At 39.6% G+C, this 62,994-nt stretch overlaps 2 protein-coding genes across 2 annotated transcripts; one reads left to right on the top strand and one right to left on the bottom strand.

The window, feature by feature from the left end:
* LOC109845595 (optic atrophy 3 protein homolog) lies at positions 6,640–14,049 on the top strand. The gene is made up of 4 exons (XM_020414867.1): positions 6,640–6,889; positions 11,863–11,997; positions 12,244–12,330; positions 13,616–14,049. Exons 1-4 carry the CDS (start codon positions 6,761–6,763, stop codon positions 13,766–13,768), a joined length of 504 nt encoding a protein of 167 aa, XP_020270456.1. The 5' UTR covers positions 6,640–6,760; the 3' UTR covers positions 13,769–14,049.
* Positions 15,215–32,232, bottom strand: LOC109845594 (gamma-tubulin complex component 4). Its single transcript, XM_020414866.1, has 16 exons — positions 31,892–32,232; positions 31,464–31,752; positions 30,228–30,364; positions 29,063–29,161; positions 27,513–27,633; positions 25,320–25,592; positions 25,066–25,146; positions 24,893–24,976; positions 24,202–24,288; positions 22,740–22,795; positions 22,413–22,613; positions 22,019–22,244; positions 20,984–21,072; positions 19,338–19,491; positions 15,741–15,863; positions 15,215–15,653 (listed from the first exon to the last, which is right to left on the bottom strand). Exons 1-16 carry the CDS (start codon positions 32,053–32,055, stop codon positions 15,600–15,602), a joined length of 2,238 nt encoding a protein of 745 aa, XP_020270455.1. The 5' UTR covers positions 32,056–32,232; the 3' UTR covers positions 15,215–15,599.

The raw sequence follows: 62,994 nt of genomic DNA, 5'->3' as shown, positions 1-62,994 counted from the left end.
TTCTAACCCGTTAGCTACTACATCTGAGTATAGTTGATCCCATAGCTCTTCAATGGCGCGTGGTACCCCTTTGTTACGAAATTTTTTAGCTTCAAGTTTCTCCTACACAATATCATATACTATTAAATCAAACAAAATATTATCTTTTCTTTAATTTACCAATTATGACTACGTGAGAAAACAACTAACCTTGATTTTTGTCTTTCACCACTCATTAAAACAATCAAGCTTTCCAGTTATGTAATCCTAACCTAAGCTAGTTTCAGATTGCTTCAAACCTTTCCAAATTCTCCAATCTCTCTTCATTTGATCATACTTGTTTTTTTAACTTCTATAATTATTAACTTTCTGATTAGTTATTGCCTCAAAGTCTTTGGCAATGTCTCGCCATTTGAATAGTTGATTGCGACCAATCTTAGCAATGAATGCCAAACACAGCTCCAACAATACAATCGTAAAATTGTTTGTCCAGTTAAATGACTTTCCCTCCACATCATCAATACCTTTGATTATTTGATTGTCCACATCATCATTACTTGATTCCATCTATAATATATAAAACACACACATTATAATACTACTTTAAGGTTTTAAGAATTAAAATAAAATATCGACAATTTGTTCTATTTCATTTGAAACAAACACAAAAAAAATAGAACTGAAGCAACGTTTCTAATCATAATTCTATAAATAATAGGGTAGACAGAACCGAGAACAGAGAAATGGGATGGACAGAACCGAGATCAGAGAAGCCCTAAACCCAACCTAGAATTCCCATTAAACAAATAACCTAGAATTCTACTAAACAATCTTCACAAAATTAGCAAAACAAATGAGAACCATAATGGCTACCAAATTGAAACAGAAGAGAAAAAAATTGAAATAGTTAAAATAAGAGGCAAAATTTTGCAAAATTAGAACCATAAACAAAATCCAAAAAAAATAAAAAAGAAAAAAGATTTTGGGTACTTACCTTGATATGATGGGTTGGAAAAACAAAGGAAGTCCAATGGGAGGGTCGAAACTACCTTGACAATGGCCTTCAATGGAGATGGAGGAGAAACATGCTCAGGAGAAGCAGAAGGGGTGTCAGGCGTGAAATGAAAAAGAGCTAGGTTTTTTGGGTGGGGTAGTAGCTTTCATTTGCCCCAATTATTAGGGGCAAAAACAGAAGAAAAAAATTGACAGATCCTTCCCAAAGACAAACGCTACTTGCGGTAGCTTTCCAAAAGCTACTTGCAAAAGACACAATCTCCAAAATAATCTCCTCCTAATTTTTTTACCACTAAACAGCTCTAATAGCTTATTGACCAAGTCAATAAGACACAATCTCTTGTTGCCAAACAGTGCTTTAATCTTATTAAGTCCTTAGGTTAGAATTAGTCTACAGTGGGAGGTTATACAATCCTAAACTGATTTAGGGAAGAAAAATAAATCCTAAACTTAGTTTCTTTTTTGGAAAAATTGCTTCAAGGCCCCAAAATTCAAGTTTCAATGTGCCTCAGCCCCCCAATTTCCCCCAATGTGTTGCAGCCCCTCTAATTTAAAAAAATCCATGCCCCTCTCCCCAAGTTCCAATGCAACCTCCTCCAAAATCTCGGTTTTACTCTCTCCTCTACACCTCCCTCCTCCTCCTCCGGTCCCCCTCAGCCCCTTCCCCCGCTCCGCCTCCCTCCTACACCTCCCTCCTCCTCCTCTGGTCCCCTCCCCCACCTCCCTCCCCCGCTTCGTCATCGGCGCCGTCCCGAAGAACTTCGCGTCTCATGTTAACTATTATAGTTAACATGTTAACTATTATAGTTCACACATTGAGCTCAAAATATATTTATGAAATTATAATAGTTAACATGTTATCTATAACAGTTAACATGAGCTGGAATGAGCTGGTATGAGAAAGAGAAAGGGTAAAATTAAGATTTTAGGAGCTAACATGTCTAATTATGAGCTGGCATGTCTAATCATGAGCTGTAATCATGATGGAGGGCCCTGGACACAGTTTTTTTTTTAAAAAGGGGCTGCAGCACATTAAAAAAATATGAGGGGCTGGGGCATATTGGAACTTGAATTTTGTGGCCTAGAAGCAATTTTCCTTCTTTTTTTCCTCAAACACAGAGTTTACCTTTTTAACCACGTTGGTATCCACTGACCAGGTTAATGAGGAGTTGCGAAAAAGCCCTTAGATCTCACAAAAGATTGACATGATCATTGGCCTGATGCAGGTTAGCTAGATAAGTTAGGGGAGGTTATTGGTAAGGACAAATTGGGGCCAAGTGGGAAAATTGTTCAAATAGAACAATTTTATCTCTTTGGGAATTTTTGAGTGAGGTAAAGTGGGATAAGTGAGATAATGAGACAATTTGAGCATTTGATTTGACAATTTATATAGGATAATTGATGATGTTGCACCTTATTAAAATATAATTTTATCAATTAACTTCTAAATTAACTTATCCAATTGGTTTATTATATTATTTAGTATATTACTATAATATAAAGATTATTTTACTTTAAATTAAAATATAATATGTGTACTATAATTATTAATTAATATTATTAATTATTATATTCTATTATATTATATTAGCATGTTGTACTATATAATAATTAATATAATATAAGATCAATATATTTAATATAATATTTTAATAATATAATATTTAATATAATACATTATTTTATTTATACAAAAATATAATATATTATACTATAATTACTAATTAATATTATTAATTATTATATTATATTACATTATATTAGTATGCTACATTATATAATAATTGATATAATATATGAACAATATATTTAATGTAATACTTTAATAATATATTATTTAATTTAATATATTATAATATAGTATCATAGGATATAATGTACTTTATAAAATATTATAATATTTTACTTTATTCAATGTAATATTTTTTAAAATTTTATATTAAAATTAAAATATAATATAACATATATATATTACATGATAATTACAATAATATATATTAAAAGGTATCATGTTATAGTATAATATATTATATTATTTCAAACTATAGTATTATATTATATTATATCATAATATTTTACTAATATTAGTAATTATTATATTATATTATAATAGTATGTCATATATATAATAACTATAATAATATTTTATAAATTAATTATATAATAATATATTATATAATAATATAATATAATATAATCACATAACATGATTTATATTATATTATATTTTATAATTAAATGTAATATACTAACATATTTATTACTTTTAATATGTTATATTATATTATACTATATTATTATATTGGTTTAATATATTACACTATAATATAATTACTACAATAAAATATCAAGTATAATTAATATAATATATTATATAATAATATATGTTATTAAAATATTATATTATAATAAATATGTTGTTTATTATATAATATAGTATGTGATATTTGTTAGACCCTAGAGGGGGGTGATTAGGGTCTTATGCTAATCTAATCCGATTTTATGCCAATTAAAACTAATTAATAAATTATTCTTGTAAGATAAATATACAATATGTTATGAGCAAGAATATGCAATATAAACAAAGAGATATATCCTATATGGTGAAATATATGCAAGGATATATAAACAACACAATGGTAAACAATCTAAACTAAAGATACAATTGTGATAGGGTAATATAAACAATACAAACACACAATATGATCACGGAGTTCGGACCTTCCATCCTACGTCTCTGCTCCCCACTCCCGGGGAGAAATCCACTATCACAACCGGGTTTTTTACATTCATTCGAATAACGTTTACACCTCACACTCGGTTTTCTAGCTAACCGAAAACTTTACAATCAACACTCTTGCAATCTCACTCTACACCCTCTCAAGTGTTGGACCTAGACGTCTCCCTCAAGTGCTTGGATACAACCTCTCCTTAGGTTCGTCAACCGGCGCCACTCCTCTTGGGACGATCCTCGACTTACACCACACACTTTTCTCGGTGTACAAGTGTATTACAAAGTAAATCTCACAATAAACACAATACAACAAATGATTGTTCTCTAATATGGATGAGAAGATAATGTAAGCTCACACTCAATTGTTACAACTCTCACCAACCCAAATATATAATGTATGCAAATACAATAAGCTCAAGTGGGCAGGGGCGTAGCCAGGGCAGTCTTGCCCTGGGCAGCTGCCCAGGGCAAGAAACTGCCCCACTTCACCTCCCCCTCCCGCCTCCCCTCGCTTCCCTTCTTCTCCGGCCACTTCACCTCCCTCTCCCGCAGATCCAACCTCCTCTCCCTCCTCTTCCAGGACCTTCATCTCAACAATCCCCAACCCCTCCTCCCTCTCCCGCGCCTCCCTCCTCTCCCTCACCGAGCTCCTCTCCCTCCTCCGTCGCTTCAAGTCCCTCACCGCCGACCACCTTTATTTTTCGTCCAGGGCAAAAAATATTTCTGGCTACGCTACTGCAAGTGGGTATGTGTAAACAATGAGTGAAATCAAATCAACTAAACTCAATATAAAACTAGCTTTAATAAAATGATAATCAAACAAATAGATGTAAAGTTAGAAATAGAGTTTAGAAAACTTCTCAATAGATCAAGAGGTAGAGGGGGAATAGTTGAATGCCCAAACACCAATAGATGATCTCCTCAAGCTCTTGTGAAATTGATTTCACAAACTCAAACTTCCAAATGCTTAAAAGTTTCTTAAACAAACTTAAACCAAACTTAAACCCTTGTTCAAAACTCTTTAAACATGTTTTAAAAACACTCTCTTAGTTGTTATGAGAACTGAGATCAATGGGGTATTTATAGCCTCCCAAAACCTCAACCAAAAACCCAAAAAAAAGACCAAAAAGCCCAAACAAAAGACCAAAAAGCCCAAACAAAAGACCAAAAAGCCCAAGAGAAAACAACTCAGAAAAAGAGCCGTTGAAGCAGATTTAACTGTTCGGCGGTCGATCGCGGCGGTCGACCGCAAGCAGCAAAAGGCAAAAATGAGGCTCTGGAAAACAGGCGGTCGACCGTGGCGGTCGACCGTGGCGGTCGACCGTGGCGGTCAACGATCGACCGTCACGATCGATCGCGAGCCAACAAAAACCATACTGAGTTTTTGAACTCAGGACGGTCGACCGTGGCGGTCGACCACAAACTGATATATGACTTGAACAGGTTTTGAAAACAGTTTTTGTGACCTGAAAACCCTGTTTAAAAATATCAATTAAATTCCAAAAATTATGAAATTTTGGAAAATAATTGTAGACATGATAATAAACATGCTATAAAAACTGGTTTTTAAAAAGGATCTCCCAAATAAAAAATATTATTATTTTGCAAAAATAGTCCAAAACATGAAAATGTAAACATATGAGTTTTGACATTTTAGCTTAACCATGTTTTGAAACATTACAAAATAATTTTGTAGACTTAAAAAAAGATGTAAACTATTGTTATGAAGTCTATAAACAATGAATATATTATTTTATAAAAATACACATATAATGCATTAAAACATGATTTCATTGAACTAAAAAAATTGATATTGATGAAATCATATATATGCATGTAAGTATGAAACAAAAATATATTTTCTAATTATATTCAATTGTTTCATATTAAAACTTGAAAACTATCAAACCAAAACATATATGTATATATAACTATATATATACAAAACAAAAATGTGTATGTGTGTATATGATTGAGCTTAAAGTATCAACACACATAATATAAAACCTAAACTAATTATACCTAAGCTTGTGATCTTCAACGAAGCTCTATCTTGGTACACTTGCGGATGAAGCTTGAACTTGGATCTTTAACTTGAATTGCGTAGCTTCACTTCACAATTCCGCCAACCTCCATTGGATATGATTGTGAATGCATAATTCCATCCATCCTCCAACCTGTTGTTTGCCTAGAATAAATACGAAAACACAAACACTGGACAAACAATATTAGATGTAAATTGCTTGCTAAACATCATCAAAATAAGAATGCCAACAATATTGCATAACAATATATAATAAATATCATAAAATAAATTATGCATATAAATTAAACTATAATAATATTTTATTTTATTACATGATAATATAATATAATATATTGAATATATTATTACTTTATATTTTATCTATCATGTCATATATTTATAATATAATTATTATGTATTAGTTAAGTAATACAAAAAGGTTTGAAAATTATCCCAATTGCCTTCAAAGTGGAACAAAATCATTCCAATATGGAGGATGAGGTAAATTTTTACTATTGTGACAAATTTTTTGTATATGAGTGAGGTAATTTTATCCCAAGTGGTGAAATTATCTCACTAATGTTCTAAAAAACCAATAACACAAAAATGTAATATCATTGTTCCGTTGTCCCAATGAATACCGCATATGACACAGAACATAGCACACGAACTTATTCAAATGTACGAGGACATTATCTATATCTATGTGGCATTTTTCTTATAAGTCTTTCTAAGTGCCAATATATTTGGACAATTTTTTTTTAATACGCAGTGTAGATAGACAAGTTACATGGACTTTATAGTTTTGGAAAAAAAAATTATAATTTTACCCATAAAATTTGAAAAATGCTCTAAAACCCATGGTCAACTCCTTGGGCCTCAAGCAAGCAGCTCTCCAACGGCCGAGCGAGGCGATCGGCCCACACCAGGAAATGACCATAATACCCTTACCCCAACCTCTTGTCTCTTTATAAAACCCGTTCTTTTCCGAGGGCAAGAAGGGCAAGATGGTCCTGCCATTGGTGAAGCTCGGGACGCTCGCACTGAAGACGGCCTGCAAACCCATCGCGTCGAGGTTGAAGAAGGAAGCGGGTCGGCATCCCAGGTTCCGAAATTTCATCGTCAACATCGCTCAGGTCAAGCCCCTCACTTTTTCCAATTTTGCAAGTTTTACCCTTTTTTTTTGTTGAGAAAGTGGCAATTTCTAGGGTTTTAGACTCTCCTCATTCTCCTCATTCTCCACATCAAAAGAAATTTCCGCCTGTTCGTTATCAGTTTGTGTCTGATTCTTTGATTTGGTGATCACGGGTGAAATCTTGAGGAGTAATTTTTTTTTTAACTTTTTCCCTTTTTTATTTTGTTACGATTATTAGGGTTTATTTTGTTGTTGTAAGCTTTATACCTGTTGTTAATATTGGATTTCCAAATTTTCCCTCAAATTGTGTGACATTCTTTGATCTGGTACGTACATTGAAATCTTGATGAATAATTTTAAACTTTTTTTTTTGAATTTGTAATCATCCAGGAGTTTGACTGAAAAGTGAGCAAAAAACCTTCTCATTGGGCAAAATGGCCATATTGTTATATTTTGTAGAGGTTTGGTGACATGTTGGCAAGGTTTTAAATATCGGTTATCGGGGATTTATCGGACGGTCAAAATCCTTATCGGATAGCGGAAATCGGGGATATATCGGGGATAAGTAGTATTTATCGGAGCGATATACTGGATCATGTATATATAAAATATAATAACTAAAAATGTTATCTAACCATGCTTAATAAAATATAATAACTTTATTTATTTCATCACATCATAAAATTTTATGCCTAACATCAGTCAGTTTTATTTTTGTTGCAGACTTGAGTTCAAAATGACATCAAGATTCCAAGGAATGAATGAACTAAAGAAGACAACTTAAAACAACAATTGTAAACTATCTGCAGATCCAAGTTGTAAAACTAATTGCAGATATAAGTTTGCTATAAATTAATTGCAGTGAAAATTAACTGTAATTAAAATTAAATTTGCTTATACATTACAGTCTCACAAATATTTTCTTAAAATTAACTACAAGACTTGTAACTAATTTCTTATAAAGTCTTACAACAAGTCACAGTATTTTAACACAGATATATGGGGAAATCCTAAAACTACATAGAAATTCTTACAGAAAAGAGTTATAACTATTAAGTTATGTATGATGAAATTGACAAACATAGATCAACGTGTCTTTTCAAAGAAGAAAAAGAAAAAATGGAAGAAAAAGAAAAAAAAATAAACTTAAAAGGAAAAAAGAGAGAACAGTAATCAGAATCAGAGGAGAAAAAAAAAGAACTTAAAAGAAAAAGAAAAAAAAATGAACTTAAACGAAAAAGAGGAGAGAACAGTAATCAGAAATTCAGAATAGATGAGGTGGGAGGCAAGCTTAAAAGAAAAAGAAAGAAGAGAAAAAAATGAACTGAAAAGAAAAGTGAAAAAAGAAAGTCGAGGTCGGGGAGGCGAGTATATACCTGTTCGAAGAGGAGCGAGCGATGACGGCGAATGCTAGGGAGCTGCGAGGTCGAGGAGCTCTGAGCTGCGGAGCTGCGGAGGTGAGCTCTGAGCTGCGGAGGTGAGCGGAGCTGCGATGTCGGGGAGCAACGATGATGAGGTTCACGAAGTCGAGGCGAGGTTCGCTGGAGATTCATGAAAGCGAGACCGCACGGGGTTCACGAAGGCGAGACCGCACGGGGTTCACGAAGTCGAGGCGACGAAAAGGCGAGGACGAAGAGGCGACGACGAAGATTTGCTGGAGAGCTTCGTCGTCGACGACGAGGCGATGAAGAGGCGAGGACGACGAGGCGACGAAGAGCTTCGTCACGACGACGAGGCGATGAAGATTTGCTGGAGAAAAAGGCGACGACGAAGAGGCGACGACGAGCTTTGTCGGGACGAAGAGGCGAAGAGCACAGCTGCCAGAGATTAGGGCTTGAAGGTCTGGAATCGGGTTTGAGACTTCGAGCTTTCGTTTTATTGTGAAAACGGGTCGGGTGGGTTTAATATCTCAGCAACCTAATTCACTCACAAACCCGATAAACCTGACAAAAAATGGAAGTTATCGGGCGCTATTAGCGGTTGTCAGCGATAAATCGCCAATAATTGGTCAAAAACGCTAACCGATTACAATTTCCTGTTATCCTAGCGGCAACCTGAAAATTCCGATAAATCACCGATAAATCCCGATAAATCGCCGATATTTAAAACACTGCATGTTGGTATATTTTTTCTTTTAGTTTTGTCAGATTGGTATATTTTGTCGACTCCGGCGTCATATAGGCCTTAAGTTTGGCCGGAGTTACTGTTCCGACCAGTGCTGACGGGATTTCTTACATAAAACCCCCTTCATTAAAACCACATCATGCTCCTAACCCCCTCCTCCTCCTCCTACTCTCCCTCCTCATCATCCTCTTCAACCTCCCCCTCTCCCTCCTCCTCATCATCCTCTTCCTCCTCCTCATTAAAATTGGGTTGGGATCACGGGCTTGATGATGAAGAACGCTAATAACATTTGAAGTTTTTACCTGCAACTCTGGAAGCACCCTGGAGCAACATAACACTCACAGCCCAAAGCATCAACTCGAGCAGGAAGAATCCCCCAATCCACAATCCCCCAATCTTGGCTCAAAACCCACATCCAAAATCACATTCCCTAGCTTCAACCTATGATGCAAGATCCCTGGGCTACACTCAAAAGTGCAAATAGCTCAACCCTTTCACAATGCCAACTGCAATCCGATGTCTTGCATCCCATCCAAGGCTCAATTGGAGATCCCTTTGCTGAATTGAGTAATTGGGAGGATTAGGGTTGGTTCAAGAGGGTAAGTTGGAGGGTGTTGGTGGCAATTTTGGTGGAAAAGCTGACAGGGCCTTTGAGAATTGGGGTGTGGTTAGCAAAGAGGAGGAAGAGTCCAATGAGGAGGAGGGAGAGGGGGAGGTTGAAGAGGATGAGGAGGAGGAGGGAAATGGGGGGAGGAGGAGGGGGTTAGGAGCATGATGGGGTTTTAATGAGCAGGTTTTATGTAAGAAATCCCGTTAGCATTGGCCGGAACAGTAATTCAGGCCAAACTTAAGGCCTATATAGCGCCAGAGTCGACAAAATATACCAATTTGACAAAACTAAAAGAAAATATACCAACATGTCACTAAGCCTCTACAAAATATACCAATCTGGCCATTTTGCCCTTCTCATTGTTATTAAAGAACGGGCTAATTAGCAATGTGCATTCGTTTTGTCACGTGATTTGAGGAGGATTTGAAGTGAAGCAGTTCAATCGACTCGAAACCGACAGTTGATATTGTGACTAATGATAATGAGTAATAGAGGGGGAGGATCTGAGATTTGAAGTAGCAAATGTTGAGTTCATAATGTTATAGCTGTGAAAAATCAAAAAGAATTTTTTGATTGAAATCTTGTTTAAACCTTGACTTAGACCCCATACCGATGATTTTAATAATTAACTATGAACCGCTGAAACCATTGAAACTCCCATACCTCTACACTTTAAGAAAAATAGGACTTTGATTATTACTAATTTGACAACTTTTAGCTAGTTCTCTTCGTTGCTTGATTCAGACTGTCACATATCCCTTCTACTACAATTGAATTCCTCGCAAAACACTAACATCATTTTGAACAAAATGGTATATTTCTAACAACGTGACACATGTCACACACTCCATTCATAGCCCATCTAGATGGTAAATTATAGTTCAACTCAGCCATTCAATGTCATGTGTTTCATAGGCAATGGCAAGCAAGAAAATTTCTGCGTCTTGTTGAGAAGTGAAACCCATAGCTGAAGAAACCTGTGTGCCTAGATTTACTTGTATGAAAGTGGTCAGGAACACTCATCCATCTATCACGACACAAATACGCTCTTCCGTAAAATTTGATCTATAGAAGAGTTTCAGCTGATGAAGTTTCATCAAACCAGTGAAAGACAACATCAACAACAACAAGAACAACAATATCAACGGCAAAGCCTTTATCCCAAAATTTTGTGGTTGGCTACACGAATCCTACTCTACCACTCATTTCTGTTGAGAGCTATTTCCTCCACTAAATTAATCTATCATATCTGGACAGTTTCTAACCAAGTGCTCTTAGGCCTATCTTTCTCAATTATATAGTCTTATCATGTCCTAATTGGTGCATTTAATATGAGTTGCACATGGACAATCTATTTCAGGTGATCCTCTCTCATTTTATCCTCAATAGGTGCGGCCTCTAGCTCCCAATTGTCTATCATAACATTCTCATTTCTGGTACACTCATTTTTTTGAACATGCTGTTTTTTAATTTCGCTGAAAAAGAAAAAACAATTGTTGTTGAATCGTTATCATCAGTCTGACAAACAAATTCTTGTTTCTATTAGAAAACCAGAAATAATCATTTTGCATGTCTCCAAAGGAATGATGATAGGACTGGAACCTAGTATCAAGTATCAACATGATTTGATCTGAAAAAGAATCATGTGTAAAATGGTATGCACTTCAATCTAGGTTGAGGCTGGAAGTTCTAAACTATCAGACTAGGTTTTTACTTTTTAAAGTTGTAGAGTGGACTGTATTTAGGAGAACCTCAGGAGACAGGTCACCTAGTCCTGGAACTTTTCCTTGTGTACGATGTGATAAATCCTTGTTCACTTGATCAAGGTGCTGAGATAAAAGGAAAGACAGTCTGGCAGCTATACAAGAAAGTCATTGTGTTTTCATATATTAGCTTTTCTTTTAAAGGGAAATCTGATAACATGTTTCTTCTATTTCATATTACTGCATGTGTTATAGTGAGCACATGATCTATCTATTCATTTTCACTTGTTCTATGTATATGTTTAGGCAACAACTTTAGACATAAATGATCTTACATTCTAATTTGAATGTAGATTATTCTGTTTATGGTCTTACATTCTAATAGGAATGTAGATTATTCCGTTTTCTATGGTTAAGTTCCTTTCTTTTGTGGATACTACTATAACATTTACCCGTCATAATCACTAAGAGTTGTGAATAGTTTCTTTTCACTTGGGAGTCTGACTAACTTTTTTCAATGCACTTTTCTGCAATCAGGCTAATCATCGCATCACCACTACCATACAAAGACGCATTTACGGGCATGCAACCAATGTAGAGATACGGCCTTTAAACGAGGAAAAAGCTGTTCAAGCTGCTTCAGAACTCATTGGAGAGCTTTTTGTTTTTTCGGTTATCATCATACTTAAATTCATTTTCTCTTGTTCACTGTTGCCTGGTTTAGATTAATGTATTGGTAGTTTTTACTGCCCGTTACACTGTTTCCCAGTTTTGCATTTGTTTGTATATGCAAAATAGGCAGCAATGTAACTGCTTACAGCATTATATACATCTTTTTGAAGCTGCTTTGTTCTACTTGAATCAGCAGAGGAAATTGATTTTGTTCAGGAGTATTAATTTTGGTCTTTGTCTTATTAGGTTGCAACAATCGCACTGATTTATGAGGTGCAGAGAAGTGCTAAATCAGAAGCTAAAAAGGAAGAAGCCCGCAGGCAAGAACTTGAGGTAATATGTAATATGGCTTTTTGAATCCTTTTTTATTCCTTTTTCCTGAGGAGAATCTGAAACTGCCAGACTTTATTGTTTGTTTTCTCTTACAAAGCTTACTGCTTTTTTCTGGAATCAATAAGCATTCATTTGTCATCTTCTGCTGTAGCCAAAAATTAACTTCTAGCTGATTTGCTATTTCATATAACATAGATTACGGAAGAATGTGCCTTTTTTCAGTGGAGCATGTAACCAAACAGCTTCATTAAAGAGATAGATCTAGCTCATATATATGGATTCTAAACCTTTATCTTCTATACTATTGTTTAAAAGAAGCCCCTCTTTTGGTTTGTTTGAGCTTAATTTTGAATTCTGAATATTTCCTCATATTTGTAAAAAGGGATATCAACTCACACTTGGAAAAAATTAGTGGAAGTGCCCTCATGCCTGTGGAAATATTCTTTTGCAAAATTCCAGAGTGAATGACATTGCAACCTTGAGCAAAGAGAGGAGGTGCCAGTGTTTTACTTTTCTATCACCAAGTCACAGCGATTGTCTAATTACACATTTTCAAAGCGCCATTGTTAATGGAATTTAGTGACCTGGACTACACATGAGTTAAAGGTTCCGTTCTTTTAGGTGTAGAGGCTTTTCCACCGTAGTTGCTATGTAAATGATTTCATGAGTCTTGAACTATTGGGCATCTCCAGCACTCGTCATGATGAATTGGTATGATCTATTGTTACTTTTGCATTTTCTAGAGTATCCTCCAGGCACTCATATAACAGTGATAAACCATTCATGCTGCTTAACAGCCCTGATTGGACCTAATTCATCTGTATTCAGTTTTCTCATGCAAGCTTCTGCATATCTATGATATTCTATTCATTTGAGGCAAATTTGCTCCAAATTTGTTATCCATACATACAGAAGATAATATTAACCTGCACCTCGGTCTGAGGAATAGCTTTCTAGTAGGATTTTAGAAAAGAGAAGGATCCTTATTCATATAGGATTCGGAATAGAAGTTCATAGAGTTCCAAGATTTTCCAGAAAAGTTGCAGTATTCTTCTTATTCTTGATTTATCAAGTTATTCGGTAGCAGTTAACTGTTAATAAAGCTATGGGTTTCACAAAATATTTCTGATTTGTTTATAAAGTAGTAATTGTTTAAATAAAAAAACTTATGGCTTTTATAATTGTGTAAAACTGTAAATAAAGAAATATGAATAGTAGAATTTACCCGCCAATGTGGTTGCTCCTTTTATCTTGCATTGTTTTTTACATTAATTTTTTTTTCAAGGCTATGAAGCGAAAGGAAGCTGATCTAGAACAAGAGTTGGAGACACTGAAAAAGAAGCTAGAGGAAATAGAACAACTTGCCAGAGGGCGAGGACTTTCGGGTATTCTTAACATCAGGCACGGCAATGGCAGCAAGAACCCAACACCTGCTTGATGAAGTCATAGCTGTGACAAATTCAAAAGCAAATGATATTCGAAAATTTGATGTAAATGAATCGAGTCTTTTGCTGTTTCTGTACTTTACCTGCCATTTCCAATGCATATTGCTGCTGAGTTTTTGTAGCAGAAATTCACTTTTGGGTTCACTTTGAACCTAAGCCATTTTTGAATGATGAATAAATGGTTATCTTCAAGATGATCATGACATTTTGTATGGTGAAGTCAAACTTACAGTTTGTATAAAAAAAACTATGGCCTTTGCTGTTTTGGATTTGATTTGAATCATTCCCTTCTCAAGTTGCTGTGAGGGGAAAACTTCAACTCCCTGGCTGTTTTCTTTTTCTTTTTTCTTTTCTTTTCTTCTGCCCTTTTATCTTTACCTATTTTTTTGACTTGAATTATGCTACGTTGCTACTTAGATGTATATTTTTCTGTATTGTATGGACTTAGAGCATCTCCAACAGCGTCTTCATCTTCTCAAAATACTTAATTTTGGGGAATATAAAGTTATTTTTAGGTCTAACAATTTGTCCTTCTCATTCCCTAAAATGAGGATGAAGAAGAGAAAAGACGGTCTTTCCCCAAATCTGCAATATTCTATAAAAATTCTTTCTTCTCCAAATTCTTGAAAATAACATTATCATAAATATTTCACATTTTCCAAAGAAGAAAAAATATATATCTAATACTTTATTGAGTTTTATATTGTTATAATAAAATATCAAACATTTATTTTCTTAATTATTATTATGTAGGATGTTTTATAGTTGTAATAAATGCTTAAATCCCTAAAATGGGGAAGCTATTGGATTTGGAGCAAATTTTGTTTAGAGAATTTGGCATTTTGCTTCCCAATTTTAGAGAAATTATGGTGAAGTTGTTGGAGATGCTCTTTATTTAATTCCTACCTCGATGGGGCCAGAGGGTCAAATTTTGGGCGCCTCTTAACATTTCAAGCTTCATAGATTACACCCAGCAACAAATGATTAAAATATAAACAAAATTGGACCAGATTTCGTTATATCTAAGAAAACAGATTTCGCGTTTGAAAAAAAAAGTTAATAAATTAATGTGTTCGAAAATTGCCAACAGTTTCTAAGACAGCGCGCCACTAGCAGCTTAAATTATAGCTTTTAAAATGATGAGAGAGAGTCAGCCAATGCTAAACAATAAGATCACCGATATTGATCAATTATTTAGAGTGTTGCTACGGGGACCCAAAATATGGGACCAATGGAGGGGACAGGTGAGGTGTCCCCTCCCTATTGCATAATGAGTTAGCACAACCAACTCATTATGCAATAGGGAGGGGACACCTCACCTGTCCCCTCCATTGGTCCCATATTTTGGGTCCCCGTAGCAACACTCCTTATTTATAGGTACTCCTGAAGCCATATTAATCACAGTACACATAGCTAATTGCAACCAATATGCATCATCATCAAGGAATGCTATTTTCTTATATAAAAAAGGGAATCCTATATTTAAATACAACCAATTGCAACCAAGTTTTACACAAATTATGACACAACGATTTCTACTTTCACAATAAACATGGTCTTTTTCCCTGATTAACTTTACAAATCTTGAGCAACCCTAACTAATCTTTTCAGCCAGAAAATCTCCAATCTTTGCTCGCCAGTAAGGAGTGGAAAAAAAAAAGTTCTAGGTCAAGCACAAGTGATCCTTCACAAAGCAAGGCACCAAAATTTCAATTTCTCACTGACAGCTCCAGAAATTTCTTTGATGAAACAATTGATGGTTTCATAACAGAAATCAAGAAGCTTCCAACCCAATAAACCGAGCATCTCCGTAGGACATTCTTATCATTGTTGACTTGCAATAATTGGGCGTGGCCTGACAACATTTAGTGCAGTAGCCTATCATTCGAAGGAAAGAAAAAGTGTTAAGCCATAATTCATTTCCTCTTTAACATAACATTTTCCAGCAATTAAACAATAATTCACCTCAAAAAAGGAATTGAAATTCAGCCGCATGAGGAACTGCCGAAGAAAAGGCGCTCTTTGACTTCCAGCAAGGCGGCTACTTCGAAGTATGGTGTACAAAGAATTTGATTTCTTGTTGAACTCCTGAGGCACAAAAGAACATTAAAGTAGTGAAATAAAAAAAAAGCAGCCATGGATAATCTTATACTTTACTATTATGAAAAGTGTGTAGGATGTTAAAACATTTTCTCTCCAAAATACCCTCCAACTTATGTTAATACACATACACTCATACATACATAAAAGCGCATGCATACATACATAAAATACATGTATACATACACAAACACACATATCTTTCTTCATTCAATTCCTTCTATTTATTGCACCATCATTATTGAAATAAACATAAAAACTAATATTTATAATTAAATATAATGTTATTAATTTTTTTTCATATTGATTTTATATAAAATAAGATAAATAGTTTAATTTAGGCACTAAATATTATATGATAACTGAATAGTATAAGTATAGAATATAATTATCAAATAATATCTGCATATTACATAAAGAGTTCTTCACATATTGGAGATGAAAATATCCATTTTTGTTGATAATATGCTCCATGTTCTTATTACATGTCTATATGAACATCTTGCGTTACAAGCCAATCTAAAATTATGCTAACACTTTAGATGGTGCAAATAGGTAAAAGGAGAAAGGCATGAAAATAACAATAAAAATCACTCACTCATAACCTCTTCACATTTATATGCTAACAATTAATGACCTATAAATTTTCCATTTAGGCACTCACCCATAACATCTCTTGTATAAAATACCTCTTAATCTCACCCATTAATCGCCATCAATAACCAATCGAATTCCCTCACTCACTCTCACCATGAATCAATTTCCTCCACTCATATTTTTCATAGCTTAATGCACATGATTGTTTTCATAACCGCTAATTAAACATCATCAGTTTCATAGCCCCACTAATCCTACTAATACCCTTATTAACCAAAAACTAATTCCAACCGATCAAATTCTTGTAACCTCTCTTCAATCATTCTCCTACAAAATCACTCAACCCATGTAATATCCATCCATTGAATCTTCAATCAGACAATAAAGGTCCATCCTCTCAAAGCTCAGTAATCTATCAATCTCTCTCTATCAAAAGACAATCAAGGTTCTTGCTCTCAAAGCTTGGTAATCTATCAATCTCTCTCTATCAAAAGACAATCAAGGTTCTTGCTCTCAAAGCTTGGTAATCTATCAATCTCTCTCTATCAACGCCTCTGCTGGCCTTCGTCATGAGCTGCCACAATCCTTGCACATTCTCTTCTCTCGCGTAAACATTAAAGAGAGGAAGGAGAAAGGGGAATGATTAATGAAAACAATTTTCTTTTAAAAAATAATTAATTTAGAGGTGATCGGCTTGTTGGAAAGTTAAATTAGTGTTGGAGCATGATCTTGATGTATGAAATGTTTTGGGTGATCTTAGATTTTGTATCTAATTCTGAGTTGTTTTCATCATCAGATATTTCTTGGAGAATTTGTATGTTTCAAGCGCATTGGTCACTTGATAATTCATTTAGAACTTGAGCTGATAGTTTGAAATTTTTGGATTTGGACTGCTAAATCAAAATGGTTGAGTTATATGCATATGTACGCAATGCTTGTGCGTGCGCGCACTTACTAAGTGTGAAGAGCAATTTATTAAAAAAAATATTTTACATAGTACAAAAGTTATTTATTTGTTTTACAGTACACATTTAATTATTTAACTAAAGATAATAAGTTTTAATTAATACAATTAAATAAATTATTATTTGGATTTATAAATAATTAAATAAAAAAATTTCTATTGCAGTTAACTAGCGGAAGGTCCTCCCCCAAAACACAAGAAGCTCATGTGTATGAACCATTGATTGTTTTATTATTGTTTATTTCTAATGCATTAATTTTGATTGGTAAATTGGGATTGATGGAAGATTATGTATACTTAAATGTATTTATTCAACAAATATAATAGTTAAATATCTAAATAATTTACTATTATTACGTGAATTATTTATATATGAATGTATTTATTCAACAAGTATAATAGTTAAATATCTAAATAAGACCCTGTCTATTAGTTGGGAAAAAAAAAGGATGGCAATTCACAAAAAAAAGGCCACTACAAGATATTGCAAATCAATGATAATGGAGTTATTTTCAAATGCTAAAAATAACCTTCTTATTTTTCAATCAATTAATACATAAAGCCCCTAAATTACTTTAATTTGGCCCTTCAATAATTTCATCTTCATATTGTCTGCGAAGAACCACTGGCTGTGTTCGAAATCCTCAATGGAGCTTCCAACAAATTTTATGTCAAGTTAATCTCCATAACTGAAATAAAATAGGCCAAATATCATGATGCTACTTGGTTATTTCAGTTGTATAACCAAGGCTATGGGCAAAACGTTTTCACTGCAAGCTTTACTCTATTCTCCATGTTAGATAGTCTATGTGAGATAGAAATCTTAAATAAAAATTCATTATGGACTTATACTGACCCTTCTCAAATGAGAAAATAACCTCATAATATTTCCCTTAAGAGTTGTACACGTGCAACGCTCGTGCACCATACTAGTGAAAAATAAGCAGCTATCAGGCAATCAATGGTTAGTTATATCTGGAGAATAGTAAGTGAACAATAAGAAAATAATTTTGACAAATAAGCCAGTTAATCATGTCTCCATGCTACTTTTAGAAATAAAAGATGGGTAATTATCTTGGGAGCACAAATAGCATTGTTGTCAATGTGATTTATGGCATGACAGTTGATGAGGGTGCAAACTCACTGTGGAGGATGTAATTCATGTTTCAAAAAGTATTGGACCATCTCTGTTTAACTTAAATGATGCAGGCAATTCCTCTGAAATTATCAAGAATTTAGATACATATACGACCCTAGAAACAATACAACTAGTGACAAAGTGTCCAATAATGATAAATCCAGGAAGCATAGGCAGCAGTATTATGTCACTTAATCAAGACTTGAGTAGCATGCTAAGTTACAGCGGTATCATACCCAATGACATCCTTGTTTGATACTAGCGGTTCTTTGGACTCTCCTTTGATAGATGTCTGGCACTTATTAAATGTGTCCTCAAGTATGCAATATATGTTCTACTTTTCCTTCAATTTTCTTGGACGCATAAATTACGTTGCCCATGTACTACTTTATTTGCATTATATGATTTAGATATTTACTTACTTTCATTTGTACATAAAAAGCTATGTTCTATTGCAAAAGGCTTTACAAATACCGAGATGTACAAAATTATGTAAGTTCAGATATATTTCAATATAAGAAGTGAGATAGTGATGAATATTATTTTCCCCAAAAAGATATTCTAGAAGATCACAAGAATTGATTAATTATTTTACTCCCCTTTAATGAGTGGTTTTAGACAATTATTGTAGAAAACAAACTACACACACTATATGTGCATGTAATCACACTGCTAGCAAACTTAACATATACTTGATATTAAGACAGCTAACTTATGCAACCATAGATTTCAAAATATAACAGTGATTTTATTTAGACAGTACCTCAGTGATATGTTCCAGTTCTGATAACTTTGGATTGCTTTCATAATTTTCAATATTCCAGCAGAACTGCAGACATAGTTTCATGATGCTATCAAGTATTCTAGAGACAGACCCAATATCCAGAAACGACTGCGAGATCAAAGCAGACAAGTATCTGCAAACAATACCAAGTGTCAGAATATTGCAAAATACCGATGTATATACAGTTTATTGAGAAGATCAAAAGAAATAGAGAAATGTTTTTATTTTTAATTTTTTTATAAAATGCTTAAAAGAATGGTAATACTGGATATAAATTGTACACCTTTGACGTAGTGACTTTTCTATCGCAAATAACGGCTAAAAGAATGCGTGGTTTAGATAATTTGTATGGCGATAAGAAGCAATGTAAAAAATGTGAACCTGTTTTTAAAGTATTTACAAATATTTGTCCATGTAATGCACTGCAAACATGAGTGTTTACTTTTTAATAAAGTTTAGCAACACCTGCACATAACCTCATAATTTTGCTTGAACAGATTAGATCCTTGTTATGTATGTTTGGAGATGAATATTTCAATAAAAGAAGCCCACTAAACAGCAATACATTAATGATGAAAGGAATCACATTGATAAGGAAATCCTAAAACAATTTGAAAATCAAGTTAGATATATCCTACTTCCTTTTTTTTTCTTGTCCAATACATGCATCTTGGATTGGTGATGCAGCTATTCGTTCCTATCATATTTATGTTTCAAAGGTGAATGTGAGTCCAGTAGCTAGTGATTTTATCTTCTCACTGGAAGTTTTGTTAAAAACTCTAGTACAGTATGCAAGTATGATCAAAGTAGGCTTTGGACCCGATGCCTAGAGCCTATGCGGGGCCTAGGCAGTTTTCCTATTTTTTTATTTTTTAATTACAATAATTTATAATAAATGTCAAGGTTATAGAAAGCATAGGCGCCGGACTATTGCCTAGCTAGATTTCTTTCTTCATTTAAGTGGCTGTGGAGGTTTTGTTAAAGGTTGGATATGGTAGGGGAGGAGTTTGTAGTTGGAGATCGGAGGAGTTTGGATAAGGTTGGAGGGCATGGAGGCTGCAATGGAGGAAATCACGATCAAGGCCTAAAGGTTGCAGTCCACGTAAGTGGCCCATGCTCCCCTAGACACCTCCAAAACCTAGGTGGCACTCTAGGTACTGCTTAGGTCTAGGAGGATGCTTAGACGGGCTAGGCGGTCTAGGAGGATGCTTAGACGGGCTAGGCGGATGCTTTTTAAAACATTGAGTATGACGACTCTATCATTCAACATAAAACCAATTTTTTCTAGATGGTTAGGGCATTCACAGTTGTATCTGTACGTTTTGGCAAGAGTTTGACTCATTGTTCAGGCATGTTACATATTTTTTAAAGCCAAGTCAGCTGAAAACTGGGTTAGTTTGTATACGGTTAGGTTAGGATCAGACCTCCTGGGCCGATTTTAATCAGTTTGGTTCAGGTATGCCTTGAGTGGGTGGGTCAAAACTGACCTGCCAAGAACCTGAACAGCCCAATTTCGACACCCAAGACAAACAAGATAAACATCTGTCCATATTCCATTTGTATAATATATCAACTAAAACAAGAAAACAAAAAGGATGTAGTTTATGAAGGGACTTCTAGCATACTCTTGATGGAAGGCCACTAGCTCAGTAAAATCATGTGAATTCTGCACATGGACTTGCAAAACATTCCATTGAGATTCAATAACATCAACCTGCAAAATCAATAAAATCCATATAAGCTAAAGTAATATTAAATTATGTTGTCTAGTTCCCATTTCCAGAAACTCATAGTTTAGCATAGTACGCAAATAATAAACACAGATGTGCATGATTCATGATATACATAATCGAACCGCTATGAACTCCAATAATTTCATTGCATCCAAGATGACCCTGGTTCATGCCAGGCAAGTATGGACGTTAACTAATCATCTCCTACGAGGAGATTTACCTACCACAAACACGATTTACCCAATAAAAACCAAACCTACCACAAAATGAAATCTTATGACCCAGCAAAATGAACTAACTAAAAACAAATTTATCCAGTGATCGATCTTCCCATGCAGAATTATCGAAGTAAGATGACGGATCAGTCTTCATATTACTTAATTTGGAAGGAAAGCATACAATTACCTTCTCAAACAATGTCAACTTTGCAAAGCCAGAGGTATCGATTGGAAAGGCATGGCGTCATGTATTTAGACTTAAAAGGATATAATGAGGGAGGTTCCTAATAACATAGGGATGCAACCAAAATACATGCATTTTGTTGGAGAAAATTACACATTTGAAATATTTATGGCATCTGTGTCAAGTGTGTGTGCGTGTGAACATGTTCATCTGTAAGAAAAAGTTACTTGCATATAAAACTTGTGAGGTAGCATGAGTCACTGTAGCTGATAGTCTCTGTCTCAAATTATTAAGTTTAACTTTAATCTTGTAAAATACATGTAATGCTTCCATTTGTAGAAATTTATTTCTAAGAGTTAGAAATGAAGAAAGGTAGAAAAAGCTATCACTCATACTGCAGTTAACATCTTTTTTCTCTTTGGGTGTCAGTGTTTGGTGAAGAGGGAGGAGGAATAGCCATTGAATAAAATTTCAAATAAATGGTGCAAATGTATAAGAAAGAAACAGCCATATTGTGGGCACCACCTGAATGTAAAACTGCAAGTTTCTGATCAAGAAAGTCATATGCTCCCTAACTCGCCACATTGGTCTGAAGCGTTGGCGGCGTTGATGTTGGGACAAGGAATTGCTTCGATCTTTTCGACGGTTAGCAAAGTCGGTATGATCTTGATGCATTACTGCAGCCCATGATTTCTCCAATTCCATTTGTGTTCGTTTAAGCCTGATCAAATATTGGAAAACCTTGCGGTACCTGAATCAGGATCGCTGTTTTCATACATGAGAGGCACGAAAGCAACAGATGCACAACTAACTCTATGAAAACATCAATCAAATTCTAATAGTGAAAATCACACATAACGCAAGTCTGAGCATATTCCAACAACTGTACATTTCAAAAGAAAGCTACTACCGAACTTACTTTGAAAGGACCTCCTGAGTAAAGAAGAGCTGCAAGGGCCAATCAATGGAATATTCAAGAGCAATACCATCCCAACCATCAAGTGACATTTCTGAGGAAGCTGTTCCATATGAAAACATACCCAAATTTCCATCAATATTGCCCTTCTTCTTTTGTATCTCTGTCTGGGAATTTGTGACATTAATTCCGAACGAAGGCATTCTAAAAAAGAGAGAAGTTATTTAGCATTTAATGAAAAAAGTAACAAAGTAATATGAAATTACAAATAATTTTTGGAATGCTGATTGATAATTTAAAAGAATAATCAGTCCTTAAAAAGGTACCAACCTGAGTAACACTCTTGAAAAGTACTTGTCCTCATCACCTATAGTCTTCAGTGCTGCCTGCACCACATAATGTTTGTGATGAGATTTTAATGTTTCCATTTTACTTATTTTTTTTCTTTTTTCAAATTTAAGCGAAAAATCACATCTGAGTTGACTACACAGAAGAATTAATCACAACGAAAAGATATATGCATGTTGACCCATAATCAGATAGACAGTTTAAAATTAATTTAGTTCTTGGTAGGAAAGAAAGCAATCATCGAAGAAATATTAAAGCAGGGATTACTTGTTAAAAATGAAGAAGTAATAGGATAACAGTTTGTGGAACATAAACGATCTAGAGAGATTATTTCTAGCTTCTTGATGACTAGGACATGGAAATAATATGATAATGTTAAGTGACAGGCAATTTTGCATTATGGTCTTTCACTTTGAACATCATGGATCAAGGCCTGAAGGCAAAAAGGTAATGCCAAGTAATTGGCAAAGAAGACCCACCTTTCCCCTATTCTAGAACTTTTTTTCCAATATAGGAGAATTTAGATGCCAATTGTCAGTTTAGCATTATGGTGATTCTCTAATTATGAAATTACTTGTCTTGATTGCTGTTCACTTATATATAGATGAACATGGAGAAATATCTATAGATAAATGTATATTTTAACATAAAGATATGTTTAGTTTTACACATTTTTCTTGGCCTAACATTAGCACTAATTAGAGAGGGTTGATGACAAGTTCATAACATGTCATAAATACTTAACCATGGTGCTTTGGTCCATAACCCGACCTCACTTTGTTGGGAAAAGGATTAACTGACAACAAGGACGACGATGAGATGGTTTTCCCTGATTGCCAAACTTAAATTATATTTTGTTGCTTTCTATGTGCTCACAGAAAACCAGAACCTTACACATTGCTATTGAATTATCATCTGACCGTTAATTTAGTTGCAGTTTTTGCTGAATCTGTTAGTGGAACCAGTACTCCTATTTCATATAAAATTAAACGATCTTGGCGCTTTATACCTTCTAAGCATCCCACTAGATGAGTCATAATTTAACAACTTCCTAAATACTGCCCTTATGAGTCCTTGTAGTACTATCTTAACTTGTTTGCCCAATCAGCAAGTGCTTCAAGGGTATCTATATCCATAATTTCCTCCAACTCTAATTTGTAGAAGTCAAGTTAAACTATGGAAAACAGTAATCTACACATTGCAATATGAACGGAGAAATATGACTGTATAATATAACGAAAGATATGACCAAACAGTGATTGATTCAAAACTAGACAAATACCGTGAAGGCATGGAGTCATAAACATATCAGCATAAACATGTACGTGTAGATACGTAACTGAATTTAAGCCGTTCATAACATCATTAACAAGCCTCAATCAGAACATAAGAGAAGTAATTGCACTTATAATATAACTTAAAAAAACAGTAATTGCAAACTTACCAACTGAAATGGTACCATAAGATCTGCTTCCGCAGTTGACTGACGTGGAGGTAGACGCATCAATTGACGGCTCTCCTCAAGAAAACACTAGTTGTTGCAAAACAGGATGTAAGATTTTATGGTAGGAAGTGAGGCAAACACAATTGCACTACACATAGATCAAAAAAATCCACTATCAACTACTCAATCTAGTTAAATAGTTGTTCCAGAACAGGATGTAAGATTTTTCGGTAGGAGGTGAGGCAAACACAATTGTACAACACTTATATCAAACTAAATCCACTATCAACTACTCAATCTAGTTAAATATGCGTGTCAACTGCAAGCATACAGAGAACTTAGCGATTTTATAAATAAAGATACGGTCCAATAAGCATGTTGACAGTAATTATACATAAAATATAACATCTGGTAATTTATATAATTTAATTATTTTAGTTATTTGCTAAATGTAAGTTTATAATTGCAACATACTGCAAAAACACAGAGTTTCAGTAATATGCAAAATAAGGAGGGACCGGGGACAGCTATACACATAAAATCTCAAAAATTAAAAGAAGAAGACTTTCTGAGGCACCCTTAGAAGTTACGGAGAAAAAAAGATAAGATAAAAAAAAGTTCCTCGATATTTCATTCGCATTGTGAAAACATAAATGTTAACTTCATAAAGTAAACAGAAAGGATTCCACACCTGGAAAAAGTCACCTTTTGCTAAAAGAAAGTAGTCTTTGAATGCCTTCAAGTGGCCATTCAAATCAGCACGTATAACTACAAGCTGTTATAAAGAATATAAAAGAATAAATAAGCTGATAGTTCAAGAATAACAGATCAATCAAGCTTGATCAAGCTTGAGAGCAACATCACCTGCCACAGATGATTTGCTGCAATTGTACGAATTGAATTAACAGAAGATTCAAACAACCTTTTGTGGAATTCAGTTGATTTCTGCACAAATGAAAGAAATTACAGTTATTTATCATGAGAAAATGAAATAATACATGTCAAAATTAGCATAATATATAGATCTAACAAACATGATGGAAATTGTACCTATTATAGACATATGAAATATTGACTACCAACGTAACAGAAAAACATTTTCAAAATATATAGAAGACCTTTAATTCTTGAAGCATTATCTCGATCTTATTAGCTTCAGATTGTGGAAGGAGTTCTTCTGCAATTAGATTCATTTCCTTAAGCAGCTCGTTCTGGGGAGTAAGGCCACCACAGAAACCTTGGCCTTTTTGAGATACTCTGAGAATTGGCTGGTGAATAAATGACTCCTGCAATCTGAATGAAAAACTAGGATTCCGAAGGACTCTTACTGCTTTGCCAGCAAAAAGAATTGATTCAGCAACACGCATATGTATATACTCAGGTAGCATGTCCTGTATGGATTGAAGTAATGATAGGTAAATTGGTAATCCATTAAAACTAAAAGGGTTAGTTTCGTCAATAAGTAATAATATCAGAAGATAAACATGCATCTTGGTTAATAATTGCAATATATTTAGCTTAATATTCAGCTCATTACTCCTCCTTTCTCTTCTTTTCTTTTGAGAGCAAATAAAATTTGCTCCTCCGAAATGTGCAGATAAAATAACTTTGCATCTTATAGCATAAATAGAAAAAGAAACATGGCTAGTGGATTCTGGTCTCTGGTGAAGTGAAGGGTCGAACTTATTGCAGGTTCCAAATAGACTTAATATCAGAATACGGCTTTTGTTCAAAGGGTTAAAAGAAATCCTATACATGATCTTTACATGTATGCCATATAAGATAAATCTTGCAAGCAAATATGCAGTGAAGATGATTCAGAGATGGATCTTAACATTACTTCAATTCAAATGATCTCACTGAGAATTTGAACAATGTAATACTACACATCATCATAAAGCGAGGCCATTTCCAATGAAACCAGGTTTGGCTATAGATCACAAGTTCCCATGGAAAATCTTGATCTATTTTGACCTGATGCCAATCCTTTAAATTCATGGCAATTCTGAACCATGAGAACTCTACACACGAGACAGATTGCTGCAAATCTTAGAGGGCCAATTGGTGGTCAAGAAAAAGTTCATGCAAACCTCCAAAATAGTCCTTTATTAGGAATATAGATGACACAAAAAAATACATAATCAGCATCAACTATAAGCATCAAAATGATCTTGCTATGTTGGAGAAAGAAAAAGTTGAAGGAAGGAGGATAGCCAAGGTCTGCAATATCTACAACCTAGCGCAGGCACCAATTTGCACCTACCTATTTGGCAGAAACTACATAGTGGAAATTATCTACAAATATCACTTAAAGAAAACAAAATCACCTTAGTATGAACTTTTTCCTTGCAGACAGCATTGTTACTTTTTTTCTTTTCTCGTGCTGGCCTCATTTGGCTCAACAAATGACTTTGCAGCAATGCACTATAATCCCCTAATACTGCATGCCAGTTAGTGAGTACTGGGGCGGTGCACTCTCAAAATCCTCAAGTCTGGTCCCCCGAAAAATATAAGGAACGGCACCAAATTGATTGATGAGCTCGTTATTGTATTTAGAGTTAGTTTTTAGCCTTTTCTTAATAGACGCAACTTCATACTTCTCAACACTTATACTTTAACTTTATGCTAAGCTTTTCAAATCAAAATAGCTTGTTATTTATTTTCTAGAACGATGAAATTTTATCTTTTCATAATTCTTAAATTTATACATCAACTGTGGAGAGACAACTCTAGTGTTCGTTCCCCACATTTAAGGTATACTTATGACATTATTATTAAGTTTTTGTTTGGGACATTATAAATATCTTACAATTCTCGTTCAAAGCAAGGAGAATGCTTTCTTAATATGCTCTTTGAGAACGATATCCATCCACTCTGATGTGTTTTCTTGATTTTATTGCTCTATTAATTCCAGCAACACGTGGACAGCGGAAAGATGGGCGAGGATAAAATTTATTATAACTCAAATGATACACACTAGAACAAACAAGAATTTGAGGTTTTGTTGACTATCGTCATGGTGAAGCTCTTTTATATTTTTATAAACAAGTCTGAAGTATTGTTGATGTATTCAGCATCACATTCTCCTGTATTGTAGATGTAGGCTGTCTATTAATATGTGATCTTGATTGTCAATTTTTTTATTTGTCAATTCTTAATTGTCAGTAGTCAGGAATGGAAATTTCACCCTGCACACTTTTATCAAGTGAACAGAATCATCTAAAAAGTAAAGCACACATGCATAGAAAAATGATCACCTAGACTAATGCAGACACTTAATACGGAAATGATGTCAGAGAGCAGAAGTATACCAAATATATATGAAATCCCAGGTGCCAGTCAGAGAGAGATGGATCTTCAGATGATTTATGCATCAAATTTTCAATTGAATCTGGATGAGATGATTCACTCTCTAAGTCCCCATCATCTTGTCTGCAAAATAACATAAACAATGTTTTAAGGTAATCCTGGGATGAGTTAGGGAAACAAGCAGGTCGATACTTCCAGTACAAAGCACAACAGGACTTACTTGAAATATAAAGAAAATAAAATTTGGCCAAGAAAGCAGATGGCCTATTTCATCCATTTCATGGCTACATAGTACATATTGATTTCTGTCATCAAGTCTACTAAATGGCTACAATATAAGTGAAAGCAAATCTTATAGTGGATCTTATTTGGTGATAAAATTTACTTAAGAGGCTGCTATAGTTAGTTAAGAAAGTGGATTTTAAAAAAAGCAAGAAAACTAACCTGCATATCTAAAGGGCATGTATGACCTTACATAACCAATAAAGTTGGTTAAGTATTGGTTGATCCACACGTGCTACTCTCAACCACTACCATCGACTGATTCTCATCCTGCTTTTCAAAAACCATTGCTCTTAATATTGTCGGTGTTTTAAATGTCAGCGGCCATGTCGGACATGGCGGCCAACATGCGGATTGGATGCCAAACAGCCACGACTTGACACTTTTGATAGCATATGTTGTTTTGGGCTTCATATCAGGGACATGTCGAGTAAAGTTGGACACATTGGGAGCAATTTTGGGTCTGAAATTGCACCTAATATGAGGGTTTTTTGCTTTTGCATTATTGGGTTATGGTTTTTCAATTGGTTTCATAACCTGACCCAACCTAATAACTAACTTAAAACACTTAAAACTATCCTGCGGTGCCTGATTAGGGTTTATTTTTGCCAAATCGTTTATCATCGACAATTCCTCTGCCTTTCTCTTTGAAGGGGCTTCTCCACCAGTGTTCCTCCAAGACTCTGACATTCCTCCAAGGCTTTGATGTCTCTCTCACGCTCAAGCCCTCTATCTCTCTAATTCATGGAAAACTAGGCCTTCGAAGGAAACTAGGGCTTCTAGGCCTGCCTCTCTCTCTCTCTCTCTCTCTCTCCCCCTCTCCCTCTCCAGTCTCTATCTCAATCTATAGAATTTATTAAGTATGCTTAGACTATAGAATTAATTAAGAATGCTTAAAATACATTTAGGACATTGTATTATACATATGCACACCACCCGATATATGACAATCCAATATTTAGTACATATCCCCTGACATATCCCTAATTTTCGCTATCTGACATAGATTTTAGCCATTCAACATGAACCCGACATCTGACATATAAAAACTTGAGTATTGGTTGCTAGAGTGTTGGACATCACAAAATAATTTAAAAGTTTTTCGACCTTTAAAGGGCATGTATGACCGTGTCATAGGTGCAACCAACAAATGGCAACTGTTCATAGAGAGTAACAATTCAAAACATCAAATACATTTACATTGTTAGCCTGCCAAATGATTCAGAAACAAATCTGTTCTCCAATTTAACTTCTCTGCAATTAAATATACCTCCTAATGAAGAACTCCCCATGCTGATCTTGAAGAATTCCATAAACCATCCAAGATGCAAGCTGGTTGTAAAGGACTTGATGACCATGCCAGAGGAGCCTATGCTTTGGAAAATTCAGCAAAAGAACATAAAATTTACTACCAACCTTCAAATTTTATACAGAAAAACTGCACACGAACTGTTTCTGACAAAAATTCATTAAAAAGCTATCATGACATTTCTCCTAGATAAAGATGGCAAACAAAACCTACAGAACTTTGAAGAATACATGTAACATTATAACACAAACAAATTTGCTAGAAATCACAAAGATGAATGGATCCTTCATCATTAGCAAGCTTGTTACATGTATTCCATAATTTAGTTCGGCTGCACAGACATGACAAGCATCAGAATTCTGATTCGCAGAAGTTGGAATTAAACAACTAGGTGAAGAAATCTAATAAAAGGGAAGTTTCAATCACCTTGAATTTCAATATCAGGACTTATACATGTTTACCTCACCATATAAATCTATACACTCCCTTTTTTTTCCAATCTGGCAAATGAAGTAATTTTTATCTTATGACTAATAGAGTTGTATAGACACAGCTCTTCTAAATAACACTGATTCTCATCATGTGTTTGCCTACATTCTCAATTTCAAATTATTGTGTATCACACCTGAAGATCTTCTAAATTTTCTTGTAACCATCTTGCTAAAGCAAATTTTATTACATGGCTCTTTTCCTAGATAAAGGAAGGCATATCAAATACACTGCTGTGAAGTTTTTCTCCTCTGCAGCAAGTGCAAGTTGAGGCTGTAGCTTCCAACTTAGGACATGACAATTCTTTGACTTAAACATGATTGACCACTGTATTTCTTTAGCTCGTTTAAAACAACCACAAGCAAACTCAAGCTGACATATAACACAAAATTTCTCAATTAGAATGGTTACAGGCCTTTGGAGTAGCTACATGTGAACAACAACTTAAGCAAACTCAAGCTCACATAACATTTTTTTAATTAATAATATCGATGAATCAAAAGATATTTATCCTCAAACATAAAAATAATAGAAGGTTAGTTTTCTATAAAATAGAAACCCATGTGCATGGCACAAGTAGAAACCATAACCATATGTGAGAGAATAACTAACATAATATAGACTAATACATGTGTACCTTTGGATGCATGCTTGCAACTCAGGTATCCCACAATGGCATCGTTTATGTAGAAGGTTTAGAAGTTGTCCTCCTCTAATATCTTCACGTTCAACTTCCATTATGAGCTCGTATAGTGGAGGCAAGAGAATATCAAACTGAAAGAAAGACGGTTTATGATGTTGAAAACTTGAGAAGACAACCTAAACGATATATGATGCTCTTGGTGCTTCTACCATATAAGAGATGATTAGGTAATTGATACATGTAAAGTGAAAAAGGCTTGGATATCGAACTTATGTAATATCACAAATATTGTGAAGAATATCAGCCAGTTCAATGAAGAGGGCACGGTTTATCTTATTCAGAAGCATTAAAAAATATGTAATTAAGTTAAGAGTAAACGAAAACCATTTTCATCCATATTCTCAATGTTGTAAAAAGTGCCCACCTGGGTGAATGTGGCACCCAAACTGACGCCTAATAGGCACCCCAAGTAATGCCTTGGAGCGCCTAGGCATTTTCAAGTCTGATTGCGAATCCCGCTTTGATTACTTAGCACGTAGAAAGAAAACCAATATTAAATGCAAGGCGATAAGCCAGTTTAACACAATAAAGTAGGGTTTATACCATAATCCATGGAACCATCAGTCTCCATAAACCCCCTTCTTTTCCCTATATCTCCTCCCCACTCGGGAAACTCACGCTCTTGTCTCTGTCACTCCTCTGTGCATCTCCTTCACACTAACCAACTTCTGTAATTGACACTAATGATGAATGAATATCCAAAAGCTAAAATGGGTGTGTTCAATTAAGTTTTTGTGCAGAAAATTTTTTATTAATGTTTTGTTTTTCCTCCTCTTTCTCCTCTACTTCAATCACATCTTCTTTTTCTTCGTATCACTGCCTTTGCCTCATGTTATTGTTATCGGTATCTTTGTTTGGGATACTTTTACCACTCCCTCCAACTGACATTGTTGCAGCTGTCGCCTTTGACTAAGGCTGTTGTTGTTTATCACAAACTATTTTTCTTCTCCTCCTCAAGCTCTTGCACTTAAAACGTCGCTAACAAATTGCAACAATGAACTTAAAAGTGAAACTCCTCATTGTTTTTTTCTTCCAACTAATAAATTCCTCTTCTTGACAATGGTGAAAAAAGACCAATCAACTTGAAAGCATGAACGTAAACAGGTAACACCAAAACCCCTCGACTTTGGTGTTGAGTATATACTATATGGGAATTAGGAGTTCACAAACCTTGTTCAATCCTCCAGTGATGCTAGAAAGAATGGGCAGGGGATCCGATAACAAATTCTGCTCAACTTGCAGAACGGCTGCCTTATAAACCGACAATATCTCAACAATACCATTCGCAATTGCCCTGCGATAAACACTCGATTTCCCGGGCTTCTCAGTTGAACCAGATGTTTGCTGCGCAGCAGAACTTTTCGCCACCTGTATCAAAGTTAAATTGCGAGCTGCAGTTGCAAAGCGGTTGAGTTCCCTATAATAGAAACCTAATGATACGAGCCTCTCGATCGCGCTCCTGAAAAGTGTAAACATAATGTCCATAAATTGGGGAAAAGAAAACGTTTTTTTGCTTTGTGCAAGTACAACCTATGGAAATTTCCCAGAGATTAAGCTACCAAGTTCATCTTAAATCGCTAAGTACAAGGAATTAGTACCTTTCTGATGGCTGGACGAAGGAGACATCCACGGCGAGCTTGAAGGAGGGCTCGTCGGCGTCGATTTGATGATCGGAGATGCCTAGGGTTTTGGATTGCTCCCTGGCGTCGATCACGAAGTCCCCAGTGTAACCCAAAAGGGCGAGTAATAATTCGTGTAGCATTTCGGTGTCGAGCTCGAGCTCGATTTTGCTCGCGATTTTTTTGATTAGGCGAAAGGGCCGCCGGTCGATCGTGGTTTTAAATTAGTGGACTGTGCGGAGAGGAGAGGAGGCGCGTCGAGGGGTGGTGGAGCCGGGTATCGGCCCCGGCTGAGGCCCGTTGCGCTTTTTTTAAAGTATAAAGGCTGCAAAGCCCTTTCTCTTTTGTTTATCCTCTTTTATGGTATATAACTGCAAATTAAAAATTAAACTTTGAATATGACTATTTGTGGATTGAAAAATATTTTTAGGGAAAAATGTTTCAAGGCCCCAAAACAAAAAAGCGGATGTGGCCCAGCCCCCCCAATTAACTGAAAAGAGAGAGATAGTGCTAGGCGCTCAGGAGCCATGGCCTTTGTATCTGTCCTTTCCAAAAAGGTCCATCCAAAATAATAGGGGTCTACACCCATTTAAAGAAACCAACGATGCAAGCGGCATAAACATATAAACAGTCTTTTGAACCTTCTTCATTCTGGTCAATACATATGTAGCTTTCTGATTCGTTTCCTTCACCTTTTGCCTCGCATACCCTGTACAACATATGTAGTTCTGCTCAAGCCATATATAATACATGGAACATTAGGAATAAATATTAACTAAAAGCTCACAACGTTTTCATAAAAATAACATTCCACAATGAACAGTTGGAACATAAACAATGAAAACTAACATGAAACATCTAAGGATGAGATATTGCATGATAAATATCAACCACTAACAATTGTACTATAAGCGGCTATGATAAAATTTGTACACTTAATAAAATAACTGTAAAAATTTACCATCTTATATTGATTCATAAGCCTCATAACTATCCCATACATATCCTCCTGCGCTCTTTTCTTTTGCCGCCACCATATCTTACTGTATTCAAGTCTCAATCCATATCGAGTTGAGGAACTCCTTTGCACATCAATTGGTCGGATTTGAGGTGCGCCTTAATACGGTCGCAATTGGGCTGCTATGACATTACGAGATGCGCCGTGATTGCCCTGATATTGTTTTAGCATTTGTCCACAACTGTGTTCATTCAAGAAACCTTTTGATTTCATTCTTTTACCATACTTACAGGAGATGCAAAGAGCATCCAAGGGCATCCATATGTCTCTTATATCGACAACATACTCGGATACGTTTGGGTTCGTTCTTTACAAATTCATAGTCAAATTTTTTTCGCCATGGAATAGTACTGCAAAGCTAGTCTCATTCGTTTACAGTCTCAATTGTTGCCCCTTTTCAGTTAATGTTGTGTGCCACAATTGGAGGAAGGCTGGAAGTGTTGTTGAGAATATCATCAGCTCTCATTACAACCTCACCAGACGGGAAATCATTTTGGATTCTCTCTGAATTGGATGCATTTCCTGGAGGAGGACGACTATATTCTGCATTCAAAGAGCATCACTACTGCACAAATTAATCAACCAGTGAGATATCATGCACAATATGTTATATTATCTTCTGATAATTTTAAGTTAACAGCAGTAGGACCAAAGGTAACATAGTACAACAAAAGTTAACTAACTGGGTGTAAATTAACCATGTTTCCGTAAACCTTAACATAGTACAACAAAAGTTAACTAACTGGGTGTAAAATTAACCATGTTCCCACGACAATTAACATGTTCATGTAAAGGTTAACATATCTCTTGGAAAATTAACCTATAAGAGAAGAGTAACATCTAACCATCAGAGATGACAACTATTTTTTTCCCAAGTTAACCATCCGAAACCTGAAATCACAATTGGCTTATCATCACACATAGACCTGTTCCTGACAATTCATTGTTTACTTACAAATCAATAATAACTTACATTGAGGGATTTGATGCCCATAAGGGATGGTTGAAAGTTGAAGAAAAAAATAACAAATGTTTACATCACACAAAACCCAATGTTATAAAGAGTTCATTAATTTACTTACATTCCCTAATCTGATTTTTCCTTGAACTGGAACACTCTACATTAAAGCAGCTTGCATGTGAATCTCCGTACAACCAATATTCGATTGTGCTCCAACCATGCACTTCAAATCATCATCGTTGTCAATAAAAACTGAGGTTGGGTGCCTCTCAGATTTAAATATAAAGGATAAAGCTTCTTTTAGGTACTTCAATCTTTCAGACACATCAAAATTTGGAGTTCAGTCAAAGCTTGTGTCGAACTTAGCTCACGAATATGGCATTCTTCGCCTAAAGAAACCATGCAAATCAAGTCATTGACGGCCATTAGGGGTGGTTGAAAGTTATGAGGACAGTTATGAAGGCAATTATGACGAGTTGAGAGTAATTGAGGGGATTTCAGGTGCAAAAGGGCTGTAAACAGTTGAAAAAAACCCTAATTTCATTAATGAGAGTGAGAGATAAAACTAACCAATTTATAACAAAGGATGATGAAGCAGACAATAATGGCGGGAGCCCGCGCTTTTTTCCCCGCTTTCCCCCGTCACTTCGTCATAATGCGTTGGGAGAGATCACCGAACAAGAGAACCCATTCAGCCGGTTTTCTTTGAGAGAGATGAGGGCATTTTCGGAGAGAGCAGACAAAATACACCCACTTGATGTATACGTATGGGCTTTTGGTCTGGGCCACAATTTTCACAATTTTTTGGGCCTGAAGGCTAAGGATGCCTTGTGAGCTGTTGGGGCACCAAATCATTGCACACTGGTACAAGATCTGAAGCAGCACAAAATCCTCAATGTCCTTATTTTCAGAAGACTCAACCAGTGTTTCCAGTAACTCCTCAACATATCTCCTCATGCTACCAGCTTCTTGTGTGTCCTTGGCCTTCTCCTTTGACTTTGCCTTTAGCATTTCTTTCTTCTCTTCAAAATATTCCCTCCAAAGCCGGTTGTGCGGGTGTCTATTCCCGTAGATCAATTCCCCATCAATAGGGAAGCCCGTGTGAGTTTGCACCCACTCTTCATCAAATTGGACTGAAAATATAGTCCCGCTTATGGGATCAGAAAAAGAGAATTCATCAGTTTCGCCAACATAATGGCTGAGCACATGCTCTAGTGCCCGTCGATCACGTGCTGGAGGTCCGAAGAATACATAGTGCTCAAAGTTACTGCCCTTGTAGGCATCCCAATGCCACTGCTTCAGTTTTGGTTGAAGTCTTTGCATGAAAGTACAATATGATCCAAGACAGGCACTAGGCCGTATATCACCTTCGGCTGTAGCTTTCCTGCATAAACAACTATTTACTCTTAACAAGTCATTCAACTCCAAAGTAGGTAACAATTAACCGTAAAGGCATTATCTGAGTCAAAATTTCGTTTTATTAACATGAATAGCTAATACTTGACACTTATGCATAAACGTTAACAACAACCAAGATTTATTGACATGCATTGCAACTAGCTATCAACAAATGAGAATTATTTACATGCATTTGTTCCAAACTGATAACACTTCGTATTGTTCAGATCTTACTCCAAAATTACGAAACTGGTTCTACACTACAATAACCAGTCTCTCACCACCATTTTATTCAAAAAAAGATCCCATAAACCTCAATTAAAATCAAAATCACTCATTTAAACTAATTAAATTCAAAAACCCTCAATTGCTTGGGAACTTACTTCTTCTTTGAGATGGACACATCCTCCAGCGAGCGTCTCCTCTTGCTTTCGCGAATATCCAGACTTTTCATGCTCAATAGGGTTTCCGTCGCCTCGTTACTCTCCTCATCCTCAGAGGATGTCGGAGCAGAATTGCCGGCGGGCGATATCAAGGCAGAGGCGGAGGCGGATAACTTTGGCATTTCCTGCTGCGCCAATCGTGCCGACCGACGCCGGTGACGAACGTCCCGTTCCGTTTGAGTGTTGTCCACTTCATACTTGCTACGCTTACGGTTCTTAGCCATTTTACTTAAATTTTTTTGGGGCATTTTCAAAATAGATTTCCTAGCCGCTTGAGTGAAACTAGGGTTTTGAAAATGGGTTCGAAAGCTAATGGAGGTTTGCGGTGAAGAAGATACAGAGAGAGAAGAGAGAGAGAGAGAGAAGGCGGAAGGGGGGAACGGGTACAAAAGGGTACTTTGGTCTGAACGCCTCAACTTTTCTCTTAAAGTTGTCTTGGAAATGAAAAAAGGGCTGATTAAGTATTAAGTTTGGTTTTGGGGGGTTTGTCACACCAAAAAAAATACAGGGGGCCTGCCCACATCCGCTTTTTTGTTTTGGGGCCTTGAAACATTTTTCCCATATTTTTAAGAAACCAATTTTTTATTTGATTTTAAATTTTCCACTTAACATTATTATTTGTGAAAATTAACCAAGTTTATTTTCTAATTACGCATTGTAAATAGTTAGGACCATCCACCCCTGGTAAAATTCCTGCTTTGTAGAATACCCACGACCGACGATCTCGAGTATTTAATAAAGCAGATTTTTTAGAAATCGACCAACTAACGGTTTAGGAGATCAATGTTTATAATTAAATTTAAATAATTTAAAAATTGTCTAATAACAAAATCCTTAAATTCAAAGGTTAATTTTAAAAAGTAAGAGTTGAACAAGGCTACTATTAATAGTATCCAACATGCAGATAATATCAACCGAATTTTAAAATTTAGAGTCCAAAAATGAAAATCCAAGCCGAAGGATGTGATTCATTACAAATGAGCTAACTAGAAATAAACTTTTAAAGGATTTCAATGCCACTAACCCATGTATAATATGTCGTCAAAATCAACGAATCAAAATTTTCACAAAGTTGCTTAATTTTTTGCCCCTTGGTACATGAATCAAAACACGTCCAAACTCTTTAAAATTTATTTCTAACAATTTCAACATCATTTAACCCATCTATCATATGTCATCAAAAATCAATGTTCCGGAAAAGTTGCTTAATTTTTTACCCCTCGAAATATAATTTGAAACACATCAAAACTCTTTAAAATTTTGTTTCAAAGGATTTCAACATTATTAACTCATATATCATATGTCATCAAAATCAACGTTTTAGAATTTTTATAAAATTTCTTAATTCTTCACGCATTGATACATGATTCAAACCACATCAAAAAAATTTAAAACTGTTACTTAATAGTTTATGTATAGTAGATCACATTTACCTATTTGATTTTTTTTTATTTGGACTCCAAAATTTAAAAGTGGATAGATCGTATTCGCATTGTTAGATATTACTAACAGCAGCCTAGCTCAACTCTACAAATAAAATAGATTTGAGGAGTATTTTTTTGGTCAGTGTTGAGGAGTATAATTTCGGACAAATTCTCAAAATAGACCTTATTTGAGATTAAAAATCGACCCATTTAAACTTTATTTAACATTTTCGACCCGGTTTCAGCCAATTGTTGAAACTGGGTCGAAAATGCTAAATAAAGTTCAAAAACTTCACGGGATTCTAAATCTTGTGAAGTTTATTGCCTAATTAACGACTGCTAATCAAAATATAACAAAACTTTACGGTATTTGAAATCCCGTGAAGTTTGGTTGCAACTTCACGGGATTTGAAATCCCATGAAGTTGCAAGGTGCACTTGACAGAGAGCTCGAATCGAGCTCTCTGTTAAGTTGGTCCTGCAACTTCATGGGATTTCAAATCCTATGAAGTCAGATGTCCCCACCTAGCTTTTATCAATCTCTCCACGTGATATTCTCTCTCTCTCTCTCTCCCTCTCTCTGTCTCTCTCTCTCTTTATGTGTGTTCTCTCTAGTGCACTTCCGCTCTCCCCCAATCCTAAATTCGTTGCCCTTGCTGCCGCCGCCATCTACTATCTCCAATCACTTGTAATCACCATCACCGACATCATTTAGGTTCAAAAATTGCCGGAGTTTGCTGGAGTTTGCCGGATTTCAAATTTAGATCTTGAACAGAATTTTGGTAAAATCTTTAAACTTTTTTATTTTTTCTTCTTAATTTTTACATATTCTCATTACTTTATCATAAATAACTTATTTTTTAGTTTAGATTTTGGAATAATTTTTGAATTATTTATGAAATTTGTGAAGAAAAAAAATAAGGAAATCTTTGTATGAAGTTGTATGAGAAATTAGGGAAAATTGTAAAATTAGTGAATCGTAAAAAATAGTGAATTATTAGTGAATTCTTAAAAATGAATATTGTTTATATTATTTAAATTAGAGAATCGTAAAAATTTAGTGAAATATTAGTGAATATTTTTAGTTCTTTTCATATAATACTAGTTGATATTGAAAAGTTTTACTCCTCAGAGGTAAGATGGGCGATCGAATCTTAATTCCTTGTTCGTATGATAGAAAGATCAATTTTCTCGAGAATAATATGCTTGTATATGAAGGAGGTGTGACGAAACCGTTGTTTATATCAAAATCATGTACTTTCAATGGATTGGTTAATGACTCACACAAACTTACATTAACCAATCCAAGTGAGTATCACCTCAATATGATTTGCAATTATCTCGTTACAGGGAGCAGAACAAGTGACATTCAAATCGAAAGTGACTACGATATGAGTCTCATTGGAACATTGAATGATGAGAAGCGTCTGGTGGAATTATTTATTGAAAAGTATCAATAATTTTGGGCAAAGCGGTGAATCATGACAGAGTGTACTCTTAAATGTTGGAGGACCTTGAAGTTGACTCGACCATTTTTTTATCTCCATAACAGGATATGGGATGGATGCAGTCACAACACTTGAGTGGTTCTTTGCTCGTGGAGATTTCAAGTGCCTTTGATGATAATGCTCCCGATCAAGATTTAAGGCCATCCACAAGAGTGATGATTGAAGCTGAGAATGGAAGTGTCGAATCTGAGGATGATAATGAAGAAGATGTCAAATTAATAACATGACACGGTTGATAGATTGTGATGAAAGACACGACTAATTAATTGACCGATGTTATACTAACAATGAGTATGTCGTATTAGAGGATTGTTTGGTGGAAAATTTGCAGTAAAAGAAATGAAAGAAATTTATTTGTATTCATTTAATCTCAGTTACAATTGGATTTCCTGATTACAAAAGAGAAGAGAATGAATTTGATTCTCTCCTTTGTTTAATTCTGGGTTCTTCACGGTGGCGATGGAGTGCCTCCTTCGAATGCTCGCGTCGAATTTGCTCTCCGTTGACGATCCGACGTCTTGATTCACTGGAACATGGTCTTCTCCTCACGAGTTGACGTTGTGGAGAACTCTGAACGAGTTTGAAACTCTATGAAAGAGTTGATTTAACCGAAATCGGTCTATAAGCCAAGGATGAAGAAGATCTTGTTGCAGATCTCCAAAGCTCCAGAAATGCTCTAAGGATCCTGTTGACGAGCCAAGAAGTTCCAACCGACCGCCCCTTTAACTGAATTGATTTTTAGTTATTTATAGGGGATTAAGGGGTGTAACCACCTCCTTAATTCGCTCCTAAGTGGGGCTAATGGGATGTAACCGCCCCTTAAATCACTCCTGAGTGGAGTTGTGATCCCCTCAGATCGTGGGAAACGGTTTTGGAACCGTTCAGCTCGTGTTTGAACGAGTCAAACGCAAAATCCACGTTCTGGTGTGAATTCTGCATTCAAATGCAGTGTTTGGAAGCTTGAACGCGCATCTGGAAGCTCGGACGCAACGTTTGGAAGCTCATTTGCAGCGATGTAAGAGCTGCGTTTGGCAGCGGATCTAAGCTGCGTTCTGCAGCGATATGGAGCTGCGTTCTTTGATGTTTGAAGGCGCGTTTCGCAGTGTTATGGAACTGCGTCTGGCGGTGATTAAAGTTGCGTCTGGCAGCGGTATAGAGCCGCGTTAGGCATCGATTGGAGCTGCGTTGGGCAGCGATTGGAGCTGCGTTTGATAGCAGTTGGAGCTGCGTTGGGCAGCGGTATAGAGCTGCGTTGGGCAGCGATTGGAGCTGCGTTGGACAGCGATTGGACCTGCGTTGGGCAGCGGTATAGAGCTGTGTTGGGCAGCGATTGGAGCTGCGTTTGAGCTGCGTTCGTGGCCATGAACGTGGCGCATCTTGATACTGGTACGCGGGGAGGACTTCCACGTCTTGATTTGAAGAGACCGTTGATTTGTAGTCTCTTTCTGTCGAAGCGTTGCAAAGATCGTCATTTTGTAATCTTTGCTTTAGCTCTCTGATATATAAGAGTCGTCAGATTGTAACTCCCGATGTTGATTATGAAGGCTGTTTGATTAGAGCTTTCATCAGTTGTCGTGAAGGTCGTCAGATTGTAACCTTTAGCGATCTACGTGAAAGTCTCCAAATTGTAACTTTCTGGAAGTCGTCAAAGTGTAACTTCCATCATCGGTGTTTTGATGGGGATCAGCCATCTATTGTGATTTTTAGACAGCCTACAGAACCCCCTCCAAAGTTTTCAAAAGTTCGCGGTTGACTAGGACGAATTTTCGGAATACTTTGGATCTCAACTCTGATCTTGGAGCTGTTAATTCCTTGTGGTAAAGGATTTATTCTCTGCACTTGCTTCGAAGGCATCATGGTTGAAGGGATTTGCCACGTAGGACCTGTGTGAAGGTATGCGCCATAACCCTGCTTCTGGAATATAGGGGTGGACCCTGCATTTTGAACTTGAGATGCGGGTCTCACCCTTGCATGTTGAATTTGGAACACGGGCGTGACCTCGGCGTTCGGTTTTTGCATCGCGGGTCTGACCTCAACGTTTTGACTTAAGACATGGAAGTGGCTTCCGTGCATTTTTGACTAAGTCTTTGAGACTTGTCTTTGACTCATCTGTTTTAAGTCTCGGCTCACATCCATTAAGCTGATGGACCTGCAAACGTGCATAGGATTTTTGGCAAACCCTCAGCCATCAACGGATTTGATAAGCCTTTACCGACTACCGTTTGAGTCGGGCTAGCATGTGGATTGTCTAAGTCCGTTCCACATGTAACGTTGTGCTAAGAGAATGAACCCTCTTAGACTTGATGCTATGATTTTGAATACATAGACTTTGTCATTTTCACGGGAAACGACTAACCGGCAACGCGTGTTAGGCGTAGGCTTATCTCTAATTAGGGATCGAGATAAAGTCCCCCATGCGTGTGAGACATGGATTTTTGGTGTCGTTTCTTCCTGTGTGGCTTGAAACACCGAAAGAAAGTTGGAAGTGCCAGAGGTATGATATTAACTTGGCATGAATTTTTACCTAAAGTAAAATTCAAAAATTTATTATCACTAGGATAATTCCAGAAAATCTTTAATCCACTGGGGATTTTATAATGAAAACTTGCTATTCTTGTTGAAAAAAGATTAACAAGTTCATTGGGGGGTTTTACTGTTAGAGGTGTGATGTTAACCTAACAGTATTTTATGGACCTATCGCTCTATTGAAGAGAGTCGATAAGTGAAAAGTGTTGCGATCGGAGCAACTTTGAGGACCTATCGCTCTATTGTCGAGAGTCGATAAGTTGATTTTATCAGAGGTGTTTGATATTAACGTGACAAGAGAATGTTGCGATCGGAGCAACTTTGAGGACTTATCGCTCTATTGACGAGAGTCGATAAGTTGATTTTGTCAGAGGTTTGGTGTTAACATGACGAGAATTTGTTGCGATCGGAGCAACTTTGTGGACTTATCGCTCTATTGGCGAGAGTCGATAAGTTGATTTTGTCAGAGGTGTTTGATATTAACGTGACAAGAGAATGTTGCGATCGGAGCAACTTTGTGGACTTATCATCCTATTGATGAGGATTGATAAGTGGGTTTTTATCAGAGGTGATTGATATTAACGTGACAAGAGAATGTTGCGATCGGAGCAACTTTGAGGACTTATCGCTCTATTGGGGAGAGTCGATAAGTTAATTGTCAGAGGTTTGGTGTTAACATGACGGAAATTTGTTGCGATCGGAGCAACTTTGTGGACTTATCATCCTATTGAAGAGGATTAATAAGTTGATTTTGTCAGAGGTGTGATATTAACATGACAGATATTTGTGTTACGATGAGAGCAACTTTGTGGACTTATCATCCTATTGATGAGGATTGATAAGTGGGTTGTCAGAGGTTTAGTGTTAACGTGACAGGATTTTTGTGTTGCGATCGGAGTAACTTTGTAGACTTATCATCCTATTGACGAGGATTGATAAGTGGGTTTTGTCAGAGGTTTAGTGTTAACGTGACGGGAATTTGTTGCGATCGGAGCAACTTTGTGGACTTATCATCCTATTGATGAGGATTGATAAGTGGGTTGTCAGAGGTTTAGTGTTAACGTGACAGGATTTGTGTTGCGATTGGAGAAACTTTGTGGACTTATCATTCTATTGAAGAGGATTGATAAGTGAATTTGTACAAGATTTTGGGGACTAGCGTCTCGCTGGGGAGAATTGCTAAATGAGTTTATCATCAGAAGCGATGAATTTTGATACTAAGATTTTAAAGACTTAGTGTCTTGCTGGGGAAGATTGCGATTTGAGCAATTTTGAGGACCTATCATCCTATTGAAGATGATTGATAAGTTGATTGTCAGAGGTGTATTGTTAACGTGACAAGTTAGGAGTGATGCAAACTGAATTTATACTCAGTGGGGTGATGATCGTCAGATGTGTAATGTTAACTTGACGATGTGAAAGATTTATTACTCTTAATCCAATGGATTCCAAGTAACCAACCCCCAGTCTTGATTAAGACTTAGCAGGGGAATAAAAAGAGGTAGACAATGCACATCACCTAGTGGGGCACTATCCATGAAGTCGGAATAGAGGCACATCATATGGTAGGCCATTATCTGATGAGTTTGACTATCAGAGGTAACTGTTAACGTGATAGTTTTGTGGACCCGCCATCCTACTTGAAGAGGATTGGTGGGGGAATTTGGAGGAAAAGGACTATCAGAGGTGACGGTTAACGTGATAGTTTTGGTGGACCCGCCATCCTACTTGAAGAGGATTGGTGGGGGGATTTGGAGGAAAAGGCCTATCAGAGGTGACGGTTAACGTGATAGTTTTGGTGGACCCGTCAACCTACTTGAAGAGGATTGGTGGGGGGATTTGGAGAAACTAGACTATCAGAGGTAACTGTTAACGTGATAGTTTCGGTGGACCCGCCATCCTATTGAGGAGGATTGGCTTCAGCAGCCGTATTATCTTCTGGTTCTGACTGTGAAGAGTGAGCTTGGTCCAATTGCTCAAGAGAAGATTAGGCTTGGTCCGATTGCTCAGGCTGATCCTGCCTACTTTGTTCTTCAGCTTTGATCATTGCAATAATCTTTTGAGCCTGTTCGCCTTGAGAGATTAGTTGTCTCAAAGAACGGTATTCTGCAACCCTCATTTGTGCTAGAAGGTTGGTCTGCAAGTTGTGTCGACAGGTCTCTACTAAGGTAGACTGTGTCATACCTGTCGGGCATCGGAGAGCCATGGTTCGGAACCTTTTGACGAAGGCTTTGACGGACTCCCTCTTCTTCTGCTTAGTGGCGAGAAGGATATGGATGGAGACTTCTGTATCCTCTTCGAATAATCTTGATAGGAAGAATCTCTCTAGATCCGCCCACTTTTGGATACACCCCGTAGGCAGTTTTCTGAACCATCCAAAGGCAACTCCCTTGAGGGTGCCAATTAATAATCGAGCCAGTATGGCGTCGTTTGATATCACATTCCAAGTCTGTGACTTGAAATGATAGATATGTTGGTTCGGTGATCCCGTACCGTCAAAAGTTTGTAGCGTCGGGACCTCAAATTTTGGAGGATAAGGGGCTGAATCCCATTTGGCAGGATAGGGTCTGACAACTCCCTCGTCTTGGAGCTCGCTTCTATTAGAAATGGCACTGAGGCAGGCTTCCAGTTCTTCTATTTTAGCAGATTGGAGATTCTGCTCGTTCTCAGACTCTCTTTCTTCATCAGAGGAAGATTCTAGGTTGTGGGCTTCTTGATCAGAAGTAGCACCATTAACCACTTTTTCCTTCTCTCTGCTTGTGTGAGGTCGGGATGAAGACGTTTTTCCTCTCCGGGAGGATTCTTGCCTAGGTGGCGAATCTGTCTTCTGAGATTTAGCCTTGTCTGCGACGAGTTGAGTCAACAGGGCCATGAGTTCATTGAGGGTCTTCTGCTGTAATTTGAGCATGGCGTCTTGCTCAGCAACCCTCTTTGAAAGATCTTCAGAATGTTCTGCCATGTGGGTGAAACTCTCATGCCAATGAAAGAGCTTGATGATTGAGACTCCGCAATGGCTGAGTGTTCATCATCGGAATTAGTTCCTCTAGCTAACCTCCGATAGTTGACAGGGGGAATGGCTCCTATTCGCGTCCGAGTGCGTTGGTAGATTCCTTCAAACTCGTTAGCGATTTCTCTGACGGACGGTGAACAACTTGTCTCAGAGTCATTGGAACTAGGACCTGAGACTTTTCCTCTGCCGATCACGTTGATAGTGACCCCAAGATATTCGGTCTTTGGAGACTTCTTCCTGTGAGAACGTCGTCGTTGGTTGGGAAAAGCAACGTTCGTAAATTGGTCGAACACCAACAGTTTGGCCGTATATGAGTAGCATTGACATCTCGAAAGGACCGTAGGAATCAGTCGTTCACATTGGAATGAAGGAATGACTTGTTGCATCGGTCCTTCTCTCGATATGAACTCTCTCAAAGCCGTTGTAAAGATTCGAGGAGAACTACTCACAGATCGTGAGGTTTAAATTGGAACCCCCAGTCCATGATTGGACAAGACTGGCTCTTGGTGAACATGGATCTGGTTGAGATGCCTTGAATCCATGAACTTCTTATATCCGCCCCTGAAAACTGCACTCCTGAAAACTACGTTTTGACTGTACAATGCACCACTGAGGGCTGCGTTCAGTCTTATTCACACAGAGCCTATGTTTGGGCTCATAGACACAAGGCTTGCGTTCTGAAGCAGAAACGCAGAGCACATGGTCGCGTTTAGGCTCACAAACACGAAGCTCGAGCAGAAACGCAGAGCACATGGTCGCGTTTAGGCTCACAAACACGAAGCTCGTGCTGACTTGAAGATCGACATTCACAGAGATGTGCTCGTCGTAGGGATCTCATCCTTCGTCGAGCGACGTTCTTCTTAGCCTGCTTTAAGGCTTTGGCAGCAACACCTTCAACTCGGTGGACGAGTTTGGCCGAAGCTGAGCCCACTCCTTCGGAGGAGGGGCTGTTCAAGCAATCTAATCCAAAGGAGAGCACTTCCTTCGGCGATTCGACAGAGATTGGAGCTTTAGTCTTCTTGGAGATCTTGCGGATCTTGTGCATAGCCTTGGGGCTAAGGGATCCGGAGGAAAGGGCTTCCTCATACTTGGCTTGATCGAACTCGATGATCAGAGTTTCAACGGCCGTTCCTGTGAGATGGACGTCGGATTGCACCACCACTTCTTTGTCAGAGAAGCTAGTCCCCAGCAGAGTCGCCATCTTTTGTTTGGTGGAAAATTTGCAGTAGAAATGAAAGAAAATTTATTTGTATTCCTTTAATCTCAGTTACAATTGGATTTCCTGATTACAAAAGAGAAGAGAATGAATTTGATTCTTTCCTTTGTTTAATTCTGGGTTCTTCATGGTGGCGATGGAGTGCCTCCTTCGAATGCTCGCGTCGAATTTGCTCTCCGTTGACGATCCGACGTCTTGATTCATTGGAACATGGTCTTCTCCTCACGAGTTGACGTTGTGGAGAACTCTGAACGAGTTTGAAACTCTATGAAAGAGTTGATTTAACCGAAATCGGTCTATAAGCCAAGGATGAAGAAGATCTTGTTGCAGATCTCCAAAGCTCCAGAAATGCTCTAAGGATCCTGTTGACGAGCCAAGAAGTTCCAACCGACCGCCCCTTTAACTGAATTGATTTTCAGTTATTTATAGGGGATTAAGGGGTGTAACCGCCCCTTAATTCGCTCCTATGTGGGGCTAATAGGATGTAACCGCCCCTTAAATCACTCCTGAGTGGAGTTGTGATCCCCTCAGATCGTGGGAAACGGTTTTGAAACCGTTCAGCTCGTGTTTGAACGAGTCAAACGCAAAATCCGCGTTCTGGTGTGAATTCTGCGTTCAAACGCAGTGTTTGGAAGCTTGAACGCAACATCTGGAAGCTCGGACGCAGCGTTTGGAAGCTCATTTGCAGCGATGTAAGAGCTGCGTTTGGCAGCGGATCTAAGCTGCATTCTGCAGCGATATGGAGCTGCGTTCTTTGATGTTTGAAGGCGCGTTTCGCAGTGTTATGGAACTGCGTCTGGCGGTGATTAAAGCTGCGTCTGGCAGCGGTATAGAGCCGCGTTAGGCATCGATTGGAGCTGCGTTGGGCAGCGATTGGAGCTGTGTCTGGCAGCGGTATAGAGCCGCGTTGGGCAGCGATTGGAGCTGCGTCTGGCAGCGGTATAGAGCCGCGTTGGGCAGCGATTGGAGCTGCGTCGGACAGCGATTGGAGCTGCGTTGGGCAGCGGTATAGAGCTGCGTTGGGCAGTGTAGGGTGAAAATTTGATTCTTCCGAAGAAAGGAGTTTCATTTGTATTTATAAGAAAGCTTATTACAAACTAACAAATCAAATGTTTACAACAGAAGCAGAGGGAAGGCCCTCTTTGTTTTGTGTGGGGACTTTAGGTGGCTATAGGACGCTTCGCTCGATGCTCGGGTCGAGTCTGCTTCCCTTGGACCGTTTGAATGAGGTTGCTGGAGAGCTTCAGTTCGCAGTAGAAGCTCGGGGCAATGGAGTTCGGGTCTGCTTAGTTCGCCGGCGATCGGAGCTCGGAACTAGGCAGCAGTGCTGTAATGCAATGATTTGCTAACAGCTTGGTCTCAACTCTTTTTTCTCCAAGTTTTGCGACCTTTCTTCCATCGTGCTGGAAGGGGCTTTTAAATGAAAGAATGACAGCTCGACTTCTCCTTGAATTGTGGGATGTGACCACATCCTCTTCAGAGACGTCTCGCCGTTCCTCGTGGTCTCAACTCTTTTTTCTCCAAGTTTTGCGACCTCTCTTCCATCGTGCTGGAAGGGGTTTTTAAATGAAAGAAGGACAGCTTGACTTCTCCTTGAATTGTGGGATGTGACCACATCCTCTTCAGAGACGTCTCGCCGTTCCTCGATACCATGAACGGTCATTCCAGGGATTGTGCTCTATGTCCTGTCACCTACGATGGGAAGGCCCATTCTTGTATGTGAGGCAACAAACGACTGCTATCCGAGTGGATTTGACCAGCATTAATGAACCGCATTTATGAGTTCGCAGATCGATGAAGTGTCTGTCCGATCACTTGTACTGTGCGTGACCGCCCGGCGTGCTTTGAGCACGATGCTTTCTCCTTTCCGGTCAGGAGAGGCGGTGAAGTAGGTGTACAGTACTCGAGTGGGTCTAGCCAGCTTGCCGAGTGCCGGCGGATCCAGCTCTCGGCTCAGACAGCCGAGGTGAGTCGCATTTATGAATGCTCAGGTTGACTCGACACCTGTCCAGTCCCTTCGCGCTGTGCGCACTGCGAGCGGCCGTTTGACGGTCCTGGGGTACTGTGCTCTCTCTCCCTTCGGGTCGAGAGAGATGGGAAGGTCCATCTCAGCACGTGGGGTAGTGGATACCCAGCTGTACTGACGGTTTTGGGGCTTGCTGGCGGATTCGACTCCGAACTCGGGCAGGCGAGTTGAGCGAAGAGCGAATTTCCGCCATCCTGATCGACCCTGACTCATGCTGGCGAGTCGACCGTTAGGCGAACCTGGACTTGAGTACAGTCGACGTCTACGCGGTTTAGGTCCGTGCCAGAGAACTGGGCGTGCGAACTCTTCTCGTAGGCAAATTTCCTGTAGACCCATAGAGGTATTTTTTACCGTCTACAAGACCCCCTTCAAAGTTTTCAGACCTAAACTGGCTTGCGTGTGGTCTGGAATACTTTGAATGAAGAAATTGTTGGCGAAGCAAGTGCCTTCGATTTCTCTTAGGATTTTTAGCAAATCCTCAGCTATCAACGGGTTTGATGTGCCTTTACCGATTACCGTTTGAATCGGGCTAGCCATACTATTCTCCTCAGTATGATGAGTTGTCGAACAGTTTCTCTTAGGCTTAATGCTAAGATTTCTGCTCTAACCCTTAGCCATCTGGGGCGTGGGTTTCAACCGTTTAAGCAAGGTCATTCTTTTGGCTTTGTTCGTAATTTTACCTTTGAGGGCGAATGCATCGCCAAGGCGAAATTAGTTTTTGAGAGCCAATTTTCGCGCGACTCGTGGGGTTATGCCCAGTATTTGCAGGCGAAACCCTTCCTTTTGTAGGCGGAACCGGATCTGACGGGAGATGAGCCACGTGTCTGCTGATAGAGCCTCGTGCTTCCCAGCTAAGACATTGGATCGTGGCGATCGTGACTTGACAGCACGATCTTCGTGCGTTTCGCCCTGCGACGTATCGTGGCCGTGGTTCTCGGACTCAACCGTCGGATTCAAACGCTAATCTCGGTCCCTTCGATGCACTGAGGGTGATCTGGGCCGTCGAATTTGATCGTGGCCCCGTTTCCTGTCCGTTAGGGTTTTCGCCTTTCGAGGGCAGTCGTGGCCACGTGGACAACTCCGCCCTTCTAAATCAGCCGTTTTCCTCCATTGGGAGTTACCGTGCTTTCAAATCTTGAAAGGGAACATCCAAGGAAAGAATTCCCGCTTCCTCTCGCAATGGCTCCGAAATCCAAGAGGTGTAAAGTGAGGGGTGCAGGCCCCGGACGTTACTCCGACCGTCTCTCTGCCGGCATGCCTGCTGGTGCTCTGGAGTCGTGCCCAGGTACGTTGATGGATTCGTTGGGCGATCCCTTGCAGGCCTTAGGCGTCGGATTTAGGGAGATGAGTGTTGCTTATTTCCCCGATTTGGGGCAAAGTTTGCCCTATTTTGCCTTTAGAGGATGAGTACTGTCCCCGCGGGCGAATTCTCCAGTGGGGAGGAGACGAACCCCTTTTTCGTAAGGCGAGTTCGGCCCTTCCCATTAGAGGGGAGTGTAGTCCGTAGGGACAGACCTCGTTCGAAGTGGGTTCCCCCTTTCGATAGGCGATTTCGCCTTCCTATGTTCGATGGGCGATTTCACCTCTACAGCGGATTTTGTCTCAATTGACTTTCTATTTCTTGTTGCAGCGACCTTCCCTGATGAGGCTTTCCCGGAGGGTGTGGCCGTTGGCCACGTCGGGGCTAAGAGCTACACGGCCCCTTCTCGTTTTCCCTCGTTGGCTCCAGTACCCTTGTTCACTGCTGATAAGCTGCATGGTCTGGTACAGAGGGTCACGGATGGTCATCACTTGACCCTGCGCGAGCTGACGACCAATGCGGCGCTGACAGATGAGGCCAGGGCAGAGCTGCCGAAACCTCAATTTCTGTTCGGCGACTCCATGACCGACCCTTCTGCCCTGTTGCTCAAAGAGAGCCGGTGGTTCCGCACGGTAGAGGGGACCCATTATTACCTCCCCAGCATGCCGAGAGGGTTTTCGATTGTTGAGCTGCGGTCCCTCGCGATTCCTCGGACGATGAACTGGGATTTGACCCCCACTCAGGACGGGGTCACTTGTGGCGTCTTTACGGGTTCTACGGCTGGGTATGGAGTGGAGAGCTCATGTAAGCGCGTGACGGGTCTGCGCCCTGGCTTAGTGTCTGCTGAACCGCCCGTGGGGGAATCGACAGCGGTGGCGGAGACTTTCCGTCACCGCTTCTTCCGAGTGGCGCTGACAGATGAGGCCAGGGCAGAGCTGCCGAAACCTCAATTTCTGTTCGGCGACTCCATGACCGACCCTTCTGCCCTGTTGCTCAAAGAGAGCCGGTGGTTCCGCACGGTAGAGGGGGTTCATTATTACCTCCCCAGCATGTCGAGAGGGTTTTCGATCGTCGAGCTGCGGTCCTTCGCCATTCCTCGGACGATGAACTGGGATTTGACCCCCACTCAGGACGGGGTCACTTGTGGCGTCTTTACGGGCTCTACGGCTGGGTACGGAGTGGAGAGTTCGTGCAAGCATGTGACGGGTCTGCGCCCTGGCTTAATGTTCACTGAACCGCCCGTGGGGGAGTCGACAGCGGTGGCGGAGACCTTCCGTCACCGCTTCTTTCGAGCTGGTGGAAGCTTTCCCCCTAAGGACTTTAGGGCCCCGGGGTGGGTCTATTCTGCACCCGGCAGCGACACGTGGTGGTCCAAGATCACCGACTATGTTCTGGCCGAAAATGCTGATCTCAAGGGCACAGAGCTGTATGTGGCCATCGAAGCCACTCGACACGGCTTGCGGATCAACGCTTCTCAGTTCCATAGTATCTTGGAACTGTATTGCGCGGAAAGCGGCACGTTTTTCACCCCCAATGGTGAGCTTGGTATCACCCCTCACGAGATGTACGACGTGTCGGGGCTGCCTCTGGGAGACTTTCCTTATGAGGAGTACGTCCCCGATCAAGATGAGATCAATCAGCTGTCGGACCGTTCCCCTTTGGCGGTTGAAACTCTGTGGGAGTTACTCTGCCACTACCACATATGCCTCAGTACCCTAGGGGCCTCGGATCACAAGGGGAAGAAGAAGAAGACCCCGGGGATCAGCCATAAGAATTGGGCTGATTATCTGTTCCCGGGGAACGATGTCAAGGGGAAGCCCGCTCTCCCGTTAGGCGCGTGCGACCAGCCCGAAGTGGAGGCGAGGACAGCTAAAGAAGGAAGCACTCTGACTCTTGACCGCGACGAGGGCGGGTTTAAGTCTGGTACGGTCTTTCACTCATTCCATCATCAGGAGAAGTTTCTCATCTCGGGGAAGGCGCTGCTCGCGGGGTACCTCATGTTATGGCTGAAGAGGTGCGTAATCCCCACTCACTCCTTTGAGGCTCTTCCTGTGGAGGTCGTGTATCCGGCGGTTTGCCTAGCTCACGGGAAGTCTTATTCCCTGGTATCGGCGACGATAGCGTGCATTCACCGAGGGCTCCGCACTCTGACGGCCCAATTCTGCCGTGTGTCGGTCCTTGATGAGGGGGAAGGAGTAGTTATCAAAACTCCCAATCCTAGGGTGGGGCTGCCGTACACCTACTTGATGGCGTGGGTCGTATACCACTGCGAATGTTTGATGAGCGCCCCTGCGGCGCTCCAGGGCGATAAGTTTGTCCCCTTCGTCCAGCGCTTGGAGAGGTGTTCTTGGAAATGCAAGGACATCCCTGATGCCAGGAAGACGCTCTCCCACTTCGGGCATTATAATTTCCGCCGCTTCTTCCCTTATTTCAGCGGGGGCGGATATGGAGAATCTCTCAGGGATGCTCCGACAGCGGATCACTACACGGTCCTTACTCGTGGTGCCTTTCGCTGGTTGGTGAATATCCGACCGGGGTATCACATTCTGAGAACGGGCCCTACATGCTATCTCGAGCCATATATCCCCTGCAGGTTTGCCCGTCAGTTTGGGTACGATCAATTGTATGTGGGTAATGCCAACCCCCACCTAAACTTCGAAGGAGGACTAGTTGACGGAGCTCGGGGATGGTTCTGGACCCATGCTGGAGGCACCCAAGCCCGCTTTGAGTTGCCCGCGAAGGACCGCGATTTACACCACACGCTCTTATACTGCCGCTGGTATCGGGGCGCTAGTGCTGATCCTGCCAATTTCTGGTTCCAGAACTCATGTCTGGTGGAACGCGATCGTCCTGTCAGGGGCCCTCTTCGTTCTTCGAGGCGAAGGGGCCACCAAATCGCTAGGGAGTTGTTTTCGGAGGATCCAGTTGAGGATTCCGAGGGTTTTGATGCTGGTTTGGACGAATCTGAGATTCCCGAGATTCGAGCTCCAGTCCAGAGTCCGACAATCGGACAAATGGGGGCGCCGCTTCTGTCTCCGAGTAGCTCGCTTCTCTCGAAGCGTCAGCGGGAGGCAGTGGCTGAGAGTTCCCGAGCGGGGGCGGCTAAGAAGGTCTGTCGTGATGAGATGGCGGAAACCGTCCGAGCGGCGGAAGGTCAGGATGATGTTCCCCAGGTGGGTATCCCCGGAGCGGCGACGTCTGGAGTTGTGCTGCCCGTCTCTTCTGCTGCATCGGGGGCGGCTCTGGCGACTACGAGAGACGCTCCTCCGCGATCTAGCGAGAGGCTACCGACGGGAGCTCCAGCGGCTTCTGTGTCCGCATCAGGAGGTAATTTTTCTTTTGCAATATCGTCTTTGATCGCAACGATGATCTCATACCTTTTGACATTGGTATTGGACCTATGCAGGTGCGATTGAGGAGGTGATCCCCATTCCTTCCGACGAGGAAGGGGAGGCTAGAGGTGAGGAGGGGCCCACCGGCTCGGGTAAGCGTGTGTTTTAGCATTACTTTTCTTCCCGTACCCGACTGTTAGTAGGGTCCCTTTCGAGGGGTCTCTGTTAACCTCTTTTTTTTTTTGCATTTGTAATTGACCCTAACCGTGAAGTCGCAGGTGAGGAGGATCCTCACTCTTGGGTGAATCGCTCATCTGAGGCGGGCGAATCTGAGGAGGATGACAATGTCTCAGTTCACGAGGCATTGTCCAGTGAGGAAGAGGATTTGGCGCTTGAGGACGCGCCTGGCCAAATAGGGGGATCTCCTGCTCCTACGGAAGCGTCGGCTGGGGGTCATTCATCGGCGCGAGAGTCTCCGCTTCAACGGGAGGCCCCCATTCTGCAGGTGACCATTTCTCCGTCGACGGCGGCCGTTGACGTTGTGACCACTGCACCGAGGGTGTCATTGGTCGCAGCGGCTCCGGTGGTGCCCGTTATCTCCTCTACGGTTATGGCTACAGGTACCTCGACCGTGATTTCGTCCACGGCGGAGGAGGTCGCCCTCTCTCCCTTGGAACGCTGGCGAAAAACGCAGGTGGAGCGAGCTCTGGCGAATTTCGAAGATACTTTGGCCCACTGCACCCGGCTGGTCTTGGAGGAGAATTGCCCCTTCGAAGAATTCAGGGAAGTTCTTGAACACGATGCGTCCTTCTTGCGTAAGAGGCTCGGCGCCGCCGCGGCGAGGCCCTATTTTCAGCGTCTGAACGAAGTGGAGGGGGCTGTTCGGCAGCTGCTCGCTCTTCGTGCGGAGAGTTCCACTCTTGTTGATCTCGCCTCCCGCGAAGTTCGAGTAGCTTTGGTGGATCGTGATCGCCGCCTGAATGAGAACATGACACTAGAGTTAAAACTGTCGGCAGAGTCGGAGCAGGTCAGAGCCGAGGATGCACAAGTGGCCCGCGAGGAAGAAACGGTCGATAATCAGTTCTCCCGACTTTCCTTCGAAGTAGAGAGGCTGAAACAGGTTGTAGCCGAAGCACAGGCCGCCCTGGCCGTTCAAGAGAAGGCTCGCGATCACGTGGCAAAGGAGTTGGAGGGCGTAAAGTCTCGCCGGCGATTGACTGCTGGCTCCGTTGCAGAGAAGGATCGAGCTCTCAAGGATGTCAGGGAGGTTATTCAGGACTTGATCTCCTGCACGGAGGAAGATATTCGTCGAGAGGTCCTGAGGAGGCTTGAGCTTCGCCATGCTGAAGAAATTCGTGGGGCGGAACTGAAGTTGAAATCCCTGTAGTTCGCCTTTAGTTTTCTGCTTGTAATAGGACTTCTTTCTCATGAATGAAATTGTCCCTTTTGTTTCTTGGCTTATTGTCATTTACGTGTGTGCTCCATTTTCGTAATCATGCATTGGTCAGAATTTGGTCGTAAGAGAACCTCAACTATAGAGGAATTCTTGTTGGCGAATTTCGGCTGCAAGTCTACTTCAACTGCGGGCGAATTTTGTTCGCGGGCGGATTCGCAGGAGCTAACGGCGAAGCCTGGCTCTGATCGGGTTCCGATTTCAGTGGGCCGCGTGTTAATCCACGTGTACGTCAGTTAAGGGGACGTGGGCTAGCCGTTTCGCATTTAATGCGAAGTAGTGGGCCTCTTCGTCTCTCGCGCCCGATTCGGGCCGTCGTTGCAGATCGTGGTCACGAACCGTTAGATCTCGTCCGTCCAGATAAGATCCGATCTGTTCGGCCTTACCCTTCAACTGTTCCAGCCTTGAACGGTCTAATCGAGTCTCGAGTAACCGCCTAGGACTCTTAGGTATTTAATGCCCCTATCCTCTGTTAAGAGGATCTACAGGTCTCCCCGGAGTGGACCCGACTTTCTTCTTCCTCATACCCCCAATGGCGCCGAAGGTGAAGAGGGTTGTTTCCAAGAAAAGGAAAGAATCTGGTTCTTCGGGTGCTGCTGAAGGTATCTCCTTGCTTCAACTTGTGTAAGTTTAGTAGGTGTTCCTCCCCCAACTGTTCCCTGTATCGCTTGTTGCGTCTTACAGGTCGAGAGGAGGCGCCGGCTGCCGAGGAGCATGCGGCCGATCCCATTCTGATTTCGGACGACGAATCTGAAGGCCGTGCGAACTCCGCTGCTCCGGATCCCGCTCCCCAGCCGGGAGCCGAACCTTGCCTCGAAATTCCTCCCATCACGACGCTTGCTCCGGGCCAGAGGTCTGTTCCCTCCGAGTCTCAACCGTGGCAGGCCCGTATTGAAGAGTTCGAAGGTGCTGTAAGGCAGGCAATTTCCCTCGTCGAACTCGGTATGGGTAGCTTTGACAGCTTCAGGCAGTCCCTCTATGATCGCGTGGCCGATTTACGGCGATCAGGTGAAAACCGTCTCGCTACCCGTTGCGTGCGTGAACTCCGTCTCTTGGAGCCACGCATGATGGTGCTAGAGGACTTGCTACGGGGAGGTCCGGAGGCTAAAATGGCATCCTGTCTAGCTCACTTCGGGCGTCAGGAAGCCCTGGAACAGGAAACCCGCTCCAAGGAGATAGCGGATTTGGAGTCTGCGGCTAACTTTTGGGTGAGCCAACAACGTTTGCTAGAGGAGCAAGTCATTGACCTCAACCATACCATGGCTCGCCTGAGGGCCGAGTTAGGGCAGGCGGAGGCGAAGTGGAAGGCGCTCCAATCTGACGTGGTCAAGGTTAATGAGAACGCTGAGGCAGAGACTCGACGCCTGCTAGCTTTGCGCCAAGCAGATGCTGCCGCTGCGTCGAACCGCGAGGACCGGATCCGGAAGGCTGCTGAAAACAAGGCTCGGGAAGACCACGCGAGCCAGGTTGAGGCGGTCAAAGAGGAGATTTCCACCTTCAGCGTGTTCGACTGAGACTTCTGCCTCAGGACCGTATTGGGATATTTTGCTTGCTTGCTTTTTACATTTTGGGACTATGCCATGACTCTTAAAGTCATAACTTTGTTCAAATGTATTGTCTTGAAACGCTGGGTGTATGTTTTGCTTCTTTGAACATGTTATTATGACTTTCGCAATTTGCAGAAAACATAACTTTGTTCAAATGTACTGTCTTAAAGTATCAATGAGGTTTTGTGTCCGCTCATTGCTTGTGTATTGGCGAGATTTAATTTGTTTTCAGGCGAGATTTTGATCGCGGCGAGTTCCGCCTGGAAGCTAAACTCAGCTGTTGGCGAGTTCAAGCAGATGAGTAACCTCTTTTGCTGGCGAGTTTCGCTTGGAAACGCAACCCAACGGCTGGCGAGTTTATGCTGTGTGCGAGACCCGTATGATGGTGGGCTTGTGTTGAAAACCCGACCCGATTCGCCTGGCGAGTTTGAATTGTAGGCGAAAACTCGAGCAGTTAGCGAGTTGATCCAATAGTCGGGGATCCGACTGCGGGCGAAACTTGTGCCACGTGTCGGTCGGCGGGCCCAAGTGCTTGCCAGCCAAGACTCTGCAGGCGCATTAATGCCCATTTATGGTGAAGCGACCGGTCGCTTCGCCTCTCGTGCCCAATCCGATCTGTCGGTTCAAAGGCGCATCAAACCCGTTGATGGCTGAGGATTTGCCAAAAATCCTATAAATACGAAAGTCACTGACGCATCAGCTTCTTTAGTTGGTCTCGTGACCTGAGCAACATACGACGTTCAAAACCCTAAGGTCTACGCCAGACAACGCGTAACCTTAGGTCAACGCCAGTCAACGCGTTGCGATCAAAAGGTCAACGTACGACGGTCAAAACCCCAGGGTCAACGCCGGACAACGCGTAACCTTAGGTCAACGCCAGTCAACGCGTTGCGAGCAAAAATTCGAAACCCTAGGGTTAACGCCGGTCAACGCATAACCCTAGGTCAACGCCAGTATTTTTTGGGGCTGGTTCAGATTATTCGAACCTAAAGAACACTCCGAAAAGTATACGAGTATAAACTGCTTCTTACTCCGAAAAGTATACGAGTATAAACTGCTTCTTACACTCCGAAAAGTATACGAGTATAAACTGCTTCTTACTCCGAAAAGTATACGAGTATAAACTGCTTCTTACTCCGAAAAGTATACGAGTATAAACTGCTTCTTACTCCGAAAAGTATACGAGTATAAACTGCTTCTTACTCCGAAAAGTATACGAGTATAAACTGCTTCTTAAATACTCCGAAAAGTATACGAGTATAAACTGCTTCTTACTCCAATAAGGTATATGAGTATAAACTGTTCCCTAATTTTGGTTGAGAAGTTTCTGGAGAGTATTTTTCTAAAAAAATGTTCTTAAGGATAACTCAACAACACAACGCCTGACAACGCGTTGTGCATAAAGACTCGACGCCACAATCAATGGTCAGCTAAAAGGAATCGATTTCAAGTTCAGAAAATTCCGACAAACGGTCAGACAATAAATGCAGCACCGGAACTCTTACAGACTTTCGACAAAGCACCGAAAAGCCTGGAGAATTGAAGGAGTCAAAAACAGAAGCCATTCCGAGGTCCCGTTATACCGACTGAAGGTAGGGACAATCATATCCAAAGTATCCCAGACTCTTCTATAAAAGAACGAGACTGAAATACTTTGGAGGGGGTATCTGTAGGCATATAAAATTGCTTATAGGTCCCCTAGCATAGCTCGGCACAAACCGACGAACCAACGAGGCGACGAGATCGACGAATCGCACAGAAGCGACAGAATGCATCCATACGCGTTCGGAATCAAGCCAAGTGTTAAAGAGTCAACGAGTCATCCAACCAAGGGCATACTCGGAAGAATCACGATCGAATCAAGATCGGTTTCGGACTCGAACTCAGAAGTGGATTTACTGCCAAATCAGGAATCAGACTTACTGCCAAATCAGAGCCGAGCCACCCCAAGGTGGCTAGGCACAGTGTCGGCCACCCCGAGGTGGCCGACAGTGGCCCGAGGTGGCCGACAGTGGCCAGAGGGGGCCGACATTTCCCTTTTTGCAGCCACTGTCCTGAGAGCCTATAAATAGGCCTAGAGATGTTCATTTTCGGAGGTCGAACTTTCAAGAGCCGAAACTCTGCCGGATTGAAGAGTGAACTCGGAGCTTGAAGACCAGAAGACTTGCACATTCAGATCTGATCCTCGGCGACCATCCACGTCAGAAAAGGCAGGATCTCGAGAGGAAGAAAGAACAGATCTGAGATCTACACGAGACTACACTCCAGATCTAAGCTTGGTCTTAGATCTCGAGATCTGAGCGATTATTTTCCCTTGGTGGATTAATCCCTCCCGGCTATTATTCCCTTCGTGGAATAATACCCGCATACTCGTGTAGATCCGACCGGATCTAGATCGCGCGGTGGTCCACGGATTAACCCCGGCGTTGGCAAAGAACCCACACAAGCAAGCAACCGCAAAACAGGAGCTTGCGATTTGTTCACAAGAGGAAAGTTGTAATTTTTATTTTTTTCTTTGATTTAGTTGTAACCGGATCTATAAAAGACCGGATCTTTGTAACCCAAGATGACAATCATATCAATAAAAAAGAAAACAGTTTTCCACGCGAACAGCAGCAGATTGACATATTTATGTTGGGGTGCAGTTGCCCTGCTAACAATTTGAACCCCGCCCAAAAATTTTTTTTGAAGAATTACACCCCAATCCAACCTATGTAACAACCAATGTTTTACAAAACACTTTTTATAACTTGTTTCATTACTAACGTGACGAAAGTGTTACCGAACACAAGCATAAAATGCATAAGGCACTTAATGGCAAAAAAAACAAAAAGAAAAAAAATGAAGAAAAATGCGTTTGACAAACATTTTGTTAAGGGTTATGTAACCTAAGTTTTTCTTAAAGTTATATTGATTACCAGATTTGAACACGTGGATCACTCTTCATTGTCCAAATCTAATAACACTCAACCCTTTATTACTATGAAAGCCCCGATCCTAAACCCTAGCACCCCCAAAATCTCTGACTTCTCTTAGAAAAAATGAAAACCTTCGATTGTGGAAACCTTCGACTATGGAAACCTTCCATGACAAGATCTTAGCAATGAAACCCTAGCTCCTCCATCTCCATCTCGTCCCCTTTTTGTCTCCATCTCAACAAGATTCACACATTATCCCCATCTCAATGATGAAATCCTGGATCCTTCATCTCCATCTTTTTCGCTCATCGTCTTCATCTCTATTGAGATTCACTCCTCGTCTTCATCAAAGCGATGAAAATTTAGAACCTCTAGGGAAATCTTAGCGACGAAAGGCTTCGCGATTCTACACGTCCTAGCTGTTGGGATTGTGTCTTTGATTCTTTGTAGAACTTCATGAGAATTAGATAGGGTTAGAGATCTATCGTGATTAGGAGTTTGAGTTTCATCATGATTAGGAGTTTGAATTCTACTCTAATTAGGAAGTTACGCTAGAGATAGGGTTTTAGTTTCCCTATATATATTCTTCTATTGTTGGAGGAAAAACTAAGAAGAAGAAGGTAGAGAGAAGATGTAGTAGAGAGAGAGAGAGAGAGTCAATATTCTTGTAATCTAGAGTTAGTAGAGGACGTAGCCTGATTCAAGAATATTGTACGAGAGGCGAGTGTTTCGTGATCTTTATCCGTATAAAACATTACAAGGAGTGGGCTTTGGAGAGAATATGAGAGTTGATTATGTATGTGAGGTTGAGAGATGGAGAGACGAGAGTTGAGTGGTTCCTCTTGTAGTTCTCTCGGATACGTAGTGAATTTCTCGTATTATTACCCAGTGGATGTAGGTCGAAGTTGGTCGACCGAACCACATAAATCTCGGTGTTCTTTTTTCTTAATTGTGATCATTTTATATCTTATTGATTGTGGATTGGCTTCAGAGTTACACATATTATAATAAACGGGGAGACTAAAATTCCCAATAAGTGGTATCAGGGAGATGATGATGGATCCGAGAGTAAATTCACAAGATAGAAGACGATGTCATGCAAGATTGAAGATCAACGTTACAAGAATCAAGTGTTGAATATCATATCTCCATGATATTATTTTAATGATAACAATTTATACAATGTGTGTTATATACAAATGCACTAACTTTTATATGCGGATTTCAATATCAAAATATGAACAAGTGCAAGTTGAGTTCAAGGTATTATGAAGTGAAGAAGATGAAGATCATATGAGATAATGTATTTTACATTTTCTTTACTTAGAATTATTGTACAAGCCTTGATCACTCACACACACACACACATAAATATTAGAACACACTAACACAGGCTTAGTGTGTTGGTTAACTATAGAAATCCCCTATGTTAACCATTAGAGTTATAGTTAATTATTGAGTATTAAAACATTTACATTAGAGTTATAGTTAATTATTGAGTATTAAAATATTTAAATCTATTTTTTTACTCTTAGTAGTCGACTAATTAGAATAGTAATCGACTACTCATGTATATGTCTTAAATATATGTTTCTGTCAATTTACAGTATAGTCGACTAATTTGGATAATAGTCGACTACTTAAGCTTATGACAGAAATATAAGTTTCTGTCATTTTACAGTATAGTCGACTAATTAACATTATTTCTGTCATTTTACAGTATAGTCGACTAATTAACATTATAGTCGACTACTGAAGGCAAAATTTATTTTTTAAGTTTCTGTCTAATTACAATATAGTCGACTAATGAACTTTATAGTCAACTACTGAGAAATTTTCCGACTTCACAGATTCTGTTTAAACTCAGTGTAGTCGACTAATCTATCTTGTAGTCGACTACAAATACAGTTTTTCCAGAATTTAAAGTTTGAATTTATGACTGTTTATAGCCGTTTTAAACGTTTTTAAAGTTTAAATAATTATCTTTTCAAGGGCTATAAATAGGTTATTTGTTCAGAAAAAATACAGAGACTTACATACCCATAAGCTTTGATCTTTGTGCATTTTTTCAAGTGAAAAACATTCAGATTTTGAGAACATACCCATAAGCTTTGATCTTTGTGCATTTTTTCAAGTGAAAAACATTCAGATTTTGAGAAAAAAAAAGTTTTTGAAATTGCCTTTGAACATTATTCAAATACTTATTGTTTAGGTAATTTACAGAAGTTAGAATCATTCATAAGCCACTACTATACTACACTACAAATCAAGACTTGTAGGAATCAAAATTGTTGCTTCAAAAGTTCTCTCGATTTGTGAGAGGTGTTAATCTCTTGGTTTAAAGATTGGTGTGTAAATTGACAAGGTGTTTGTCAATTGGTGTTGCAATTTACAGGAACTTACAAATTGGTCAGGTTTGCTTTTGATTTTGTAAGTTTATTCAAAATCATAGTAGAAACTCTCAAGCGGGATTTGCTTGGGGACTGGATGTACACCGGATTGGTGGAACCAGTATAAAACTTTGTGTTTGTGTTTGTGAATTTCTGAGATTGCTATTTTTCTTTGTAATTTATAATCTACTTTGCATAAATTTTAAAAAAAATACTATTCACCCCCCTCTAGTATTTTAGTGTATCTATTTCAGATCCTACATCAAGATGAAAAGAAAAAGAAGGAAAAATTACTGTAGCAGCGGCATACTGCACTAGGCGGGAACTGTAGATGGATATTGTAGCAGTGCGGTGGGTACTGTTCACACAGATCCAACGGTTGAGATTGATTTGTTTTTTGATCGAAGATTTGGAGACGGGTTTTGGTGATCCACGAGTCGTTCCTAGGGTTTTTCGATGTGCTGAGTTCGTTTTTTAGCGTCGGTTTTATTAAATTTAATTTTTACAGTGACTGATTTGAATTTTGATCGTGGTTAGAGAATGATAACTTCTTCGGGTCTAAAGTTTGATATTCCACTATTCAACGGCAAGACAGATCTGATGGTAGATAGGGCAAATGAGTATGTGACAAATGTGACTGGCGTAGAGAATCAAATATGATTGTAGTAGTAGAGTTGTCAGCATATAATTATTCAAAGCCATCGCGAGAACAGTAGTTGGTTGGTGTGTAGAATCGAGAAGGACAGTGCCAGATTAGGTAGAGCTTGCAAGCTGGCACGACCAAGTGACACACAAGGTAATGGAGATGGTGGCATTGGACTTGAAGACAATGAGCGCTCATATTCGGTCCAAGCCAAGTGATGGAGGAGATAGAGGCATTCGGCTCGTAGTATGGAGTAGGAGAGGTGCACCGATATGATTCAAGACAAGCGATGTAGGTGGAGCACAAGGACAACAAGTAAGGGGAGGCTATTGTCAGGCTCAGGTTAGGAGGAAAAGCATGATTGATTTACTTTTATTGTCAGATGTGGCGAAAATCTCTTGGTGCACACAAGAGAGGTGGAGGCGCCACGGTGAAGCAGATGATAGTAAGGGTCACGAGACAACCAGTTGGAGTGCATGTGTTCTGATTAGGAGTGTGGCTACTTCGATTTGAAGTGCGAAAGAAATAGAAGACTCTAGCAAGAGAGAAAGTTTCAAGACGATGATGATATATCTTCAACGGAGTTTGGGAATCAAATTCGAGGTGGAGATTGTTGGGATTGTGTCTTTGATTCTTTGTAGAACTTCATGAGAATTAGATAGGGTTAGAGATCTATCATGATCAGAAGTTTGGGTTCCATCATGATTAGGAGTTTGAATTCTATTCTAATTAGGAAGTTAGGTTAGAGATAGGATTTTAGTTTTCCTATATATATTCTTCCATTGTTGGAGGAAAAACTAAGAAGAAGAGGGTAGAGAGAAGATGTAGTAGTAGAGAGAGAGCCAATATTCTTGTAATATAGGATTAGTAGAGGGCGTAGCAAAATTCAAAAATATTATGCGAAAGGCGAGGGTTTCGTGATCTTTATCCGTGCAAAAGATTACAAGGAGTGAGCTTTGAAGAGAATATGAGAGTTGATTATGTATGTGAGATTGAGAGACGAGATTTGAGTGGTTCCTATTGTAGTTCTCCCTGATACATAAAGAATTTCTCGTATTGTTGCCCCGTGGACGTAGGTCAAAGTTGGTCGATCGAACCACGTAAATCCCGGAGTTCTTTTTTTCTTGATTATGGTCGTTTTATATCTTGTTAATTGTGGGTTAGCTTAGGAGTTACGCATATTGTAGTAAGCGGGGAGACTAAAATTCCCAACTCCAGCGATCCTCGGCTGTCTCCATCACTACCTCTTACTGAAGGCTTTCTCCAATGACTTGGCCAGTATAGTGAGGTAACAAGGTTTTCAATATTTATGATGTTCTCTTTGAAATTTTTGGTTATTTTAATTATTAAAGTTATCGAGAATTGTTTGTATTTATAAAATATTTGAATAATTAATAAACAATATAACTTATGTTATGAATAACATTTTTTGCCTTTTTTTCATAACCCTTAACAAGAGGTAAGTGTTACGTTATGCGTTATTGTTAATTTTAACATAGGTGACAACATTAAATAAGTTTGTAGCAAATTAATTAAATTAGCCCATTGGAAAATAAAAGTTTATTTAACTTTTCTACGGTCAATACTCACAATATACATGATACAATGAAGCTAATAATATATTGAATGCATTTCGATTAGGTAGAATATATTATATTTTTTATCAAGTACATTTTTCCTACTATTTTTATGGCATGTTTGGTTCTCTTTTTTGATCTGCGAAAAAGCTTTTCTCCTCATGACAGCCCCTCCACGTCGACAAAACCCATTCTAAGGTTTTCGTTTCCCACCTTTAGTTCGCTTCTCCCCCTCGTCCCTCCAGCCACGGAAATCCCCTCCACCTCAGATTTTTTTCTTTCGTCCATTTCCTTCGAAAATGAGAGGAAATCTCGACCCCGATCTGTACTATTGTCAGATCTCGGGGTTTTGGGGGGAAACGCAGTTGAGGGCTAGGGTCACCTCCTCTTTCC

Source organism: Asparagus officinalis, chromosome 6, assembly GCF_001876935.1.
Source record: "Asparagus officinalis chromosome 6, Aspof.V1, whole genome shotgun sequence".
Lineage (NCBI taxonomy): Eukaryota > Viridiplantae > Streptophyta > Magnoliopsida > Asparagales > Asparagaceae > Asparagus > Asparagus officinalis.
The sequence above is the reverse complement of the archived record's forward strand: the minus strand, read 5'-3'. Positions and strand labels throughout refer to the sequence as shown.

Coding starts and splice junctions, on each gene's coding strand:
- LOC109845595 (XM_020414867.1), top strand. CDS start 6,761: ATGGTCCTGCCATTGGTGAAGCTCGGGACGCTCGCACTGAAGACGGCC. Junction 6,890..11,862: donor TCATCGTCAACATCGCTCAG/GTCAAGCCCCTC, acceptor TTCTGCAATCAG/GCTAATCATCGCATCACCAC. Junction 11,998..12,243: donor GAGAGCTTTTTGTTTTTTCG/GTTATCATCATA, acceptor TTGTCTTATTAG/GTTGCAACAATCGCACTGAT.
- LOC109845594 (XM_020414866.1), bottom strand. CDS start 32,055: ATGCTACACGAATTATTACTCGCCCTTTTGGGTTACACTGGGGACTTC. Junction 29,162..30,227: donor TTGCAAGCATGCATCCAAAG/GTACACATGTAT, acceptor TCCAAAGCATAG/GCTCCTCTGGCATGGTCATC. Junction 22,796..24,201: donor TTATGGTACCATTTCAGTTG/GTAAGTTTGCAA, acceptor TATGTGGTGCAG/GCAGCACTGAAGACTATAGG.